General features: G+C 42.1%; 1 protein-coding gene across 1 annotated transcript; it reads left to right on the forward strand.

Annotated features, from left to right (window-relative positions):
• The first annotated feature begins 362 nt into the window (after positions 1-362).
• On the forward strand, positions 363-44,103 carry SCFD1 (sec1 family domain containing 1). The gene is made up of 25 exons (XM_048484722.1): positions 363-508; positions 5,232-5,302; positions 6,557-6,645; positions 7,308-7,398; positions 8,521-8,643; positions 9,512-9,599; positions 11,281-11,370; positions 12,890-12,945; positions 14,287-14,372; positions 15,038-15,137; positions 17,322-17,461; positions 17,648-17,738; positions 19,049-19,122; positions 19,740-19,821; positions 23,837-23,933; positions 27,920-27,990; positions 29,686-29,765; positions 31,869-31,931; positions 32,612-32,687; positions 35,986-36,039; positions 37,646-37,698; positions 39,040-39,073; positions 41,140-41,205; positions 42,043-42,111; positions 43,892-44,103. The coding sequence occupies exons 1-25, from the start codon at positions 478-480 to the stop codon at positions 43,913-43,915; spliced, it is 1,899 nt and encodes a 632-aa protein (XP_048340679.1). The 5' UTR covers positions 363-477; the 3' UTR covers positions 43,916-44,103.
• The last annotated feature ends 27,986 nt before the right edge of the window (positions 44,104-72,089 follow it).

Below are 72,089 nucleotides of genomic sequence, written 5' to 3' on the forward strand. Positions count from 1 at the left end.
TCATAGAAGAAATTACCATTACTGTTGAATGGGATTGACTTCCTAACTGGCTTTTTTTTTTTTATCAGAAGGGCCTCTCTAGAATATACAAGGAAATTTTAAAATAAATTTAGTAAACTTCCCATAAAGTATTTAAATAGGTGTCGGACTAGACCCTCCCCACTTCAAAGGGTCACCAGAAAGACCCCAGGTAAGGCTCGGCTACAGTGGTGGCAATATCATCAGAGGGACCAGAAACAACTGAGGCAGGCCGGCGCAAATTTCCGCCTCTTGGAGGCTCAGCTTGAGTAGCGGACCGGGGCGCTGCTGCTTCTTCTCCGCAAAGCCGCCAGCCCTGCAGGAAGCCGAGTCTCTCGCAGAAGCTCCGCCCGTCGCGCCACGTCTCGGTCGAAGAGGGAGCCGGCTCGGGCGGCCACGTCTGCCGGCAACTACGAGCGCAGAGGTGAAGGGGCGGAGTTGGGCAGATTCGAGGGAAAGATGGCGGCCAGTATACGAGAGAAACAGACGGGTGAGTGACTGGCTTTCTCGCCCGCCCGGACTTGCGCAGGTTTCCGCTGTGGTCCTTCAGGCACGTTGGGCTGGGGTGGCCTCCGCTTGATGCTTTGTCTGAGGCGGGGGCAGGTCGATCATCCCAGGAGAACCAAGGAACGTATCATTGCCCCCAGGTGGGGTCCAGAGCGTTTTTTTTCCATGCTCCCACCTGAAGTGTGGGGCTTCTTGTCTCGGGAAGGTTTCCTTCCTTTTTTCGCAGGTCTGTTTAGTAAGGTGCTTTAAATCCCCTTTTGGAGCACGTCGCCCAAACGAGGACCGAATTGCTGCGGGAGACTTTCTTCACGGACGTCTCCCAATTGGTTTCCTCCTCTTTAACACGTCCTCCTACTGTTTATTTGGAATCCTGTTGTAATCATGGAGTAGAATTGATAAATGAGTTAGTACCAAAGCAGATAGACTGCGACGGTAGGATTGTCGTAATTGCACTACTGACTGTCCTGGAGAGTTTTAGTACAAAGGACTACACAAGAGGGAAAATGGTTACTTGTCCTCACACTCAGAATAATGTCAAATTGTGTTGATTATTAAAACCTTGAAGACCTACTTATATCTATAAATTCTTAACATGTTATTTGAAGAGCTGAAAATGATTGCATGGCAAGACATAACAAGAGGTCTGTTAATCAGAGGGTTGTTCAATAGACTATTTTCTAAATAATTATTCAGGACTTCTAATATATATCATTGATGTTGAACATTCTGAGTACATGAATGGTAATGACTCTGAGCGCCTCACCTAGGTAAAGAAACTCAGATTCTGTTTACAGATATGCCCATACTGTAGGACAGCATGAAAACACAAAAGGAACAAAATGTTCAGACTTAAGGGTGTTTTTTCAGAAAGGAATAAGTTAGCAGAAGAAGTACAGAAAGAAATAGTTTAGCAGAACAATTGGGATGCTTTGGTAAAGCAGTTTGCAGTATATACTACAGAGCTGTACAAAATCTTCACAGTGACCATTCCAAGGTTCTGTCAGTTACAACCTGGATTTGGAAACAAAAGTTGTCTGATGTCCATATGTGCCCCTTTTTTATTACCAGTGTAGTGCATCCTAATTATGTCATAGAGGAGAGTTTCACATCTGGCAGGCAGATGGTTAGCATTTTCCTTCTTTTCCATTGTTCTTTGAAACAATATTCTTCATCTGACTTCAGTCATAAAACTAATAAAAACCTTTAATCATAAAAATATTCTACAGAAGTGAATTTTGCTTTCCTGATTACTAGATTTCTTCTGTTTCCATCCTAAATAGATATGTTTCTTCATTTGTTGTTTGATTACTTTAAAATATACCTGATCTGTACTTGTTTTAGTGGGTTGTTCAAACTTTCTTTATCCTATGGTCTTCTCTGCTACTTCTGAGTTGCTTTGATTCTGATTGAACACAAACAACAAAAACTGCCTGAGAAGAGTTTTACCTCCTTTGGCTATGTACATATGTTTTGGCTAACATAGAAGCAGATTCATCCCACTTTTGTGGCCCAACACAATGTGTGTTTAAAACGGTTAATTCCTATTTTATTAGTTTCAGATTAGTAAGGTAACACCTGATATTAAAAGGGTTGGTAACCTTCATCCTATATTGCATTTTATTTCACATTACATACAAAGATATCTGCTGGAACAGACTACTGCTAGTTCAGTGGTCTGTTTTTAACCATTGCCAAACAGATACTATCGGGGGCGGGGTGGTGGAGTGAAGAATTACCGTGGTATGAAAGTATCACCCATTACTGTTGTGTTTGTCCCCATTCACAGGGTTTTCTGAACAGTAACCATAATAACTTATTAGCATTGATAGATTTACAGCACCATTCTAAGGAGGGTAATCAGGAGCCTACTGAAGTCTAGTCAGTGGGGCTTACTCTCAGGAAAGTATTGTAAGGATTGCACTATTAATCTTCATGCACACTAAAATACCTAAACTTCCCTTCCTTCTAGTAACTGTCAGCAGTAGCCAGTAATAGCCAGGGAGCTACCTCTGCTGTCTACCAACATATTACTGTAAGTCCAAGCAAATCAAAGTGGGCTAAAAATCTAAACTGGTGGCCATGATCCATCTAGTTGGCAGTGTATGTTGTCAATTAAAGTTTTGGATCCTGCGGTAGTTTCCATGGGATGTGATTTCTTTGTTCCCTGTGTTGCAGCCCAAAATATCCCTCTCATGATGCACCTGCAGGAAGGGAACCCCCAATAATTGCCTGAGAATTGAGTCAGGTCGGTCATGGGGGAACCTCTCCTTTGCTGTCCATTGAAATCTTCCATGGAAATCAACACAATTATGTATTAAGTGAAGAAGTATTTCCTTACAATTGTTTTTTATTATGTGATTGCAAGAAAAAAAATCTGAATACGAGATAAGGTTTAGAATTTTAGAAAGATCTTTCATGTTCCCCTTAGCAATCTTATGTTCTAAACTAAATAGCTGCATTGCCCTTTCATCACAAGGCAGGCGTCCAACCCTTTCATCATTTTGTACTTTTTAAAGTTCTGACACCTTTTTGATGGGGGCAATCATCTATATATATAAAAAGCTAACAGTGTTTTTGTTGATGATAGTATAACTCAGTAACTGCTGGGCCAATTCCTCTGAAAATTCCCAACCACTATAGTCAGCCAAGCGAGAGTGTTTTTAGATGTTCACATACCTGAAATTTCACACCTGGCCTAGGTAAAACGCCTTTTTCCTGGCGCTCCAGGGTGAAGGACATGCAGCTGCCTGTGTGTAACTGTCACCCTTAGAATGTTCGTGCTGCTTAGAATGTTCACTCAGATGGCCAGATATGAGCAGTGAAAACAGTACATAGGCAGTAACTCGAGTGGAAGTGAAACACATACACACACATACACATGAGGGAGAGGGAGGGGTGGCATGCAAGGGAAGAGAGGGAGGGAGAGGAAAGGGACAGAGGGGGAGGCATGCAAGGGAAGAGAAGTGAGGGAGGGGAGAGAGTGAGGGTTGGCATGCAAGGGAGGGGAGGCAGGGGCCCCAGCATCTTGATAAGACCCACCCACCCTAGTGGAGGAAAAGGGAAGGGAAGGAGGGGGAGGGGTGGCATGCAAGGGAAGAGAAGTGAGGGAGGGAAGAGAGTGAGGGGTGACATGCAAGGGACAGGAGGGAGGGGCCAGGCACCCTAGATTCCCTGAATACTGTGATTACTGTTAAGAAAACCAGGCACGCATTACTCAGGAGTAAGCTCGGTACAGCAACCGTGAGGACATACTCCTTTGAATATTGCATTGCTCCCCTCAGAGTGGTTTCCCTTGCAGTTTACACCCATTGTCACCAATCAAACTTACTCCCAGGAAAAGGATCATGACCAGCCAGCCTAGATGTGTGGGAGGGGTGCCTTTCCATCCCCCCCCCCCAAGGAATGCGGGCACACACATCACTGACATCGCACAGTATCAGGCTGCATATTTGCATAAGCAAATACTGCTGGCCTCTACAATTGATTTGCTGCTACTGTTCCTTTCCCATTTCACCACAATAAGCCACAGCAACGCATGGCAGGGCCCCGCTAGTTTATATTAAAGCACTTCCTTTGTTTCTTCTGTGCAACCATTTTTGGAAGATTTGAAATTTTACATGATGCCTACAAACAATTTGTTTAGCTTATTTGAAGTCTCCCAGTCCTCCTTCAGTGATCCTTTCACTAATATAATAATCAATATAATCATGCATTTCATAGATCAATATCTTGACATAATAAGGACAGATTGTGCTTGGAAATAACAAGCCTCTCTGTCCTTCAGCAGTGGTGGTAGCAGCAGGAAGGGGATGGGGAGAGAATATGGGCTGTAGCGGGGCTCTGTATGTCCCCTTATTTGGCATTGTGTGGTCTAGGGAATTGCTTTGTTCTTTCATTTGGGGCAGGGGGGCAGGATTATTTTTCAAACAGTAGTATGGACAAAAGTACAGTTTAAAGACTAAGCCAGCAATTTTGATTACTGGATGTAGTGAGATTTGTGCCTTTAAGAATAAGTGCCTTTAAGAATCACTTGATGGACAGAGTTAGGAGAACCAGTCCTGGAGAGTTCTGAACAGAAAAACTGCGAGCCCAAGAGGGAGTACCCCCTCGCATGTAAACAGAAAAAGCAAGTCATCCCTGTGCAAGCCCACTGAACAATGAGGAGCCAATGGAGAGCCTGAGATAAGTGTTCTGAGCATAATGGGCCCTTGTGAGGTAGGTGGGTCTTTAAGAGTTCTGAAAAACTATGACTAACCCACAATCACCAAGCAGACTTCATGCGTAAGAGCGGGGAAATAAATCCAGTTCATCAAATAAGACTCTTTGGCTCATGTGGAGTAGTGGAAAATCAAACGTGGTTCTCCATATTTGAGTCCATCTGCTCTTAACCACTGCATCACACTGGCTCTCAGAAGCAGAGAAACAAGTAGGATCCTGATAGCTAAATCATTCTGGACTGATGGGGAAAGGATACTTGCCATGGTGAGCAGGATGAAGAGATACAAGTTATAAGCAGCATGGATGACACAGTGTCAGAGAAGAGTTAGCAGGTGCTTGAACATGGAAATCAATTACTAGAATGGACAAGTGGAAAATGAGTACTGGGATACTTTTAAAAAGTTGCATATTTTCAAAATGCTTAAGATGCTGATCACTATGAGAGGGATAGGGAGAATAATAACCGAAATCTGTTCTCTTTTTTTCAGTGGCTTTGAAGCGCATGTTGAATTTTAACGTACCGCTTGTTAAAAATAGCACAGGTGAACCTGTATGGAAAGTAAGTCAAATAGTATATCAGTTTAAGTAATTTGATAAATCCTTAGTAATTTGTAATTTCAGATTAAGTTGTTTGTTGTGATTCTCATAGATCTGCTGTAGAGCTGCTTGATTTACTGAAGCACTTGCTTCTAGTGAAAGTTTATATAATTGTTTAAACTGTGGTACTAAATGTTCCAATCTGAGAATGTAACTGTACCTAAATAATTAGAAGAAATTTTCTATATAACTGTCTGATTACCTAAGTATTGCCTGTTGCATGAAACTGGAGGGGAGGATTGATAAAGAGAGCTGCCCTCTTTTATCAGTTAGGATCAAAACAGCTATTATGCTGAGAGATTCATAATTGGACCTTCCAGCATTTTGTTAAGCTAAATTGCAACTGAATACGTTGTTCATATCAAAACCAGAAAAGGTTGAGGGATTAAACCCCCTGTGCAGTATCTCTTACCTTCAATACTGTTGCTAACCTTGGAAAAAGATGGCCATTGTGTTTTTGTCCATCTTTTTTTGCTTGTTTGTTTCCAAGATCCTGGTAACAGTATAGGGAGAATAGTTTTGGTTGCCAAAACTATGTGGAGGGGGAAGAGGGAATAGAAGCAAGAATACAGTTGACCTTTTAAAGATGTAAAGGTCCACTTATGGATCTCTGTCTGTTCTAATTTGATCCTCTGGAACATTACTTTGTAATAAAGTGTTTTTACAGAGCATTCCTAAACAGAGTAACATTGTTCTAAGCCTATTGACTCCAGTGAACTTGGAAGAATGTAATTCTAATTAGGATTCCACTCTAAAAGTCACAGAACTGCTTTGTCACCATAATACATTTTTCTTTCTTTTATTTTGCTTCCTCCCCATTTTGAAGACAGACTAACCTTTTTTGCTTCCTTGTATTTGTAAAATATTAATCTGGCCCCTTCATTTTTTGTAAAAAAAGTATTTTATAGCATGATTTGTTTGTGTTTACTTCATATCTTAACTGTAGTTAAATACTTCTCATCTGCTAAATAACAGTAGAGTCCAAGGGCACAAAGTTAGTGTACAGCTTCTGTTAAAGTCCAGTGATTCAGATTATGATAGCATAGAAATGATACAGATTATGATAGCATAGCCCTTGGAAAAATACTTTTGCTATCCAGTTCTGCAGTTGGCTGTGATACAATATTCAGTGGCAATTCTGGCTGTATGTGTGATTGTACGGGACTTCCTAGCATGGGAAGCAAATGTATATTTGTTACAAATTTTTATGTTGCAGGTTCTCATTTATGACAGATTTGGCCAAGACATAATATCTCCATTGCTTTCCGTGAAAGAGCTAAGAGACATGGGCATTACTTTGCATCTGTGAGTATTTTATGCTGAGATGTCATAAGTTCATTTTGGTTACATTGCTTCATATGTTATTTGAAATTGTTGTTGTAATTTAATTATAATTGGGCTATAGTCCCATGTCCCAGAGTATTTGTTTGGCTTGTGAAAAATTCTAAGATCTGTCCCCAGCATTTTGGGCCCTTTGATTTGGAGAAAGAAGAACATAAAAATATTTTACATGAACAAAAATTTAAGTAAAGGAGTACATCTTCAGCTCAAAGGACCTTGTTTGTTTGTTAAACTTATTATACCGCCCACCCCCAAAGGGCACTCTTTCCCCCCTCCAAGGTGGCAATACAAAGCTAGATGGATCAACCATCTCTTGTTCAGTATGAAGCAAGCTTTATTGTGTTCTGCTGGAGTTAAAACGGACCAGCCAATTGCTTGGCTTTCAGTGAAATGGAAAGAAAAGCAAATAAACTTTTTAAACTGCAGTTAAAAGACAACCAGCATTACCTGTGCAGATTATGTAGGCATTGCTGTGCTCTTATGCCTGCTTATTTTTTTGTTAATTGGCACTTAGTCCCAAGTAAATATGCCTAGCTTTTCATCCATAAACCTTTGTTCTTTCTAGTAGGGTTTTGTTTTTGTTGAGAGCATGCTTATAAATTGCATTTGTCCTTTTATTTCTCCAGTCTTCTGCACTCTGATCGAGATCCTATTCCAGATGTCCCAGCAATATATTTTGTTATGCCAACAGAGGAAAATGTTGACAGGCTGTGCCAGGTAGTATAAGTCTGGAGTAAGAATTGAGAATTCATGTGTACATTGAAACACAAAGTAGGCTCGGTACTGCTGCCAGATAAGGAGAGTGCTTGGGCTAGATTGCAGCTGCGGGTGTCTTAGGTCTGCTGCTTGCCTGGATGTGATACATGTAAAAAATCTGCTTTCCAATATAGTGGAGCTTTAGCAGTATGTCTGCCTACAGCTTGGGAAGCACATGCTGTGCAGGATAGCATTGGGGCAGGACAGCGTTTAGATGTCCTTGATAGCAAGGCAAAACTATTTAGTCTTGCTTCTAACAATGCAAATTAGTGGTTTATTATGATTATTTTGCATCTGTCCCTTCAGTTTCCCAGTCTACATTCTGACTAATATATTGCTTGTATTTGACGAATACATCAGGTTCCAAACATTGAAAGTAGCCAGCACTATCTGTAAAAGCCAAACTTTTGGCACCTCAGCAAGTCTGTGTCCAAGTATATTTACATGCTTATTTCACAAGGGAAAAATCCCACTTTCCACCCACTTTAATTATTCACTATAACAACTTACAATTTTTCCCGCTGGTGAAACAAATGCCAGAGAGGGTTACTGGTTTGTTTGTCATATTGTTGTTATAAATAGGTTTGACCTGTTTTGGATCAGTTTTTAGATATTTCATGTAAAAATGTTTCACTTAGGCAACATTATTTTAGCTGATATGTGCTATATCAGCAGATGCTGTTCACAGAGATGCGGACTGCCAAACAGCATGAATTAAAACTTTTTCACATCTAAACTGGCGGGCGTCAGTCCATGAGACATTGTTTGAGTCCTGAGGAAGATTGCAGGTTGAAGGGTTTTTTTAAGACACATGAAAGCCGTATATTTGTCATACCTTTTAACCCTTTTGAATTCAGTGTTTCACGGCAAAACTTGTATTGAGGCAAGGCTCTTCAGTATAAGCCAAGTTGCATACATTCAGCAGTATATTATAAATTCTTATTTTCATAGTCACAAACCACTGTCTTATTTGGATGTTTTTCATACGTAAAATTAATATCATTTTAAATACATTGCTATTGTTGAAGTATTCTTGTTTGCTGAATACAGTAGCATAATAATATTATTCCTTTTTTCTTTCAGGATCTTAGGAATCAACTTTACGAGAATTATTATTTAAATTTTATTTCTGCTATTTCAAGAAGTAAACTGGAAGATATTGCAAATGCTGCTCTTGGTTCAAGCACAGTAACACAAGTGGCCAAGGTATAGTGTTTATATTATGTTAACAGAAGAATTGCCATTACTTCCTTACAAATCTTTTTTTGTTTGCTGTCAAGTCACAGCTGAATTACGGTGACCCTGTAGGATTTTCAAGGCAAGAGATGTTCAGAGGTAGTTTGCCATTTCCTTCCTCTGCATAGCAACTCTGGACTTTCAAGGAAATATCCCTTTCAAATACTGACCAGGAAAAACTCTGTGTGGCTTCTGATATCTAATGGAATCAGACTAGCCAGGGGCTATCCAGGACAGGGCAGCAGTGGGACTATCCAGGTCAGATCAGCAGTGGCGCAGTGGTTAAGAGCAGGTGTACTCTAATCTAGAAGAACCGGGTTTGATTCCCTGCTCTGCCACCTGAACTGTGGAGGTTTATCTGGGGAATTCAGATTAGTCTGTATGCTCCAACACACGCCGGCTGGGTGACCTTGGACTAGTTACAGTTCTTCTGAGCTCTCTCAGCCCCATCTACCTCACAGGGTATTTGTTGTGAGGGGGGAAGGGAAAGGAGTTTGTAAGCCCCTTTGAGTCTCCTTTAGGAGAGAAAGGGGGATATAAATCCAACTCTTCTTCTTCTTCTTCTTCTTCAAGATAAAGACATTATACACGCTATTATGGATGGTTTTATTCCTGGTAAAATGAAAGGCAGGACTTCTTTTAACTCTTCTGCAATTATTTGCACAATTTTATTTTTTCTGAGTGATTTCATAAATTTAAGCATTATTTGGCCAAACAATAGATTAATTGAGATGATTTTACTTTTTCACAATTATTGGCATTTTCTACTATTTAACAAATACATGCCAGCATAATAACATTTTATTACTGTCAATGATCAATTTGTTTTGATTTATAGGTTTTTGACCAATATCTTAATTTCATTACTTTGGAAGATGATATGTTTGTACTGTGCAATCAAAATAAGGAACTTGTGTCATATCGTGGTAAGTGAATAATTTTTGAAATGTTAAATGTCTAGCATCAGCCTAATAGTGTCCAATGTATTTCTGTGAACATGACCATTTTTTAATGATGATGTTGAATTTTACTACATAGCTGTTAAGGAATCTGTACATGATTTTAATTGCATATCTTGATTTGTTGCCTTTGCTTATAAGTGACATGCTGATAGGCTGTTGATTGAATTATGATAGTAAATATGGACAGAATATACTTTATCTACAGTCAAATCATTATCTTGTTTCCTCATTGCTTTTGATTTTTTTAGTGTAGGAGCTATTTGTTTAACATGGAGCTCTTCACTTAGCATACGTGTTATATAGATTGCATGGAGGAATTTAATTTCCCCCTCAACTACTATTCTGTCTTTAACTTTCTTGAAAGCACCTACAACCTCTACACATTTCATGGTTTCTTCTTTCCTTTCCACCCACCAGCCAACCTACCTTTATCTGCCTACCTGTCTAAAGCTTTCCCTACTTCCCTCCTCACTAGCAGTTTCTACTCAGGAGAAGTATGACCCAGAGATGCAGAACCCACTGGGCCAAGTCCACTTGCACAATTGGGAATCAATAAGGACTTTTAGGAACCCCTCATTTTCTCCTGTATCCTTTTCCCTTCACTATTTTCTTGTTCAGTCCTCCAGGAATTCTCCATATTCTCAACTTTCTCTGCTTCTTTCTTTCCTTCTCACTCCCCAACAAAGCCAGCATGGTATAGTGGTTAAGCGCAGGCAGATTCTAATCTGGAGAACTGGGTTTGATTCCCCACTTCTGCTGGGTGACCTTGGGCCAGTCACAGTTCTTAGAAAGCTCCCAGGCCCACCTAGGTGTCTGTTGTGGGGAGAGAAAGAGAAAGATGCTATAAGCCAGTTTGGGAATCCTTACAGTTGAGAAAAATAGGGTATAAATCAAAACTATTATTATTGTTAGGTCCCTATCTTCAGCTATATTTATTATTTCATTTGTGCCTCTCTTTTTCTGCAGTGGAGACCCAATGCAGTTTATATCATTCTCCTCTCCTTCATTTTATCCTCACAAGAACCCTGTGAGGCAAATTACACTGAGAATATGTAATTGGCCCAGAATTTCCCAGTAAGCTTCCATGGCAGAGTTGGGATTTGAACCTGGGTCCCCCAGATCCTAACCTGGAACTGTAATCACTGTACCGCACAGGCTTTTAAAGTAGGCTACTGTTGAACAATAATAAGGAGCTCATCATGGGAGAGTCAAACAAGTTGCATGGTAGCAAGTCACCTGGTACTTGCTGCTAGCCTAGATGAGTCTTTCCTCAAAGGCCAAAACAGCTTTCAAAAGGACTCTGCCCTATCTCTCTACCTTTTACTAGCAGAAACCAAGGCTGGATCAGCTGACAATACTGTGTGGTTACCTAGCAATGACCAATAAAGGCATTAGTTTCTTAAAGTTTTAAATACTGCTTTTATTGTAGTGGGGGTTTTTCCTTAATCCCCAGTGTGTTTTTTTGTTTTTGTTATATTTCAGATTTTTCTGAAAACCTGGGGCATTTTTCATGTTTACAGAAATATCTGTCTTATCAGTTCATGGTTCTAATCTACAGATTAAAGCATCCAAATATTTGGCCATGTTGAGAATTAGATATATTGATGGAAACTTAAATAACTCTTCTTCTTTTTTTTAATTACAGCCATTAACAGACCAGACATAACAGATACTGAGATGGAGACAATTATGGATACAATTGTTGACAGCCTTTTCTGTTTTTTTGTTACACTTGGTAAGCGTAAGGTTGTTGCTGCTGTTAAAGCTGACCTGTTAGCTTTTGGATACAAAGGGGAGAATTAGGGTACGCAGGATTCTTCATTATTGCAGAGGCTCATTACAGCCATAGCTTTGATTCCATGAAACATGACAACATTAATATGTACTAATACAGTTTCTGCCCAGCCCCCTTTCCCTAACAACTTTCCAAAGGCTGGTGTTGGGGTTGCAGGATCTGTGTGGAAACCAGCTTCACCTGGGTTAGTAGTGAGGATGCAAACTGGCATCCTTGTTACACCAGCTGAATTTATTGTGCCAGCAAAATCACCACTGGCAGAAAAGAAAGGGAGTGTGCCTTTAAGTCCCTCAATCTCCACTATCAATATTTTGAACGGCAGGAAATATCCACATGATGAGTAGGCGAGACAGTGCTTCTTCTGCATAACTCTGCCTTCTTCTTTCAGTGTTAACCATGTTGTGCTATAGTAACACTGAAGTTAATTCTACTTGTTATCTTTTCCCAGAGCTTACAAATCAGCTTCAAACCTGCCTCTAAACTCTGGCTTAAAGCTGTCAGGAGCTGAAGGTATAACAGTTGCATGGCAAAACCCTTGATTGCCTTGGTGGACTGCTGAAGGACTAACTACAGTCACCTGTTAGCAGTCAGCCAAAGGGAATGACTAAGCATGATTGCATCAGCTATATATATGAGTCATGTGACCTTTGACTGTACTAGCCATAGGCTAATTAATGTATCATAGTGTATATAAGTAAGCTAACTCAGTTAAGCATGTTCCTTGCTGGGGACAGGACCTAAGCCGAAGGCTCTGTCCGTTTAAACTGTATATATTGTATCAATGCCAATACATCCTTTCTTTGCGTGAACTCCCTGGCTCCAGTGGTTATTGCCGCACTCTGTGTATGCTCAGTTGCGCCTACGCTGTCAACTCATGTCAAAAGCTAGCCATACTTCAATATGGTGTGACATTATGTCTGCAACAATACCAAGTGAGGAGAATATGCACTTAGTAGTTAAGAAAAGGAAGCATACAGATCTGAAGTTAAAAGCCTGGAAAACAATGTAGATTTCAAAAATACTGTACAATAAGAGTATAAAGAGCTACACTGAAAACATTAAAATAATTTACAAAATAGATTTAAAGCAGCAGCAGATAAAAAGCAACACTAAAATTACAAGAGATTTTCACAGCAGATAAACAATAATTGTCCACAGGATGGAATAAAAACACATTTCCTTACTTCAGAACCCCCATATCAGTGAGAAACTCCCCTTATGCCATTAAAAAACCAGGTGGATCCATCAGTCACCCAGGAGAAACCACTTCCCTATGCAAATTGTTCATAGACCCCTCCACCATTGTTCACCTTTTCTTAATAATTGTTATAAGAGGTATTCTTTAGTAGGCTATGTTAAATTTATGCGTGTTAAGAGTTAAATTTGTGTGTGTGTGTTATGTGTGCTACATATTGTAACCAATGGTTTGACTTCCAGGGTTTTTTTTTATTTTTAATAGGAGCTATTCCAATAATCAGATGTTCAAGAGGAACTGCAGCAGAAATGGTCGCAGTGGTGAGTTGCAAAGAACAAACAAAGCTTTCAAATTAAAAAAAAAAATGCTAGTTAGTAGAAAGCATCTGATAATTTATTGTGACAGGACTAGTTGTGTAGCTCTGTGATTCTGTAGTAATTCTGCATTAGTGCCACAAACGATGAAGACTTGTTCTGGGAAATTTCCCATGCATGTTATTAACAAAAACATTACATACCACGTTTCCCCGAAAGTAAGACCTACCCCAAAAATATGACCTATCATGATTTTTCATGATTTTTGGAGAAGGCTTAAAATACAAGCCCTACTCCAAAAATAAGCCCCACCGGTAGTTACAGATCAGAATGGTGTGATCCAGCAGGGTGCTCCCTGCCAATGAGGATGCAGCTTGCATCACACGTGATAGGGAAGCAACGGGACTGCCGAGAGCCCACCTTAATGAATTGTGAAGGTACTGTGTTTCCTCTAAAATAAGCCTTACCCTGAAAATAAGCCCTAATGCATCTTTTGGTGCAAAAATTAATATAAGATCCTGTCTTATTTTCGGGGAAACACGGTATGAGGTCAATTACAAAAAAACACCCAGCATAAGCTGCTGCAATAACAAATACTTGTTATTAGTTTTGGCAAGGAGGGGGTAGGCCTGGGTGACAACCTGCGGAGCAGCTGCAATCTTCTTGCCCTCTTTTAGAACTGGAATTTCTTGGGAGAAGGCAGAGCATCACATAAGTCTATGTGACCTTGCTGGGAGGCATAAAAGGGGACTGTTCCAGCAGACCAGAGAATAAAGCAAGGAGAGGGAGGGATATGCCCTGGGAGAGAAAAAGGAGCAAGAACACATTGATTACAGCCCTCTCCATTAATAGTGTCTCACATACCTTGATGTTTGATTTCCAGAATTCCATTCAGGTTGATGAAGTGCTCTGCGAAGCATATAAACATGCATAAGAGAAACGAGATAAATATGTTTGGGGTTACTAAATTTAAGGAGGAAAAATGCAGTGGAGAAAGGGTTCTGAAACAGCAGGACTCTGTTGTAGGGCAAGGAAGTAGTGCTGCTTTGGGTGGGACATGTCTGTGTCTGGCAGTATCATAGACATTATCTACCAGGTGTACGGAATGTAACCATCGCAGGAGTAATGAAATTTAATTTAGCCAGCATCATACCAGATAGTTCTTTGACTATGATATTTTCCACTAAGGAAAAACACAGGGGTGGGTGTCTTGGCTATTCTTTCTTCCTGTTTGTGTTTATTTCTACTTTTTCTCTGAATGGGAGTGGTGGAAATGGGGATTCACAAGTCCAACGACATTTGAGCTAATTTTGTGGATATATGGAAAAAGTCGTATTTTTCCTCCAGAAACTAGATAAGAAGCTCCGAGAAAACTTGAGAGATGCCAGGAACAGTCTTTTCACAGGTGACACACTTGGGGCTGGACAATTCAGGTAATGTTCAGTTACATATTTCAGAAACATTTTTGAAGTCCTGTATGTATAGACTTCTACAATGAAGCAGGTTATCATACTTTACCAGATGGATTTATTTCAATAATGATTTAGCAGTATTTTAAATGTATTTGAATTATTCAAGGATTTTAATCATTAGCAGTATTTGTATAAAGCAGAATCTTGTTACTCGTGTTCTTCATTATAAGAAGTGTTGGTTCAACATCAAAAAAAGCGTAAATCTTGTGGAATATGCATAAGGATTCAGTTCTTTCCTGCCTTCACCTCTGATACCATCCAGTGTACCAAAAAGCCATGTGGCTCAATAGGCTGCAGTGCGGAGGAAGAATCAAAATCACTTTTCCTTCCTCTTTCTATCTGTGGAAATTCTATTGGTGCAGGAGTGGTACCAACCAGTTTGTTGCCAAAGCGTCCTGCAACTTTCAATATTTTGAAGGTCTCTGGAGAAGACTGCAGAGCAGAGAGCAGGAAAGAAGCATGTTTTGAGCATCCTTACACACAGACTCCATAGGATTCAAGCCATGCACTTCACATGGTTTTAAAATGTGTCATTTAAATGAAAACATGTAAACATTCTACAGATTTCTGTTATTATTAGATATGCGAAACACATGCTGGTACTAACCAGATATTTTTACTTACAGTTTCCAGAGACCTCTATTAGTACTTGTTGACAGAAACATAGATTTGGCAACTCCACTGCACCATACTTGGACCTACCAGGCCTTAGTGCACGATGTACTAGTAAGAATTTATTTTATATGTTTCTCTATACTAAACTGCTTTATTTAAGCAGGCAATGATTCAGAGTAGCTAAAAAACAGTGTCTTCCAGATAGTCAAAATCCTGGATGAGTATACTACAGTTCTGAGCTGCCAGTTGCTAAAATTACCAGACACCATATTTATGGATCCTTATGTGTGTGATAACCTTAGTTGGTATAAAAATGAGTATACTCTTCGATGATCTTGGGAAACTGGAAAGTATTGGAAAAGACCATTTCCTACTTTGGAGGGTTGCAGATAGTGAAAACAATGTTTTGGAACCGCTGGAGTTCTTCTAAAGGCACAAGGATTTCTGCCTGCAGAGTACAACTTGCCCACTTCTCCCAAAAATGGCATGTGAGTCTCATCAGAATTAAACATTGGTACAGACAAGCTGTTTTCATGTGAGAATTCATTCCCCCATTCTTACATTGCATTTTCTCATTCCCATCTACAAAATCAGTTATTTCGGTCCCTTGTACGATTTTGATGTTTAGATGTTTCATGAATTGTGTCCAAAATATCATCCATGGTATTTATAAATACTTATTTTTACATAGATGAGTAAATAAATATTATAACATAATACTGTTTATGATCCTGTTGGATCTATAAAGCACCCACTAGCGTGAGCGATTTAAAATATAATTCATCACCACAAGATGGTGTGGATGTTGCATATTTGATGTTCCTTAATATGGTAGTCCTGGAGTTATGAAGGTTGTTTTTATCTAGCAAAAATGTTCAGATATTCCAAAGCTGAAGAAGCGAGCAGCATCTTATGAAACCTGCCAGAAATGTTGTTAGTCTTTTAGGTGCTCCTGATTCTTGCTATTTTTTACTGATGTGGATGGTGGTAACAAAAAACAGCCATTATAACTTCAGACTATCTGATTATTATTTCATTTTTATCGTCTGACTAAAACTAGGAATTTACTGTATTGAGGAGTCAAACATATTTTGTATTGATATGTTATCAACAAAACAAGATTTTATCATTTCGACAAGAGTAATAAAGTTGTCAAAGATTACTGTCTTTACTTTCTGTAGCTTGTAGAAAGAAGTAATCTCTTTTGTTTGCTGTGTGGCAAGTTCATATTGTTGATTTTATGGTTGTAGGGGTTTTAAGTCTTTTATTGATGTTGGATTATTGTTTTATTGATTGTAAGCCGCCCTGAGCCCTTTTGGGATGGGCAGCCTAGAATTCTTTCTTTCTTTCTTTCTTTCTTTCTTTCTTTCTTTCTTTCTTTCTTTCTTTCTTTCTTTCTTTCTTTCTTTCTTTCTTTCATAAATATATATATATATATATATATATATATATATATTGTGCCTTATTGGTGCTCTGGAGCATCTCTAATGGAAGGGGAGTCAGACAGGAATGACACTTGCTTCACTACTTTATTTTCCTTCCACCCTCCAAATTATTCTGAGCGCTTAAAACAAGGTGGCAAAATTACAGTGACTTCTGAATGGCTTGCAAAAATGTAATCAGAAATATATTGTCGAAGGCTTTCAAGGTCAGAATGAATTGGCTGTGTGGGTTTTTTCAGCTCTGTGACTGTGGTCTGGTAGTTTTCGCTCCTAATGTTTCCCCTGTATCCATGACTGACATCTTCAGAAGCATGTCATGATAAGATGTGTTTCTTTCTGCAGCACAGTGCGGAGAGAAACACATCTTACACATGCCTCTGAAAATGTCAGCTGTAGATGTGGGTGAAACATTAGGGCCCCTTCCGCACACGCAAAATAATGCGTTTTCAAACCACTTTCACAATTGTTTGCAAGTGGATTTTGCCATTCCGCACAGCTTCAAAGAGCACTGAAAGCAGTTTGAAAGTGCATTATTCTGCAAGTGCGGAATGAGCCTAGGAGATAAAACTACCAAAAGCCCACAACAGCTCATCACAAACAATGGCAATATTAAGATTCAGTAGTTGCCCAGCGGAAAAAGCTTATAACTATCTGTTCTTAAACTTTTATAGAGAAAAAAAGCTGATTGCCTTAAATTACTTTAGCTTGTTTGTACAGTGTTTAAATGACATATTTAACTGAAATTTCAAAATTATTGTCAGTATAAAATTAACTAACTCTACTTTTTATTAAGAATATTCTGCTTTCTTATGCTGGACTGCAGACAAAGATTATAATTATAATTCTTTTATAGGATTTTCATTTAAACAGAGTTATTCTAGAAGAGTCTTCAGGACAGGAAAGTTCCCCAGCAGGTGCTAGACCAAAGAAGAAAAATAAAAAGTCATATGATTTAACTGCAGCTGATAGATTCTGGCAGAAACACAAAGGCAGGTAAGCAGCATAATGTAAATTGACTTCTTTTTTCAATTTGTTTCTAAAACAAATCATATGCGTCAATACAAAATTCAATACATGCAACAACCCAGCATACAATATACAAACAAGTGATTGCAAAAGCTGTTTTCAAGCATTTTGATAATGTAAATTCTAGCTTTAAACCATGTAACATTTCTTTAGCCCTTTCCCAGAGGTAGCAGAGTCTGTTCAGCAAGAGCTGGAGTCTTACAGAGCTCAAGAAGATGAAGTCAAGAGGCTCAAAAGTATAATGGTAAGGCCTAATCTGAAAATGTTCTTGAGAGTTTATATTATGCTTTGAAAATATTTACACTTAAGAAATTTATTAGATGTAAAATCATGATAATGCCAGACTAAACTGGATGAAGCTTAGGTTTTTTTTTTTACTGTGGGACAGATTTTGAGCTAGATGAAATTGTATTTTAGGTTAATGAGGTGTGAAAATATGTTTCAGCCCTCTGCCAAATGTGTGTCTGTTTGAGATGCTGCAAACATACTGCAAATTTAACACTTGGCAGTGTATAAATAGATTCAGCAACTGTGCTGGCATCATTGTATTGTTCTTACGGTGAAAATGCTGGTGACACTGATTGGTTTAGATCAGCTATTATGATTGCGTGTGACGTTCATGAGCATTCCAGTTTTCAGCGAGAAAAGCTGTCTAAATGCTTGGAATCTATGTTCTGTGAACCATCCCAGTTTTGTGGATAAATGTCTTCCACGGGTCCCATAGATATGAAGAGACAGGCTGAGGACTATTAAAAGATAAGAAAGCGAAAGGTCAAGGATCCCGAGGGGAAAGTGGCTGAAGAAGAAATGGTAGACAAAGAAATGGTGGAAGATCAGGCATGGTGGGAGATGGGTGCTGGGGAGAGGTCCAAGAAGTAGAGTACATGAATGAAGAGTGTCAAGGCAATGCTCAGAAAAGCAGGAAACCCCAAATGTTAGACATGGGGTGAAGGAAGGAGGAGGTGGGGTTATGACATAGCCTCACAGAGATTTTGGTTGCTTTTTAACCATTTTCTTTCAGCAGACCTTTGGCAGGTGCAGTGGTGATTTTTAGTACTGTTTTATCTTTGGGTTTTTGCCTTCCCTGTTTTTTAAGGTTTCTGGTTCTTCTGAATATTATATAATTTTATTCTTTGTTACTCTGAAGGAAATCTCATAACTGACTCAAAAAAGCTTATGTTGGAGTAAATGTTGCTAGTCATTTAAAGTGCCTCTGGATTTCTGCTTATTTCGTTACAGTACATAAACCTCTTTTATAGTTTATTTCTATATATTTTTATATATTTCTATGTATTTTTATTAGGGCAGGTTACAATAGAAAATTTTCAAATATGTGCCATTTTATTTTGTATATCAAATGAAAAGGTTTATGACTGTGAGGAGATATAGAAATAATTTAAATAGATATTTATTTATTCAAAGCCCACGTGTGGTTGATCTGGAGTTCTTCTCGTGTGCATATTAAGAGGATTCTGTACTCAGGCTGTAACTATCTGTTATATTCTTATCAAGTATATGTGATCATTGCTGTTTTAAAAATGTTTTTCTTCTCAGGGATTAGAAGGAGAAGATGAAGGAGCAATAAGCATGCTTTCTGATAACACAGCTAAACTAACTTCAGCTGTTAGGTAAGCATGTTAATGTGCTAGGAAAAGGTAGAGTCCCCAGAATATGTTCTGAATTACAGCACAGACTGGAAGAATCAAGTACTAACTTCTGGTATAATATGGCAGTAGACTTGGGGAAAGGTTAACTAGGATACCAGAAGGATGTATTGAAGGCTGACACCATCAAAGGCATGTCACGGTAAAATGTGTTTTACTCTGTGGCACTGTGTGAATAAGGATGGTTTCAGGTAAATTATTCCACTAGCAAAAATACTTGCTTCAGAGTGACTTTTTAATCCATAGAAGGAGTGATGGATCTTCTGGCTACATTTTTAATCATTAATGAGATGTCAGCCTGAACCTGATTGAGTCTTCATTAACAATAGCACTTCTGGAAAACCTCCGCATACCTTTGATTGTGGTATCAGTTATTCATGTTCTTTTAGTGCAGAGATTCCAGCCCTTTAGTAAGAAGACACATTTCCTTGATACTACTGCTTTGGAGATCTTTATGTCTGTTGAAGTGTCTATCTTGCATCCTCTATTTGCAGGTATTTCTGTAGTACTGTTGACTGCTTCCTGCTGGTTACTTTCAGGGTTTGAATGTGGACAGTAAGCTTGTATGTAATGTTTTTCAGCTCTCTTCCAGAGCTTCTGGAAAAGAAGAGGCTCATAGATCTTCACACAAACGTGGCAACTGCTGTTTTAGAGCATATAAAGGTATGGGACCATTTTTTCTTAAGCATATTACTCTTCATATTAAAATATTCATGAAATTCAGACATAACATATTGCATGTAAGCTCATTGAGAATCAACAGTGAAGTTCAGAAGTGAAAATATCATATGCATACCATTTCACAGCAGAACATTGGCAGGGTAAGGATTGCTGTTCTTGAGGAGAAGAGCAAGCTTCAAGTCCAATAACACCTCAGAGACCAAAAGCCAGTCTGAAAACTGGAGCTGGTGCAAAATTCAGCAGCTAGTCTGCTGTTGGATCAACCTGGTCAGTTGCATATAACGCCGGCCTTGAAAGAATTGCATTGGCTCCCTATTTACTATTGGGCCCAATTCAAAGCATTGACAATCATATTTAAAGCCCTAAATGGCTTGGGTCCCACCTACCTAAAGGAGTGCCTATGCCCATATGTGCCGACCCATGCACTGAGATCAAGTGAGGAGGCCCTCCTGGTGATACCTCTTGCTGCCAAGGTGTGTCGAGAGGGGGAACATGGGAGGGCTTTTTCTGTGGCGGGCCCCAAGCTGTGGAACAGCCTCCCTGCAGAAATTTGCAGACACTGACACTTTATGGGTTTCAGTGCCTGGTTAAAGCCTTCCTCTTTACACATGCCTTCAATGTGTGAACCCCAGGGACCCCCATATTGATGTCAGCTGAAGGGTGGAGTGTGGAAAGGGTGGAGATTTTTAATGGATGTTTTTATTGGTTGTTGTGGGTTTTCCAGGCTGTGTAGCCGTGGTCTGGTGGATCTTGTTCCTAACGTTTTGCCTGCATCTGTGGCTGGCATCTTCAGAGATGTTTCACAGAGGGAAGTCTGTTACGTACTGTGTCCAGTGAGAATGGGAATATTTTAGCCTTTGACAATAGAATGGGAATATTTTAGTGGGGTATAAAATTGTCATGTCCACAGGTGGGGAACCAATCAGTAAGTGTTTGGGTGGAACTTGCTATACAAAGGTGTGGTTGATAGTATAGTATTGCGGGTGGGGTTTTTCAGTCCAGGGAGTGATTCACATTTGCATTCCCTGCAGCAGCAGTATTGGTGAATGCAAATCCTGTGTCTGGGTGGACTCCATTGCCCATGAACTTAGCATGCCCTTGGCCTTTGCTTCTGGTGTTTTTAAGTACTGGTAGCCAAGCTTTGTTAATTCTCAGAGTCTCTTCTTTCATGTTGAAGTTGTCTTGGTGTTTGTGAATTTCAATGGCCTCCCTGTGCAGCCTGACATAGTAACCTTCTGAATTGTCCAGAATTTCAGTGTTTTCAAATAAAATGTTATGTCCAGTTTTGTTTAATACTTGTTCTGCAACTGCAGATTTTTCAGGATGGTTAAGCCGACAGTGTCTTTCATGCTCCTTAATGAGAGTCTGAATGCTGCGTTTTGTGGTTCCTGTGTAGACCTTTCCACAGCTACAGAGTATGTGATATACTCCTACAGCCGCTTTCCCACACACCCTTTTTTAGCCACAGTAATTTTTTTGTGGTGGTAGTGCCCTTTTTCCCCTGTCTGTGGTGCCCCCTGTGATGCCCTAAGCATTTGCTTATTGTGGTCCTGCTTCAGCTATATTGGTGTGCACATCAGTGTGGATGTTTGACTTCATTATTTCTTAGGCTAGAAATAATGAAGTCAAACATCCACACTGATGTGCACACCAATATAGCTGAAGCAGGACCATAAGGCAAGAAATAATGGTGTACAGAATTGCAGCCTTAAGAATAAGTAAGAAATGTTTCAGGCTTCTCTTCTGACGTTCTCTGGCATTGCCTGATAACAATAATGCCTATTTTATGTGTAACAATGTTTAAGTCATTCTCGTATGTCGTATTTATAGTGCCCCGTCTACAGCTGCTTTTCACATTGTCTTGGATCCTTTTTTGAAGCCATAGCAGGAGGAAATGTGAGATTAATCACCAACTCATGGATCCTGGCAGGTTTTTGTCATATTTGTGTGTTGAGCTAAATGCTGGAAAGAACACACATTTCCCAAGGTATTACCAATGTTTATTGGTAGAAGAAATAGAACTTTGTATTAAGTTAATTATTTAAGCTACTAAGGGCTTGGCCAGTGCAAGGAAAAGTAGCTAGAATTAAATAGATTAAAGAGTAGCATTATGGCAGTGTTTTTGTTGGAGGTGTTCTTATACTATTGTTTGGAACATTTCTGTGTATTTTATTCTTCCACTGACATCAGTATGACTTTAGTGTCTGCAGCAACACAACACCACAAATTTACAACATAGTATTTCCTTATTTTTACTCTGTTTATATTGAATTTTGTCATTTTGGCACGGATTTTGTCACAATGATTTTCAGAAGCGATAATGCCAATTCATATCCTTATTTTTAAAACAAGTTTATCTCTGAAAATAGCTTGATGTTAAGGCAGAGTCTACCTCAGCACCAATCTAATGTCACTTGTCTCTTTAGCACAATTCTATTATAGGTAGTCCAGTCCGGGAGGGGGGTGGGGGGAGCATGTAGGTTCTAAGTATGTTCCCATTTTTTATCTTCTGTTTAGAATGGAGATTTTCTACTATGACTTGAAATAACCAGTCTAGATAACTCATTAAGCAGTTGTGGTCATCTTTCCCCCTTTTAAAAATTCAAACTGCTCATTTTAAAAAAATAGCCTGTTCTGGTAGAGCACTTGAAGATTTATAGCAGTTTGTACCAGTGTTCAGTATCTAGTCTGATTTTAATCTAGAGAGTAATATTTCCATTTTATAAAAAGCTTTTTTTGGAAATTCCCAAATACTTCCCTTACTGGAACTGGAAAATTTAAGAGAGGGGAAATAATTTGTCATCATGGAAAAACAGAGGGTTGCACAACTTGCACTGATTGCTGTTTTTGCTTAGATCAATTCTTGTCTCTTTGTGCACCTCAAAACCAAGTGTGTCTGAAGAAAATGGCATTAGCAAAGTGTGCTGGTGTATTTTGCTCCTGTTGTCTTCATTTCACTTTGTGTGTAACATAATATTAAAATGCCTTCATTTGAAGGATTTCAGGACCCGTTGAATAATACTTTTCATTCTCGCTACACATATCAGTGATTAGCTAAACTGAGAGACATTGTGATTGTTTGAAAAATCTCCCAGTTCTGCCATGTGTTTCCCCGTCTGCATAAAGAAGGAAAGAGCTTGATCCCAAGATTTAGTCCTAGTCTTTTCTCAGAGAAATGCTCATAGAGAAATAACGTGTAAATAGAAGAAATAATATCTGAACATGATGACTCTCATGTTTATCGTTATAAATGTTGCTTTATATGTTTTAATGTAATAAGGAAAACAAAATGTTTTTATTTGGTTACTTTAAAAAGTTATGCTGCCTCTCCAAGTACCTGCCCAAAGCATCTTTTGACATAAAAAATAATAAAAAATGAGCCATTAAAAATGTTAAATAAAATCCACTGTAGGGAGGCAAGTGCAACATAAAAACAGACTAGAAACATCTTAAAAATAAGTTCCCAGACTTATTTAAAAGCCCGGGGGAACAGAAACATTTTGCCCTGAAAGAAAGCAATGTAGGTGTCATGCAGGTTTCAAGGGGAAGGGGACTCCTTTAGGGAGATGCCACTACTGAAAAAGTCCTGTTTCTGTTTTCCCTCTGTGAGGAACACAGAGTGCAGGGCTTGGGAGGCAGATCAACTGGTGAAGCTTAACCACATAATATTTTTGAACTTACAAGGTGGTACCCATGGGTGCCATGGTGCCAACTGACACTTTTCTTGATGCCCATTAATTGTGTACAGAAAATGGGTGGAGGCAGGTGGGGCTGTTGGCCATTGGAGATTTGAATGGCTGTGCAGTTTTTAGGTCTTCATGGTATGAAGGGAAGCTGTGGCAGCTATTTTGAGACTGGCTCCTGATCTTGCAGCAGCCATTTTGTGGCTGTGCCCACCATACTTTATCAGGATTTCATGGTGCTCACTGAGAAAAGTTTGGGACCCCTGAACTACAGTTATTTTTAACAATTTGTTTTTTTATTATTTTGTTAACAGGCGCGTAAACTAGATGTGTATTTTGAATGTGAAGAAAAAATCATGAGCAAGTCCACATTGGATAAATCACTTTTGGACATGATTTCTGACCCTGATGGTAAGTCTAGAAAATGGATTTTACTGTACACCTGACATTCTGAAGAACGTTGGCATACAAGCAAGCTCAGTTATGCAAAGACTTCTGGCAGAGTTCTTGCAAAGCACAGCTACTTTAGGTAGATGAGCCAAAGGTCTGATTTAGTATATTTCATTGTTTACTCATATCTGCCTTTTACAGTATTTATGTTTATGGACTTCTATTCTTATAAACAGTGGATTAGATGTTACTAACTGTGAGCAGGCAGCACTTGTACACACTAATATTTCCTGATTCCCGTGGCCCCCAACAACACTCTGAAACTGACAGTTAATGTTATTGTCTAAGTTGCCATGTAGACAAAAATTCTCTGGAGCATGAGACAACTCCTGTGAGCAGTGGGGGGCTGAGCAAAATCCCACACTTGTCTTTCACTAACACAGCCTCTTGCAACTATGGAAACTCCATCAAGGGATAAACAAAAAGCAGTGACTTTGCCTGATTTTCCCTCTCCCTTGACATTTTCTGTCCATCACATTTTTATCCTCTGCTTTCTCCAATACATAGGATAACTACATATTTCCGTCTCCACTTTATCTACACAACAGCGCTATGAGAGTTAGGTTAGATTATAATCATTACTGGGCTATAGTCACCCAGATTGTGTAGGGGCTTGAACCCAGGTCCCCTCTGTCCTTGTCCAGCAGCCTAGCCACAATAACATGCTGGTTCATCGATTCCAATTGGTGTCTCCTCCTCTACCCCCCCACCCCCCATTTTGCAGAAAAATACAAACAGGGCGGCAGATGTGGTGACACTGTGTGTGGGCTGGCTGGATTCTTCTCTTCCCACCCCCCCACCCACCCCCCGCCCTGATTTCTCAGGACCCCACTTCTTTCATTATATTAATGGATAAATGAATGAAATAACTTCAGTAATCATTGTTTTATATTTTCATAATTTGTGTAAAACAATATTGTTTGATTTCAGATTTCTACAAACTGAATTCAGAGATATGGGAACGTATTGTGCATGATATGTTTAATTTTTTTTCTGGGACATTTCCATCACTTACAAATTAGTTTTCTACCCCAGTGAGCATCTACCGGTGTTTGAAAGTTTACTTGTCCTCCCCCAAAGTGTGGCCAGAAATATTCTGATAAATGTATTTCCTTTTTTTGTGTGCCTGGGATAACTGTCGTGACATCCCTGACAAAATTCTTCACCCCCTGTTCAAAAGAGATTTATAACTTTAAAAATTATCGCTTACCCACTTTAACCTCACAACCATTTTTGTAGTCTTCTCTGGTTAGCTGCCTTTTGACAGAAGTAGCTGTTCTACTGGTGCAAGAAGGCACCTAAAGCTGGGGCAGTGCTAGCATACAAGCCATTTCAAAGTTACATCTGCTATATTAGTCAAATAGCTAGGCTATGCAGCCTACCATTCAGCATGCAAGGGGCCTCCAGTGATTTTTTTTACCCCATGTTCAATTCTAGACGGTCCATTGTTCTAGAATGCTAGAACAACAAACTGCTTAAAATCAAGTGGATCTCGGAGAAATCTGAGAAGGGAAACTGAGCAAGCTCACTGAAGGATTGGACATAGAGTCCATGCTGACCAATGCATGCTTGAAAAGAAATCTTTGCAGAGTGTCCATCTTATGCTTTTCCCATTACAGCTGCTGCGCTGCTTCATTGTCTGCTTTTCTGAGTTGCTTGCAATTTTTTCTACGTACACAACCATCTGATATACATCATTTGTACCTGACTCTCTATCTGTATGTCATGAGTCCCCAGTGTGGTGCCCATGGTTGCCATGGCACCTTCTGACACCTTTTTTGGGATCCACCAAATGTTTTTAGAAAGTGGATGTGGCCAGGTGGGGCTGCTGCCCAGCAGGAGTTCTGATTGACCGCTGAGGAGCTAGCTGGCTGTACAGATTAAAATAATTCTGTTTTGGTGGCAGAGTTCGTTCTGTTCCCTTTTTCAGTCCTATTCCCCAGGTTTTTTTTTAATTACTCCTCTTCTCTTTTGTACTTGGGCTTCCAAGAGGAGCATTTTGTGGTCCTGCTTACTGGATTGTAAGAATTCCCAAAGTGCCTGCAGGCTCTGAAAGGTTTGGGACCACTGCTTATGCTCTGTATAAATTTCTGGAGCTTACTGACTAATTAAACTTCTTTTTTAAAATGGCATGACAATTGTTATATCCCAGTGAACTCTGACATTTTAGTTTAAGTGGACGCACAAATTGCAGTGAGGCATTACAATTTTGTACTTTCACCAAAAAAAAATATCCCTCAGAATATACATAGTACAGCAGAATATGGCCAGATGCCATTGTGCAAAAAAAGAAAAAAATCCCTCTAAGGTATTTGTCTACCTTTCCATACAGTATTGGTATTTAAGAAAGTACCCTATAAAAATGTTATATCCATTGAAATAGTTCTCTCTTGTCACCGGGTGTTATTTGGGTGCTATTGCAAGGTCAGAGGGGAAGGTTCAGAGGTGCCTCTGAAAAAAATAATAATTCGAACAAGCTTTGTGGTGGAAGTCTTTTTTTGCTATGGAATAATCCACATGTATAATGTTAGTCATGTTAACTGGCTGTTTTGGGTTTTCTGGACGATGTGGTCATGGTCTAGTTCAGGGGTAGGGAATCTGCGGCTCTCCAGATGTTCAGGAACTACAATTCCCATCAGCCCCTACCAGCATGGCCAATTGGCCATGCTGACAGAGGCTGATGGGAATTGTAGTTCCTGAACATCTGGAGAGCCGCAGGTTCCCTTCCCCTGGTCTAGTTAGTCATGTTAGTCTCTACTTATACATTTCTGCTTTGAATTTTATGAAGGATGAATTTTTTATACCTGGTTTTTTACTAAAAATAGATACTAAATGTGAGAGTTCTCATGCAGCTGTTTAAGATAGTGGCTTAACAAGAAATGAAATAAATTCAACTCTCCTAAGAACTTCAAAAGAAGGGCAGTAATTCAGCTGGCTCAATTGCTGTACGTTCTAGCTTTGCCAGTTCCCTTTTTACTTGAGCTCAGAGTTAATCCGTTTTACTCCTGGCATTCAACATTGCTTTTCACTTACCAGTGTGGTCCCAAGAACTTAAGGATTTTGGTATTTCTTGTAAAGATTAAAAACTATCAGGACATCCGTCATTCAGACAAATGAAGTGAACAGGATGGGGTTCTGTAACCAGTGGCTTACACAACTGCCATAGAGCTATCGAAGAATGTAATGTTGTCACAATTTAGATTGTTCAAGTTCTGCTTGGCTGAGACAAGGACAGTTGGAATGAAGTGGGTCTAAATGGCAAAAACAGCATTGGTCAAGCTTTAAAAGTCTCCTGAAGATTTATTTTCTTAAATATTTGTTTTCAAAATTTCCCTTCTGATGCACCTCTCCGAATGGCTAACAGTTTCTTTGAGAGAAGAACATAATTGTTTTATTTTTATGTAAGTTACTGTTAATTGTGGTTTACTATGATTTATTTATTTTCTGATCTTCATCTGTAGTATCAAAAAAGATTTTCTCAGAAGCAGTTTACCACGGATGTGGTGGGAGGTTCTGATGTAACTGTTGTTGCACGTGTTCTGTCAGTCCCACATGGGGAACTACACATGGACAGGCTGGCCTCAGATAGATGTTTCCAGCTTCTAATGAACTGAAGGGGCACCCCTCCCCTCCAGAGTGAGGAAGTGTTCCCACCTAGACCACCATCATGCCTTGTGTTCTGCAGGAGTGGCACCCCTTTTTATTTAATTATGGGTTGTTGGGGTATAAGGAACCTATTAGAGAAGCCAGAGTGGGGGGTTGGATGTTCTTCAGTCCAGAAGGCCAAGGGTGTTGCAGAATCTTCCCACCTCTTTCTCTCACCCCCATAGCCACTACACCCACCTTTCCATATGTGTTTTCTTCTCTAAGCTACATTTTTATTACAGTGTTAAGCACTTCTGGATGAATAGTTTTAGAAAATGAAAGTAAATCTTTTCTCCTTACAGCGGGAACGGCAGAGGACAAGATGCGACTGTTTTTGATCTATTACATAAGTTCTGTACAGTTGCCTTCTGAGGTATGGTGTCTTTTTTGTGGAACGAGTATTTGATCCATTTTATGACATCCTGGGCATTTCTAAAATAAGTAAATGTCTACAACAAATATTTCTTAAGTTGAATATTCTATTTCTAGTAATGTATGAGACATTGTTCTCATTTTTCTATAGCTCTTTTTCCACATATTCTGCCATGTTTTATGATGAAGGATCTAGGAGAAAGGTGATGAGAGCTAAGAGCAGGGTGGGTACATTTTCCATGCAGACAAAGCTGTATTTTTATATTTATGCCCCATTTTTATATCAAGTAGGGACCAAAACAGCTTATAACAGTGCTGCAACTCAATACAAACAAACAGAAAAAGCAACATCTAGATTAATGAGGCCACCTTATCCAAGACCATGGATTTCAAGCTGCGAACCAACAGTGCTTTGGCTGTTGTTCTTTGGCTCAGGCCAAAGACCTGTACTTCTGGCCAAGACCAGGCTTTATACCCGTTAACAGGAAAGGAAAAGGAAAGCTTAGCTTCCATGTTCTGCAGCTGTCAGAGATGTTCCCAATCTTTCCATTTTGCCTTGGCAGATGTCCTGCTGAAAATTTGCTGATAGACTCTGCAGTTAGCATTAAAAGTGGCCTGAAGCAACTCTCCTAATTATATATCAAAAGCCTGCTACAAACTCATGATGCAGACTGTTTCCCTTTCCCTACATAAATCTTGGCAGCTGAGCATATTACAAACACTTGCTTTCAGCTAAACATTAGTTCATGTTAAAATTGATGAATATTTTGCAGTAACCACTCACACACACAATACTGAAGTTAGCTTCACAATGGGACAGAATGTCTGCTATTAAAGGCTGTGAGGGGAAGAAGTAACACATGGTTCAGGCAAGCCTAATGTAGCTTTGTGGAGGCAGACCTGTATGGGTAATTCCAATGGGGCAGCCATGTTAATCTGATGGAGCAGTATATTAGAGTTCCATTGGGCTGATCTACACAAGCAGAAAAACTTCTGTTGTACAGCCTTCCTGGGAATGTCCCATGTTCCTCAAGCTGTCACATCTGCAAGTGGAAAAGCCCATCTCTGAAATCTACCAAATGTTGAAAAATATATCTCAGCACAGAAGAGTAATATGTCAGAGCGAAGTTCAGCCTCACTTTCTTCCATGTGATTATTTTAACATGTAAACAGAGTTTTTATTACATATTCCTGTATTTTATTGCATTTTTGTATTTTAATGTGGATGTTTTAAAATGCTGGTCCCTGGGATTTTTCTTCATCTGTAAATGGGTTTTTATTATTTTAAGTTGCATTGAATTCATATTGTAAAAAGTAGTGTTGTCTTTATAATAAAACATTTAGTGTGTTTTTAAAAAAAACATTTTTGAAAATAATATCTGTGTTTCAGGATTACATGTTGGTTTTCAGTTTCATGCTTTAGAATTATCTGATCGGCATTTATCCGCTAAGGGTTCGTTCAAATTCAGGCATTGTAAAGTTACATAAAAGTGAATGTCTTTTTTTCTTCTTTCCGCATTTTTAAAATTTGCAGTTTCATATAAAGCTCACATGTACAGTCATTTCATGTTCATGCTTGTTTATACAATAATAAGCATTTGCTTCATTTCTGTGCCCAGAGTCAAAATACTCGATTGATTTCACTATTTAATTTAGAAGACGTATAACAAATTTCAAATCTCCTATTTGATTCCAGGCAGATTTGGAACAGTACAAAAAAGCACTGACAGATGCAGGATGTAATCTTAACCCCTTAAACTATATTAAGCAATGGAAGTAAGTTGATTTTGTTTTCATAAAACTTTGAAACAGTGGATTTTAATTTTTCATGTATTTGTCCACACAGCTGATGTATAGTAGAAAGAAGTGGGTGCCAGATGTTCCTTCACAAATAAATGTTCTAGAATGGATCACTGTACTAATGCCAGCCGAGCCAAACTAAACATTATCCAGTGGCCACTAATGCCATTTTAGAAGCAGTTACCGGTCTTTAAAAATTGCCATGTAGACTCAATCCAGGTTGGTCTTAAGGTGCAGCGGAGTTCCTGACCCACCCCACCCCCATGCCTTTTCAGGTGTAGAAATATCCTCCTAAAGCTGCTACAACTTTTTTTAAAATGTGCCAGTGGTCACAGAATGGACCTATAGCCACCATTATACTTAGTTTGGCTCTAAGTCTTCACTTGCCAGACAGAAATCTTCTTGAAAATACCTATGACATCAGTCAGCAAATGTGCTCTGGAACAAGATTACCTCCAAGTGACATCTAAAGACTAACAAAGCTGATTCCTGCCTCTTTTGATAGGTGGCAAATCATAGTGGGTTGAATGCTATCAAACAGCCTAGTTTAAATTTTGGCATTCTCAGCCTATCTAGCAAAATAGTAACTATTTTAGCTATTATTGACTTGATTCCCAAGGTGCCCATGTGTATATAAAAGTGATTTCTACTAGTGCACACACACACTTCTCCAAATTTCCACAACATCTCAGATTCCCCAAGCCCTCAAGAGTGCCTTTCTGGCTACACACAAGACTACAGCAAGGAGAAAGGTGGAGAGGGAAAGTCAAGCTCCATTAACAGAACACTATAGTAGTTAGGATCTGCCATTGCTATTATTTCTTATATGATTAATATGATTAATATTCCTAGAATTGGTCCTGTAGAAATTTAAAATTGTGGTTTTATCATTTTACTTACTAATTGCCTTGACCATTTTTAATGGGAAAAGGAGCATAAAATAAATGAAATGAACCCTTGTCATTGGCTTGCTATCTACCAAAATGATGAGACAAAAAAAACAAAGATGTAAGTGAATGTGACAGTAAATATTTAATGTGTCATATGTTTAAATCTGGATTCAGAATTGGATCCAAAGGTATTTTCTACGCAACAAAGAACTCTTTTTCTGTGTGGAAGAGTATCTTAAGATGCATCTTTTTAATTTGGCCATATTTTTTTAGAACCAGTTGTTTTATTAATGTGTCTTCTTTATAGCAATCCCAAGACATCTAACAGAGCTCCAGGATATGTAATATTACTGGGAATAATATTTTGAGAAAATCCTGCCATTCTTTTTTATTTTCATGGTTTGCTCTGGCTATTCCATTTAAATTGTATAATTTGTTGTTACTCTCCCCCCCCCTTCAAACAAGAAAAGAAAGAGATAGCTAAACTTACCATTAAATACCTTCTCCTAGATTTTCTGTTAGTTCCCCCCCGCCCCCATTTTTTTGAAGTATGAAGCAGTATGAAGGGTCTTTGGGATTATCGTGAAGGCTAGATGCTCTCAGGATTGTGAAGCAGCAGCCAGATGCAGTGTTTTTGGAGACTGCACTCAATTTTCCATGGGGTGATCATATATCTGCAAACATTCAGATTTGGAGTATAAGTTTCTGAGCCAAACGGATCGTGTACTGTGGCTTTTAAAAATCCAAAATAGAAACAAGTGGAAATTGATTAATTGTTTATCTTATGGTAACCAAAGTGACAAAAGATCACAGATAAGATGATCTCAGTTTCTCTGTGGAAAATGTTAATGTTTTCAAATTATTTTCTTACTTGGCCCCATCTCTTTGACCTTTTGTTTTGGATACTTAGTTGAAATAGATCATTCTATTTAAAATGCTGTATTCTGGAATTTGGTTAGATTTTTTTTTCAGGATTGTTTACTTTAATAGAGTGAAATGTGGGAGCATTATTTTGTCAGCGGAGGGAGAAGGAGATGTTGTCTTATGTTTGTATATGAAGTGAGAACTTTTGTTTTTCTAGACAGGTTGAATTTTGAAAATGAATGTTTCATTCATGAGCAGAGATAATGTGCTAGTATACTGAGGAAAATAAATAAAGCATTTAGATATTAATTTACTGATTTCACAGAGCATTTGCCAAAATGGCTTCAACTCCAGCTTCCTATGGAAACAGTGCAGCCAAGTCATTGGGGTGAGTCACAAACTGTATTTTGTTACCCCTGCTTCAGAGTCTGAGGTAATTATTTATAGTTAATTGCTTAAAGACTGACTGTGTACACCTTATTGTTCACTTAGATATAACATTATAGAGAAATGCTCCACCATATTGGACTGTTCATCTCTTCTCAACCTTTTGGCTAAGATTAAGTGCATATTCTACTGTTCGTGCTGAGGCATATGCATTACACAGAAATTAGGTTGTTTTATATAAATTAGGCAATACGTCTATTACACAAGCTAATAATTGTTTTAAATCACTGTACAGAGATTCATTAATTCACTAATAATTGTTTTAAATCACTGTACAGAGATTAACAAACTGGCATCTATCCGAGAAGAAATGCTCAGTTCTGCTCAACACCAAACCTCACTCTTTTTCTAGGTGGTTCATTTTAAAACAGGGCCTTCAAAGCATTGCACTAGTCCAAGTGGGATCCCATAGTAAATTTCCATGCAATAGTTCTAACTGGAAGTAATAATCTTTCTAAACTTTAATAATTAATTCATTTAGAATAGAAAACAAATATTTTTAGTACCATGATGTACCATTTCAGTATTTTAAATCATGAAGTACAGCAAGGACCAATTCACCGTAATGTTCTTAGATGAGTGAAAGCAAATAAAATCATGCATATTTTTTTTATGTTGCAGCCTTTTTTCACTTGTCATGAATACAGGATCACAGTTTGTGATGGAAGGAGTCAAGAATCTAGTACTAAAACAACAGGTGTGTTTGAAAGTGGGTTCTTTATTGTCATGGGGTTGCACTCCCCTAAAGGATCAGGATCATAGTTTGGGAGTGCTACTAGACTCAGACTTACTGTTCAATAAACAAGTGGCAGCAGTGGCCAGGAGTGCCTTTCACCAACTTTGGCTGATGAGTCAGCTGTGGCCCTTCCTAGACAGGAAAGGTCTTCCCATTGTGGTGCATAGTGGTGTAGTCTGGATGCCTGGTAACATCCAGAGCACATTACCATAATGTGCCATACATGGAGCTGCCCTTGAAGACTGTCTAGAAGATACAGATGGTACATAATGCTGAAGCCAGAGTGTTGACTGGAGTGGGTCATAGGGATAATATCATACCAGGTTTGTCCTATCTACACTTATTTCCAGTATTCTTCCAGGCTCAATTCAAGATGCTGGTATGACTATTAAAGTCCTAAAGGGAGCAGCAGTGGCGTAGTGGTTAAGAGTAGGTGCATTCTAATCTGGAGGAACCGGGTTTGATTCCCCGCTCTGCTGCTAGAGCTGTGGAGGCTTATCTGGGGAATTCAGATTAGCCTATGCACTCCCACACATGCCAGCTGGGTGACCTTGGGGTAGTCACAGCTTTTCAGAGCTCTCTCAGCCCCATCTACCTCACAGGGTGTTTGTTGTGTGGGGCAAAGGGCAAGGAGATTGTAAGCCCCTTTGAGTCTCCTGCAGGAGATAAAGAGGGGATATAAATCCAAACTCTTCTTCTTCCTATGTGATTTGGGGAGAGCATGACTTAAGGACCATCTTCACCCATATGAACCAATCTATCTACTCATCCTCAGATGATTGTGTACTTTTAAACGATCTATCAACCTTTTGGAGGCTAATGCTCAACAAAAATGAATCCTCTGTGAGTGTATCTTTATAAAAGGCGCCTGAGGCTTACCTAGCCCCCACAGCTCGTGAGAGGAGATGGGGGGAGAGCCAGGCTGGCTGCTTGATCTCCATGAGGAGAATGGGGGACAGTGAGCTGCTCGGCATTCAACTGTGCCCCTGCCTCAATCTCCACATGGAGTTCAGGATGGGGCTCAGTTGTGGGCAGGACAGAGCCCTGAAGTGGACCTCTAGGAAGTGGCTTCCAGGACTTAAGCCCTTTATGCCATGTCTAGCTATGCCACTATTAAGACTCATATTACAACATTGGATAGATAAATGCCTACCTCTAGTACAGGGGTCTGCAACCTGCGGCTCTCCAGATGTTCATGGACTACAAATCCCATCAGCCCCTGCCAGCTGGCCATGCTGGCAGGGGCTGGTGGGAAATGTAGTCCATGAACATCTGGAGAGCCGCAGGTTGCAGACCCCTGCTCTAGTAGATCGGTGAATTGAGGTTCTTAGAGCCTTATCATATTTGAACTCATGACTTACAGACAACAGTTGCATGTGGACTTGCTTTTAGATGTGTGGAAACCTTTTGTAAAAACATGCATGTAGATTTGCTACATTTTTGTTACATTTTTGCTGTTACATTTTTGTTTCTGCTTTTTTATTCTGTTTGGTTGTTGGTTTATATATTTTTCCTTGTGGTTTTTTTTAAAGAAATAAATCTTCAGAGCCCATGTTTTGGTTGCCCCTGCCATTTGAGGCAATCTAAGAAAGGAAGGACACTAAAACATTGGAACTTCTATCTCAGAGGCACATTCCGCATGGGCCAAAAACAGCAGTGTGAGGTTTTTTTACACCATTTTAAATCATTTTACACCGTTTTTACATCGCTGTTTTTGGCCCATGCGGAATCCGCCAGAGATTTGTTTGTATCCTTCTGTTGTTGTCTTCTGCCAGTAGGTGAAGACTTGTTTTCTTGCCTACGGCCATACCACCCTAAAACGCGCCCGATCTCGTCTGATCTTGGACTTATTTCTTTGGCATGCCCCCAATAACTGTTACTAGCCCTCTTCCCTGGTTTTAGTGATGTGTGTTTATATGTATTTATGTGTTTTTATTAAGCAATTTTCAATATTATTTTAAATGCTGTTTGTATGTTTTAATGTTTTCATATTTGCCACCTTGGGGACACTGGTTGGACAGGTAGCATAAAATGTTTAAAACAAGTCAATTAAGCATGTTTGTATATTTTTACCATAACCATAAGATGCACACAAGACATATGCTTGAATCATATGATATTTCATAGTATAACTAAGACAGATGTACTTAGATTACAGACTTAGATTGTTAAAAACATTATTTATTGCAAAGAACAGCCAAACTTTAAGCTCTGTGTGGCTCCTGAGCAATTTATGGTGCTCCTCGCGTGTTTAAGAAAGTGGACAGAACTATAATTAAAAGAAGATGTCCCTGCTGCGCACCACGTTTCCCCTTCATTACAACCCTCCTATCGTATTCAGAATGATTTCTCTGCATATAAAACTGGAGAGATGATTAATTGTCCTGCAAATTCATCCAAGTTCTGTTGTTTTGAACATTGTTTAGCTAAGATGTCAAGGAAACAAGGAGCAACTAAGGTTCTATCCCCAGGCTTCCTCTTCCCTCTCAGCAGAAAATCTGAATATTCAGTATCCTGCTGAAAGCAGACTGTCAGCTAGTGTGAATGTCTTGTCATTAAGCCTAGACAAGTGCCTTCTTTATTATAACATTTATTATATTTTATTATAAAATTATAAAATGTTTGCCTCATTCTGGGCAGAGGCACATATACCGAGAAACTGAGATGAAGTAATGTCATCTTGCCTGTCTGACGTATGTTCTAGAGTGGATATAGACTAGCAGTCCTTTTGATCAGCAGAGAGCTCCTAGAAATGCTCTGGGTTTCTCAGCATCTGGGACTTTCGCCATGCATAGTGTTTTGTGAGGAAGACAAATAGCCACTGAAGCTCGTAGGACCTTGACAAGCAGTATGCAATATAGCACAAGGGGCTGCAGCCCAAAAGAATAATTAGTAATAACGCTGTATGTACAAAAAAATTCTTAAGCATTTACAGAGGCTCTTGAAAAGCCATTCATTTCAACACTGTTTAAATGATACATATTGATTTTTAGTTACCCTGTTAGCAGTTTCTTCTGTATATTTTAATATATCCCTTCTGCCTGTGTTCTCAGGAAAGTACACTCTGATGGTAAAGCTTTTAATCTGGTCAAGGAAAATACATCAGGGCAATAAAAATAAAGATGATAATAATAAAGTAATACAAGAAAGCCAGTTTTTAGTGGGGAACACTAACCATGTGAAAAATAGTCTGTACTTGTTTCATGCTACTTTTAAACAGTTTTTGTAGATGACTTGAATTGTACTATCTCTTTCACAGAATCTACCTATCACCCGTATTTTAGACAACCTTATGGAGATGAAGTCAAATCCTGTAAGTACAACTAACATAAGTCTGAAATATTTATAGAATTGTAATATGCAAACTTTTTCCCACTCATAAGTATTAACTGTTTAGCACAGTATGAATGAACTATGGTTTTTTTGTATTTTTCATATAATAATCAGAGGACCTAAGAAATCTCACAGAGAAAAGAAAGACCCATCTTCCCCACCCCTCACCCTTCTGTACAGCCAGTGGATAATTGATAAGTGGTCTAGGAGCAGAATTCCATGCTTACTTCTGGCCTATGGTGGCAGTGGGTGGCTTGAATCAAATAATGCCAGATGATTCGTAGGCTTTCAACAAATATGCAAGGCACTGTATGGTTTTCAGGAGCATCTCCACTCCCATAAAATATGCACACTCATGCCACAAGACTGCAAATTCTATGGGAAAGAACCATGGGGTATGCCCTGTTGATATGGTTGTATCAGTTGCATTCATACAGGACCAAGGCATATAAAAGCATCATCCAGGGACCTGGGAACCCTAACCCTATGCAACCAAAAGAAATCAGTTAACTCTTAAGACGGGGCAGCCCAATCCAAACAGGGGGAACTCCATGGGTGAAGGCAGCACTGTGCCACCTCCCGAGGGGCTTCGGGAGGATGTGGAATGAAGGTTACTCCTCTGTACTTTTTGACCTGGGTACAGTTTTGATTGCTTTCATGTAATTATTAGTGGCCCCTGGTATATCTTCATCAAAAAAAAATAGTGTATTCAGTGTAAACCGAATGAACATCCTGGTATAGATTCAGGTATTAATCAAGATCTGCGTCCATAGTATCTGTGTATGCAGAAATGTGTTTCTACACACAGATGTCTTACTGAATTCCATAATGTTTATATTGTATAATAATCACCATTATAATGTTGAAAATGGTGAAAAAACGTAATTGAAGTTACTTCTTTTTTCTTTCCTTGTGTTATTAAAGTAACTGAAAGTAAACAGAAAAAATGATGGCAATTGCCAGTGAAAACACTGAGTGTCTTTGAGGAAGGAAAAATCTTTCATATCATCATAATGTCAGCATTAAAAATGGAGTTGTAATTCCCCACATTTTGTAAACAGACTTAATTTTGCTTTAATAGTGCTCATAAATCATGATGTTGAATAATATGAGTGTGTTTAATGATGAATAATGATTTTGTCTGGTGTATCTTCTTACCATTACATATTTGAAGCAAAAATAAATGGTTGGTGACTGCTAGAAAGAATGTTTCTTTTGAGGAGGTAGGGAAATAAAAGCTGATGTGAATCTCTAAAACTAGTCATATCTTGGAATGTTTCCATATTGCTTCATAACTAGAACATACTGTGCAACTAGCATATTTTGGAAGGTTTGGTGGTAGTGAATTTCAAATGAGCTACTTAATCTCTATTGGCACCTATCATCACTATTTCAGTGCTATATGGGAATAAATACTCATATAGAACTATTTCAGTGAAATGTAATTTTTACGAATATACTGTCAGGAGGACTAATTATGTAATACAAGGTAAACTAAAAATGTAATTTGTAAAATGGATTGATAAAGCTACTTGTCAAACTATTTGGACTTAAAGATCGTTACAAATGTTTATTTTCCTAAATAGGAGACAGATGAATACAGATATTTTGACCCTAAGATGCTGCGAGGCAATGACAGGTACATTTATTGTAACTTATGCTCCACCAATGGATTTACCTGGCACCTCAGATGTCGTACCCCCAATATCCTAACTTTTTACCAGATCTCTGCCACTATATTTTAACATCTACATGGAACCTCTGGGAAAGATTATATATACTATACAGGCTTGTTGGGGCAAAATGGAGGTGAAACGAACCATGAGGGCAGAGCCCCTTAACTGTGTAGGGGCAGGGCAGCCTAAAAATGCAGTAGATAGATCTGCTGTAAGATTCATTTGGAGGCATTACTACATTGACTTTGTATTATTTATACAAAGATTGTCCCTTTCATAGAGTGAAGCTTTAATTGTATATTTTAGAAAGATGTCTAGGCAAAGCATCCTTTCTGTGAGTGCTAGCCAGTGAATGAATGGAAGTGTCTAATTATAGAAAGTTTCAAATCTTGTAAAATCATATTAACCTTGACCCAATATAATTTTTTCAAAAACAAGACTGTCGTAGAAAGAATGAGAACAGGATCAAACTCTCCATGAAATGCAGCAGTAGTTAACTGTTGCAGCCTTTTCTAGACTGCTTCATCTTAAAAGCAGAACTGCTTTCCAACATTGCCCTTTGTTTAAACCATCAAACAGAGATCGGAAGGACCTGGTTGTCAGTGGTATTAAGTGGAGTTCTAGAAGAATCATCCAAGTCACACTGTTCCTCAACCTCATTGTGAACCTTGTCCACTGAACCACTGAAACAGTTCTGATCCCAAAAGCTGATCTGAAACCTGACACTCCAGTTCTGCCTTTTGTGTGACATACAGTGCAATCCAGATCCCCGAGATGGCTGAGGACGGTGCTGCTCATGTGGTGCCTTGTTGCCTCCAGAAGTCTTTCAGGCAATGTAATGAGGCAGATGAAACAAAAAGGCTTCCTCAGCCGCCCTCCATAGGGGAAAACAGAGTTACGCAACAGGGGAGATGTGACAGGTAGAAACACTGCTTCCTAAAAATGCAACTCCCCAACCCCATCCCATCTCAGGTTCAACTGGTAGCACAACTGCCTGTGTTTCTGGGGCAAAAGCCTGGTGGCAGCTGACTACTGTTGGCTCCACTCCAAGCCCACGCTGCCTCCTATAGCCACTCCACCCCCCTCCCCATGCAGATTGAACTTTTGTTAAATAACTTTATAAAAGCTAGGTCTTGAATAGCTATATAATAAATTTTGTTGAAGCAAATGAATGAGTCAGTATAGATTTTGCATTGTTCATGCTTGTTCAAACATTATCCCATCCCTGCTGTAATTGATATACACTGATCTTTATAAAATACTGAAAGAAGTGACCTAAGGGATTTTACTTCTTTAAATTACAGTTCAATTCCAAGGAACAAAAATCCATTTCAAGAGGTAAGAAAACAACCATATCATACTTTTCTAAGTTGTTGCTTTCACTACTTGTGTTAATTATAATATATATATGTGGTCATACCAGTTCTCTTTGTCTGGGTATTATATGCTTCCTCAGCTCTTGCTGAAAATGTACCCTCAAAGCAGATATGTTTTAACACACAGTTAATGTAATAGATACTCTCTCTCAGGAATCAGAATTCAAAAGCAGACTAAAACTCTGTCAGAGATAACCTCCTCCCTACACCAAGCAGAGTTCAGGTTAGCATATCCAATCAGGGTGTTTCCCTGTTCCTGAGGAGGTTATTCCCCCACTCTGGTATGTAAACATCTTGTCTTCAGACAAACCTGTACTTTAGGCTCTCTTTTACCATGTGTGCACCCTGGTTAATGTGCCTAGATTGGAAACCACAGCCCCAAGGATGCAGGCAAGGGGGGGTTCCCGGGTTCAAATCCCCCCATTACATGTCCGAATCTCCACCCCGTTTGTGGTTTTTTGGTATTTTTAGTAGTTTTTTCAGATTTTAGCGTGTAAGGGGCACAGCTTTTAGGCAACCTTTCAGCCTTATACTGCGGCTCCGCATGGGGCATAGGGGGTTTTCCTGCCCAGCGCCGCTGCCTCCCACAGCGCAAGAGGTGGTGGCACCGGGCAGGCTGCAGCCGCCATCCCCCCTCTGCCCCACAGAGCAGGCGGCTCCTTGCTCCATCGGGCAGAGGAGGTTTCCCTGCCGGGCGCTGCTGCCTCCCACAGCACAAGAGGCAGTGGCACCGGGCAGGCTGCAGCCGCCATCCCCCCTCTGCCCCACGGAGCAGGTGGCTGCCTGCTCCGTCGGGCAGAGGAGTTTCCCTGCCCGGTGTCTCCACCTCCCAGTGCTGGAAGGAAAGGTGAGTGGAGGGGCCGAATCGGAACTCTCCGGCTCAGTAGATCTCCGAGGCCATGGAAAACAGGTCCAAATGGCTCTTTGGGTGGTAAAGGTTGCCAACTCCTGGGGTAGCAGCACCAAAATTTCAGGGATTTTTTTGAGAGACTCTCCTGATGATACCACCCAGGTTTGGTGAGGTTTGGTTCAGGGGATCCAAAGTTATGGACTCCCAAAGGGAGTGCTCCCATTCCCCGTTGTTTCCAATGGGAGCTAATAGAAGATGGGGGCTACACCTTTGAGGGCCCATAACTTTGGACCCCCTGAACCAAACTTTACCAAACCTGGGTGGTGTCAGCAGGAGAGTCTCCCAAAAAATCCCTGAAATTTTGGTGCTGCTAGCTTAAGAATTGCACCCCTAACAGCAGGCACCCCCCCAAAAAAATTTCCCCAGATTCTCCTTTTAAATCCACCCCCTTCGGCATGGATTTAAAGGGAGAATCTGAGGTCTCCACTAAAAGTGATGCTGTTTCAGGGTGGGGGATAATCCACCCCAAAACAGCATCACTTTCAATGTTGTTTTAACTGGGGACCCCAGATTCTCCCTTTAAGGTAGATTTAAAAAGGAGAATTTGGACTCCCTAGTTTAAATACCATTGAAAGTGATGCTGTTTGGGGATAGATTCCAGCATCACAGTGGCCGCCCATGGGGGTATGTGAGTGCAAAACTAAGATTTTGCACTGGGCTCCATTTTCCGTAGCTTCGCCTTTGCCCAGAGGGGAGCGCAGAAGGGACTGCCAGCTGCCGGCTGGAAGCCCAGCTGGGGGGTGGGTGGGCAGGGCAGGGAGGCTGCCATCCCTGACCTCAGAGAGCTGCTTTTATAAACACTGAGGGTGGGGGCGGGTCTTGGGGAGGCGTGGCCCCCCAACCCATCCCATAAAAAATCTATCCCTACATCACTGCACAGTCCTAACCTGTTCTCCCCACCCTACATTCAGTGTACATACTTAGAATTTCTGAAAGGGCTGCCATTGTGAATAGGTTGCTTTTATTTATGTATTTATTCATTCATTCATTTGTTCACCTTTCGCCTTGGAATTTGTCAACATAAGTTTATTCTGTTTGAAGTCTGCATCTATTGTAAAGCCAGCCTGCAGTAATAACTATACTGTATTGATTTTTTTTTAAAAAAAATTATGTTACAGGCAATTGTATTTGTAGTTGGAGGAGGCAATTACATTGAATATCAAAACCTTATTGATTACACAAAGGTATGCTTCTGCACTTTATTCTATGATTATTTGCAGTGACAATTATTATTTAATTTCAATTATTCCTACCAATTGGCAGGTCAGATATTGCAAACTTATAAAATCAGACAATTTTATTTCTGAACTGCATTTATATATGACCAATCCATAAATCATAGGTTGGATCCCACAGACTGCTCAGATTTTTGTCCAGCAGCTCTGAGACCCCTTTAAAAATGATATCAGAAGTCCCTCATGAACACAATCCAATGTGGAGTTGGGGGCTGCAAAAAGAGGGGAAAGTGGACAAAATCCATCCAGCTTTTCCCTGATGAAGAACTTCCTCCACCAATTCCTTTGCCATTGGAAAGGAGGGATAAATTCTGTCTGACTCTCCCTCCTCCTTGCAGCAACTGGAATCACAGGGCAGTGTTCTAGAAAGGGTCTTGTAGTCCTTTCCCAACATCACTCTTTTAGGGGATCACCAAAGATTGCTTGGGAAAGAAGATGGGGAAAATCCACAACTGATGTCATAAGAGATCCAGCCAACTTATTCTTATTCTCCAAGCCTCCTTCTCCCTTATATGTCCTTAATATGCATTCTGTTTCTAAACTTCTTTTCTAAAGCAGTCAATGTGATTTTAGATTGTGTTTGACTTCTATCCAGTGCCTCAGTGCAAGCTGTATTTCAGCATTTTACTGCAAGCTTATGTTGTGAAATAAAATTTAGAAACAGTAAAGGTGTGTTTATTTTGCACTGTGATTTGAAAATGAGCTTTGTTTGGTAACATATTACTGTAATGTGTAATGCCTTTTTAAACTGAACGTGAGATTGATGAAATTTTTGTCTCATAAAAGGGCAAACAAGGTAAACGTGTCTTATATGGCTGCAGTGAACTCTTTAATGCTGCACAGTTTTTAAAACAGGTAATGCCACAATTATTTTAAAGGTTTTTTAAATTATTTTAACATGTTTCTATAAATTCTATTCAACTAATATTTAGTATTTAATAAACGCATTTTAATGGCACCATGCAGTGTATGGCATGGAAGTTGCACAGTGTGTGGTGATTAGAAAGGAATCAAGATTTATCAAGGTGAGAATACGACACATACAGTGAATGCAAACTCCAGAGGCCTATAAGGTATGCCAGGTGGACAAGCATGCTAACTAGGGCAAGAATGGGGTGTATGTTTCTCAGGAGCTACTGGTAGTTTTGTCATCTCAATTTTCCTGGAGAACCTGGAATTCTTCCAGCCTGACTGAACTCATTTCCAAGTGAACTAAGAATACACACAAAGGCCTCTGGGGTTTGCTCTTACTAATCCTGCTGCTCTTTGCCTCTTCTGCAGCAGTCTTCTCGTCTAGTGTAAGGAGAAAAGACCCTGCCTAAATCAAGCTCCTTGTCCAGAGGGGTAATTTTAACTCAGCTGGCACTATAAAATAAACATTTAGCAGCAGTTGTAGAGAACTTTCTTTAAAAGTTTAGCTACTAAGCCTACTTACAGTGTTGTGGAGCATATCTTTGTCAATTTTGTGCATGTTAGAGATTTTTTTTATGCACTGTTGAACTTTTTTAGGGGTAGTACATAGAATAATAATTTATGTACATAATATGAGGAACTAAATGTAGTTATTCCATAAAGCTATCATTAAATAATAAATTCCTGCACTGTGCTTGCTTGAACTCTAGGGCTAAAATCCTTCTGTTTGAAAGCACCCTTGATCAGGAAATGGGAGGTATGGCCAGACTAGGGATGTGCATCTGAAAGGGGGGACAAAGCAGTATTTTTTGCATTCAGACTTCAGGAAGGGCATAAACACCAGTGTTCAATGATATTCAGGTCCCCAGAACCAATTTTGGTTAGGGTTTTTTCAGGACTACAAAATTTTTCCAGAGTTGCAGAAGAGGCTGCCTTTCAATCTTGGGCTGTGCGCTCCCCGCCCCCATTACAAGTGGCCCAATTCGTGGATCCCTGAACAAGGTTCTCCCAGCCATCTTACTTGCAGAAGTGCAAACTGGGAGGAGAAAACAGCACAGGAAAATGTCCCCAAGCACACAAAAGGGGAAGGAGAAAGAGTCAGCCAGACATGCAATTTTATCAAGCCCTGTACCTGGCTTGCCATGTCTGTGCACCACTGTCCCCGGTCAGGGCAAGAGTTCTGGCAGTTGGGAGCTGCCTTTCTGTTTCTGATCCATGGGAAACCTGGTAAAGTGACAGGGGGCTGGCGACAGGCCTGGGATCCTTAAAATACTGGCCCCAAATATTCCTGAATATTACCAGAAATATATGGAACCTGGATACCAGTTCGCTTGAGAATCCCAAGTACTGCTTTGGGTACCTAAATATACCTGGAAATAAAACTGAGGTTGTCTTCTGGTGTATATTTAGGCCAGATATATCTAAGTGTAGATCCTCATTCCTTGAAAAGAATTATTACACTATAAGTGTATTTGCCAAGAGAAAAGAGGGAAAGTAAGACTTTTAAATCCCTATGGGAGTCCTTCTGTCCTCTTCTTTCATACAGGTGAAATAAAAGATTATCACTTAAATATGCCTTATTAACCATTGTTCTGTTTGATTGAAACTTTTTTTGTGTTGGTTCTATTCAGTAACATATAACCAATTCAGTTTGGCATACAGTCAAGTTTCTTTTGCAAAAAGTGAGATAATATACTATTGTTTCTCATTTGTTTGTATTTAGCTGTCACAACTTGGACTGAAATAAGCTGTAATCTGACACAAGCTGGCATTTTGGAAAAGTGTGAAGAAAGTATCATGGCAATAGCTAACACCTTAACCTGTGCATAATATTTAAACTTCAGTTGATTCCTTAAATTTATAATTTTTATGAAAGGATGTTCTGTACTTGTATAAAGCTTACCACTTACTTCAAATAAAACAAAATAACCCACAGTGCTTGGATTCTGCCTGCTGTAATATTTCTTTGACTTGTGTGTGTTTGATTACTAGAAGTTAAATGGTAAAATTAGTAGGGTATTTTATCTGGAATTATAATGCAGTAGCATATGTAACGTTTACCAGTGTTTCTTATTTAATGTTGAAATATATGGTCAGATCAAACTTTGCCATTCCACCACTGTAATAGAATTTCCATTGGGGAAGGAGAGAGTAGCATTTCCCCCTCCCATTGCAAACATCCATTTTGTTCCCTGCATGCTAACCTTTCACTGACACCCCTCTCCCCAGCAGCAGCATTTTGGTGATCTGTGGGATACAGTATGAGTGGGAAGCAGGAAAGTCTCTTGCTTTTGTGGGCCACACTCCCGTCAGCCGTAGTTGGGATCCAACCCATATAATTTAATATGTCTTGAATAGATTCTAAAGTGTGAGGAATAAAAATCTTCTAATGAGTGAAATTAATCTGGTGCCTTCCTAAGAAATAATTCCACTTTAGTTCAGCTGAATAATTTTAATCTAATTGATGTCAGCTGTTTGTGTATCATTACTGTTAATCCCTGGATCCAACCCAGTGAGTAGTGCTGATGGACAGCTCCAGTCTGTAGCTGTTCTTGAGAACTGTTATTGTTCATATTGGGTAAGTACATAGCTGGTATTACATTTTTCAGAAATGGTTACAAAAGTATATTCTATTTTTCCAAAATAAATGTGTGGAATTTCTGAATGGTGCTATTTCAGTTTGATTTCAACCTTCTTTTGAAGCTGCCACTGTATAGGAAACTGTTACGGCCTTAACAGGGGTAAGGGTTTTATTAAAGGGATTCTCCACCAGCTGCTAAAAGTGTAAACAGCACACATAGGATTTTAAAAGTAGCAAAGGGGAATGAGCTCTCACGTTGGCAGCGAGAGGGGCCGAGAGGAGATCTTTTAGACTGTATAATACGAGGAAGGAATTCTAGCAATGGATATTCCACAGAGTAATGCAAGAGTCCAAATTGAATTTAAATGCTTTATATAAATTTGTTTAAAAATACACACACAAAGTAAGACACAAGGGCACATACATTCAAGTTCCTGAGATATAGAAAGGTGTTAAAAATATAGATTGGAGATAGAGAGGTGTAGCTCTAATTCACGCCGTCAGCGAAGAACGGTGACGAGACGCCGAGATAACATCTGCGGAGATCGCCAGCAGCGGAGACCGAGGTCCGCGGTTCCTTAGCGAAGTCTCCCCGCCTGCCGGTTCCTGGCACCTTTTATTGTTACTCTATCGGGGCGTAGGAGGGAGGACTGGGGGGAGTTCCGGGAGAGCTGAGGTCGGAGATCATCAGGTGCATGATCTCTCATCTGGCTACGCAGGCGGAGAAGAGCGTGACGCTGCCTGAGCCTAATCCTCACCTGGGCAAGACCATTGTCCCTGCGCCTCCGTGAGCCAGACAGTTCACCTACCCGGCACTCCATGGGATGAGGAGTGGGGTGCGACACCGCAAGGTCGCAGGTCCGGCGGGCGCACCTAACGTTTCTACTACGGCACTGCTGGGTCGGCAGTGCACTACTACATCTCCTCCTTCTTTTTACATTTTAGGAAAACGGGGTCAAAACGCCATGGGGCCGCATTTAAAGGACGCTTTGTCTCTCCTCGCCGCTTGGTCAAAGTTGGCTGCTGTTGTGCAACATTAGAACCTTTGCTGCGGGTAAGGGAAATGCTAGGGGTTTCTACACACGCTACAGGCAATATTAGACACGATTGAACGCAAACAAGATCCGATAACAAGGCAATGCCACAAATTAAACCAATGCAGAGCTGTACAATGGCACTAACCATCCTCCGCAGCCAGCTCCAGAGTGGGCTGACCACCAATGGGGCAAAACATCATACTTCAGATTAGACACAACTTTGCAGCTCACGACTTTCATGTGGATCAACTGGGAATTATCAGAAAGATTAAAACAACACATATTATGTAAGATTCTCACAACCTTGGTGATGTAACAACAACAAATAATCAATAGCGCACGATTGTTCAGGGTCAGCTTTGGACGAAAACCCTGCTGCTCGGAGGCCAGGGCATCCAGAGCGTGAGTAGAGTTGATGACTTCGCGGCGCCAGCCGCCAATAGTCTTAGCATTGGGGAAGCGGAACCGGGGACCCCCCCCACCAGGGAGGCTGGCGAGGGAGAATAACCCGCCCGGAGAGGGCGACGCCGTCCGGAGCAGGAGGGGTCGAAGGCAGGGCTGATGGGCGGGCGGCGGCCCGTGGCCCCGGGTGGTTCCGGGGTAGGACAATGGTGAGGCGGCTGAGGCAGCAAAGAGTTCCGCAGGGAGTCGGGCGGGGATGTTAACGCCCCTCCCCACCGTAACCAGCCCCTGGGGAGCAGGGATGTTTCCGAACACGGGGAATGTCCGTGCATCCAACTGGCCGTTTGCACTAATGGGCCCGGTCGGTTCCTCGCTCGGCTACCGGGTGATGGCGAGGTGTTAGACTCCTGCGTGGTTAGCGAATTTGCCCGGCAGCGGGGAGAGCTACCGGGAGGCCAACGACGGGTCCCCAGTCGGCGCCAGAGTATCTGATGATGAGTATTCATGAAGGGGCTCTACCCAGACTCCGCTTAGAAGTTCCGGGTGCTTTTGGTAGACGGGGAGCGGTAGCAGAGCTTAGCAGGCCCCTAATTCTAGGTACTGGCCCAGGCAGAAAGATGAGACGTGGGCAGCGGCAGCAGCAACCGGTTCCCAGATGTTGGTCTGGGTGGTTTGCCAGGGTGCCGACGCCATCGGCAGGAGGCAGCAGAGCAGGCAAAGGATGGTGGTCGCGGAGTTGGTGGTGATGATCGCAAAGAGACGCACAGAGGTTCTCGGCAGGTCTCTGGGTGGCCTGGCGACGCGAGCAGCCGCTTAGGTTCGGCTGGTGGTCGCCTGACGCCTCCTTATGGCCTCGGTCTTTGGCGCTGGCGACGGGCGCGCTCCTAAAGCCGGGAACAAGCAAGGGATCCCCGATATGCCCATCTCCGATGGGGTTGTTTCTCCCGGCCCATTCCATGGGTTGCCTGTCATGGCTTAATCGGAGTCCAGTTTCCCGGAACCTGTAGGAAGAGGGATTCGAGTTCACACCCCTTCCCAGGTTACGGGTCGGTCCCGGCCAGGCCTCAGTTCTAGAGCCGACATGGCGGGAGATTGGGATCGAAAGTTAGTGTTTAGATTTAATATGGGAAGGGTAGCGCCGTTTTGCAGCCTGTGAAGGTTGCTTTTAATGCAATTCCTCTAAATGCCTACACTCCTCTTTCTTTTAGTTGTTTGATGTGAAAAGGGTGGAGGTAGGCGCACTTCTGGGTGGAATTGCTCTGTGAGCCATCAGGGTGCCAAGGCTTAGGTCCCGTTCTCGAGGGGAGGGAGCAGGCAGTCCTGGGGATTGTAGGGGCATGCATACTTAATCAGCAACAAGGGATTTGGAAGCACCTTTGGGGATGGGTATCCGGGAATGAAGCAATCAGGTTTATTGTGGAGCAAATTCCTCGCATACGTACAAAGCGAGAAAGCGAAGGAAATTTTGCAAGGGAGTTGTACCTCGTACCGACCTGGTGGCTGTCGGCGGAAGCTGATGTTTAAAATTCCGTGACCGAATTATCTTGGGGATTCGCCGACCCCGCCTCCCTGGTGGCATGCCTCGTACGGAATAAGTCAGAAACCGGAGAGCAACCCCGCTAAAGTTCGCCGCTTGGCGGGTGGAATTTTGCGCGGCAGCACCCTCAGCGAAATGTCCCGGCAGTGCTGCTGTATCAGGATCGGCCCAGATTCTTTGAATCCAGAGGCCAGCTGCTGACTGGCCTCCCGCTTCTACCAATTTCGTCAGCGAGGAGAGAGGGAGAGGGAAGTCGTGCCTTTCCCGTGGGAGTTGCAAAATAATTTCGAGTGGGCAGATTGGGATCAACGGCCTGTGGGCGCCTCCACCCAAAACCAGTAGAGCCTCGCTTTAACCTGACTCATGAGGCCCCTTCTCGGACGCATGGATATCTGGTGGAACGAGCGGGCGATTCGTGAGCGTCAGCCGAAGCCCCGGCTGTTGACCGCGGAGCGCTGATGCGTCTGGCCTCGGCTGTTCCCCACCCCCCCAGATAAAGCGGCGGCCTCTGTCGCTTTCACTTCTCATGGTCGGGCTACCGGCTGCTCGGATACGCGCAACATCAGCCGTGTCCACTCAGGCCCTGAACTTTATCCTCTGGCCACAGCTCCCGGACAGGGATCGGAGCTCCCCGGATAGGGCGCTTCTCCACCCGCCGCGCATGCAGGGCTGCTCACGTTGGCTGCTGGGGCCAGGGCCTTTATTGGTCGGCAGCGGCAGCGATGGGGCAGAGGATCAGGCGAGCGCATGAAGCCCGCGGCAGCCCTGCGGGATGTTTGTCCGGTGACCTGAGGCGGATGGTCCTTGGCGCGGAGTCGAGATCACTGTGATCGCATGACCACGTCCCTGTTCAGCTGCTGAGGCCTTTGGCAAGCACCAGCCCAATTGTCCTGCAGGGATGGCTCAGCCAGCACTGGGTTGGGTATGCATAAGAACCTCGTAGGAACCAGAAGGAGGCCAGTGGCAGCTTGCATGCTACCTCAGAGGTGGCTTTTGCAGGGCCTCAGCTGAGTCTGCTCTCTAGTACTCTCCTCCCATCTGGCTAGGAGCATCATGTGGGAGTTTCCACGGGCAGTCGCTTTCTCCGGTGGAAGCCCCTTCTACAACGGGCACGGGTTTCTTGGTGGCCTTCTCCCTCCTGGGGAGCACCTCCTCCATCGGGTTGTAGGCCTCACTGGCTGCCGCACTCCCCTGGAAGTGTCCGGTCTCGCAGTTTAAAGGAAGTCATCCTGAGACTGTCTCCGCCGTGGAGAGGCGCGCCAGAGGCTAGCTTGGTGGGCGGGGATCCACGTCCTGGGGCAAAGCCTGGCATGTCGCCGTAGCCTCAGGATTTTGCCCAGGCCCTGACGTTCTTAAGGTGACCTAATAGCGGAAGCTGCTCTCAGCATGAGGAGCCTGCTGGCCTCCCCGCCATCTACCTGCCTCTTGAGCTTCCCTGAGCCTGTTCGGCTGCACCCAGGGCTCCTGGGGTTTCTGGCCGACGGGAGGAGCAGCACCCCTGGGTTGGCTGGCCGGCATTATGGGGACTCTGACCAGTCTTGAGAGATGCACCGAGGCTACCCGTGAAGGGCACCGCGCAGCCAATCTGATCAGCGGGACGGGCGTGCCGCAACCATGGCTGAGCTTACAGGGAAGGCCAGCCAGAGGTGGTTGCCCGCTGCTGAAGCATTGCTGCATGAACCTCACCTTCCCAGACCAGCACCAGGGCTCAGGGCGCGAAAGGTGGTTTTCCAGTCATCTGGAACCTTTTCATTAGGTGGTTCCTGCGATGGCTTCCCCAGCATGCCTCTCGCTGGGGCAGGATCTTACGTCCCAGCATTGCTTTGCGGAGCCTCGCAAAGGGATGGCGAGAGCCAGGGCGTACTCACAACCCGCCGAATCCATGCCATCCCTCCTCCATCTGAAGTGACAAAGCCACGTAGCAATGACGCGCATCAGTTTCTTCCCACCAGTTTCTTCTTCTGCAATGCGCGATCGCACAATACGCCTCCGCGAAGCTTGAAACCCTATTACGTGCGGGTTTAACGGATAAAAGCAGTGCAAAAAGGGAAGGAGCAGGGCGCCGGAGCCGCTGGGAGAGTTTGAAATGGGCAATGGTTTTAGGGTAGCGCGTAGCTGGCGACAGAAGGCCCACCGAGTGGATAGAGAAAATTCCAGCGAAACGAAGCGTGAAAGATCGGCAGAGGCCAGCAAGGGAGCTTTAGGCCCGGCTGATGGCGCATCATTGCTCCACGCCAGCAGCCGACATCGGGCGCTGCTGCAGGCTCCAGCGAAGAGTGCGCCTGATGTTTTCCCAGTCCTGCAGATTCAATGTCCCCCCCCCCCTGGGCACGCTATGGACACTGAGCTTCAATCTCTCAAACCACTCAGCAGCCTCTCTTTACCGGGACCCTGCCGTGATTTCGTTAACGCTTTCAGTTCACAACTGCTTGTCATAAGCCCTGCTTTTGCAAGCTCCCCATACTCTACCGGTGTTCACTGGATTCGAGAGAGTGTCCTAGGACGCTGTTCTGGATGCTTCTCGGATTCAGAGGACAGCTATACCCAAACGTGGTCCCTGGATGCTCGCATCCAGCCGGATCTCCGGGTATCGCCGCCCTCTCCCCAGGCTTTAATGAGCAGGGTGGAGGTTCGAGGATCTCGGCCGCACTAGCTTGTAGTCGCACTCCACGCCGGGTCAGCTGGGCGAACCAGGACGAGACGCCGAGAGCAACATCTGTGGAGATCGCTGCGCTGGAGACCGGAGGTCCGCGGAGCCCTAGCTTAGTCTCCCGCCCACGGGTTCCTTGGCACCTTTTATTGTTACTCTATCAGCGTAGGAGGGAGGACTGGGGAGTTCCGAGATGGAGGTCGGGAGATCATCAGTGATGCATGATCTCACCTGGCTACGCGGAGAAGTGAGCTGCATTGCTGCCTGGAGCCTCCATCCCCACCTGGGGAAAGACCATTGGTCCCCAGCCTCGGGTGATTGAGCCAGACAGTCTCACGCAATCTGTGACTCCAAGTGGGGGGATGAGGAGGGGGTGCATGCTTGACCGGGCAAGGTCAAGAGGTCCTGGTCCCTAACAAGCTACCACGGCACTGCTGGGCCCTGCAGTGCACCTCACAGAGAGGGAGGGGTCTTTTGGGGGGGTAATCACGTTACCTAAATTCAGCTGGGAAGAAGATCTTGTAGGAAGGCAAGGGATTTCAAATGACCAGCATCTTGAATCCAGGCTAAGGGACGATGCATCGTGTCTCAAACTGACCAGACCAAAGGGAGGTACAGGCTGAAGTAAGAGCACATGTGTTGGGGTGAGACTGACCTTTTATACTGCCTCTTTGCTTGGGAAGAGGCGGGGAACAAGTGAGTTTTTAAGTTTCCTTTTTCTAAATTCTCTGGAATTTCCCATGCTGGAGCTTGCTGGGTGAGCTAATTAGCTGCACTCTTCTATTGTTTCTGAGCCACTGTAGAGTTTTCCAGATACAGCTCAGGGAATTGAGCACCCCATCAGTTTCTGTCAGCATGGCCAATTGGCCATGCTTGTAGGGCTGATGGGAATTGTAGTTCCTGAACATCTGGAGTCAGCAGGTTCCCTACCCCCTGTTCTGCCACCTTGGGACAATGTGGGAGTCAATTGGTCCTAGATTAAGTCAGGGAAGCACAGAATGGCTTTATGCAGAGTAAGCTCAGATTTTGAAGCTGAGACATTAGGCCGGGGAAAGGTGGGTGCTTTTAGGAAAATTCATAACAATAGGAAGAGGAGATGCAGAGAAATTTTCAAACCCTCTTTGTTTGCTAACTTGGTTTCCAGAAAAGATAGGGAAATATTGGTTTCTGATAGCTTAAAGTTGGCTTTCCATATTCTTTGTCTTTAACAGTATCTTTGCAAGGTGAGGTAATCAAGCATTCTCGTGAGTCAAATGAGACCTCCAGGTTATGCTGGGGTAACTCATTATCTTAGCTTTTGTACAGCAGACCTGTGACCTTTGGACATGCTGCTACCTACACCCATAGGAGTGCTTTTGGCAACTGGCTTTTGCCAATATGATTTTAAAGCAGAAATATATATAAATAATATTCTGGGGGTCCTTTGGGTCGTTACAAAACCATACCAATATTTAAATCAGCGATAGTCAAATTTGTGGACACTTGTTTCTAAATTTACTCTACTTTTTGGGTTCCACTAGTAAAATAACTCCAAGAATTTCACAAGACTTAAAACTTAACAAGATTATATTTTACTTCTCATAGAATGTATAAACCTGTATCATTTCTGGGCAACAGATTTTATTTCCTGATTCTTGCGGACATTATGGACAGGGAAACCCAAATTTGCCTTCATGAGCCTTTGCTTTCACATTTCACAGTTCTATCTCTTCCCTCTTGGTCTCGCGACCTGCTTGCGAGAGTCACACAACTCTCTTTAGGCCTTAACTCAAAGTTTTGAAAACCATAGATTTACATGCTTCAGTTTCTAAATAAAGTAATCCACTCTAATGTGTGAGTTCAGAAGAGGAATAAGGACATATATTGAGTTTACATAGGAACAGCAAAAGTTTTATTTATTGGAGGGGAAGACATTGCTATATGCAAAGAGGGAATTTTTAGGTGAAATTATAAATGTATTTTTATCCCACGTCCTGTGTCTAAATTTGAATATTAGGCTTCAGGACACAGTTTTTCAGTATACCGTTATAGTTACGCTGGACTAGAAACCACAATGAGTTCACCTGCTATATAAAGTAGCCACATGTCATGGTTTTCATTTTTCCATCCTATTCAGCATGTGTGGCTATCACCCACGCAAGCCACCATTTGCAGTTCAGGAGAAAAGGGAGGCAAAAAAAGAAAAGAAAATAGCACCAGGTTCTCTCACATGCACACCCCTAGATCTCCCCACCCCACCCCCCAATTCTGCATCTGCTTCAGTACCTCCAGGGATGTAGTATTTTCTGGGCCTTTTCTTCCTTAGTTGCTCTCTGTTATCTGCCATGCGTATCAACATTATCATAACGTATTCTGTTGACCATGTATGTAGCCTTTCATTCATGTCTGTCATTCTTCACTTTATTTTGCACATTTAATCCGTTGCTAAGTCATGTTAGATCTCCTTGTACCACAGAGTGAAAAATCGATACCTTTGGCATGAAACACCAGTTCATGCTCTGATCATCTCTTTTCTTGACTACAGTAACTTTTTATTTCCACAACTCACTCAAGGTCCAGTTGCTACATTCACCAATCACCTGGATTATTAGAGATGCTCCACCCAGATAATTCTGATTCAATGGGAATGGTCAACACTCTTCTATCCCCAATACAATTTCGGTTCTCTGAAGGGTAGTTCCATACACTGCCTGCTATAGGATAGGAGCTATTTTTATGCATGTCGGCGAGTTTTACTGCAAAGGTGATGCCTGTTTACACTTAGGGAAGAAGAGATGGGCGCCTTATTCTTCCAAGTGAAGATGTTCCAGTAAGGAAACGAATTAAGTTCTAACCCAGCCTAGAAAACTTACATAGGTGTTGAAGTTGTAAACTTTTAAATATTGCAACCCTAGCCACATATCCAATATTAAATATAGCTCACAGCGAAATTTTAAAAAGCACATTTAAAAGGAGCATAATGAGATTTTGGGGGCTTATACAGTGCATAGCTGACCAGTAAAAATACTCTGTCATGGAACCTGATAATAGTAGTCGATTATCTGTCTTTAAAAAACTACTGTATAAATGGAGACAGGAATATACAAGAATCAGAAAGCAATTCAGTTTTTTTAAAAAAAACTTGCAGAATTTTCTTTCCATGTATTTTATTCATTTTGTTTTACTAGCTTACATATTTTGAAGCCTACTAAACTAAGTTCTCTCATAAAATAATAAATGCAGTGCACTGGAGTGGTAGTCCTAATTTTTTTCAGGTCTAGCAGTCTGGCTTGATCTTGGCATAAGAAAGAAGTTTGTCTTGGATAAAGGGAAGCTACTCTTGAAAGGGCAATCATTTATTTTATTTGAAAGTTCTTAAAATACAGATGTGACCGTGAATAAAGTATGTTCCTCCTACAAGCATCTGCAAATTTTGATCATATGAAAAGCTTCAACTTTCCTTGGTTTTCCAGATCATAGATATGGAACATGTGGAATTGATTGGGTCCCTTTCACTTTTTTACCTTCTACCATTTCTCTGTGAGCATTTATATTTGGCTTATTTAATTCCAGTTTCCATCATGATATTCTGCTATTTGTCTGTAGAGAAAACTATTAAATCCAATTGTAAGGCATCAAGGAATTGAGAAATCACCTACAGGTAATGTGTTATTAAAAGAAGCCTAAAGCACATAGTTATTATGTTATAGGCTGTATACTGATTTCTTGGACTTTAGTAAAACAATCCTGCCAGTAACATCCTCTCTGCCAGCAACATCCAGTGTACATTTCAAAGCCATTCTACTTTCAGAATGATGGATGGTAGCATAAAAACATAGCAGTAAAGATTATTATATAGCTACTATTGATCTGTAGTTCTATAACGCAAATAAATAATTGATTATACTTTCATTGAGTGATTCTTCATCCAGTCAGTGTAGTATAGGGATGACTGTGTAGGACTAGGATCTGGAAGAATCCTGACTCTACCATGAAAGTTCTCTATGTGATCTTGGGTCAGTCACTCTCTCTTAGACTAACCTACATAACAGGATGGTTGTTGCAGGTATCAAATCAGGAAATGTTGAGAGAACAGTGTTGTAAGCTTCTTTGGGTCCTCGTTGGGGAGAAATGCTGGGAATCAATCACTAAGTGGAAGAGACATATGTTTGACTCAGTTGTCAAGTTTGTTTCAAAAACAAAAAGATATCGATTATATTTGGTATGTACATTTAAGATAAAATTCTCCATCTCAGAACTGAATTTCAGCTCATCCTTCCATTGCCCGTCTCAAAAGTTGGCCAGTCATCCAGCTACGTAATTTGCACTTAACTGTTTCTCAGTTTTACCAGCTGTGCGTTTTGCTGTTTTCTGTTTAAATTTTTTGAATTTATCATATTAATCTTTTCATATCTTTCTCTTGTTTGATTTGCTGCCTAAAAGCTGTTGCTTTTAAAGGCATTTTAATTATGTTTGGGATTTTTTTAAAAAACTGTGCTTAAATTGTATATGGTAATTTTTTTATCTTTTTGAGATAGTTTTGGGTGAGTTTACACAGGCAGAAAGGTAGTAATGCAAATACATTCTAAACAATGGTCTTATGCTGCCATGATCCTATCACAAGATATGACTAATTTAAGAGATGATGACAAAGTTCATAGTCCATTGACTTAGAATATCAAAGGAACTTTCCAGGGACTCGGTTTGACAGCCTTGGCCTTGTGGATTTGAAGCAAACATAGTGGCAGTGGGAAGCAGTCAAGATGAAAGAATATTCCCATAGTGCTGCCTTTCTTTAACTCTCCCTCCCCTTTCCCCTGACTTTTGGTATCTGTACTTCCCAGAATGTCTGGTGGTTAATATGTGTTCAGGAAACAACAATTTCGACTATGGACTGAGATGGAGTAATAGAATGGCCTAACAGAGGCAAACTAGGAAAAGCCTGCATTTTGGAACCCTCTTACTGAGCCACAGTAGCCAAGTCTCTAGATTTTTGCCTCAAAGTCCAGTCCTGCTGGCACAAATAAGAGGAGGAGGAATGTGGAAAATGAAATGTAGTCAGGGATGCCAGCGTCCAGGTGGGACCTGGAGATCCCCCAGAATTACAGTTCATCTCCAGATTACATACAGCAATTCCCTTGGAGAAAATGGATGCCTTGGAGGATGGACTCTGTGGCATTGCACTCCACTGAAGTCCCTGTCCTCCCAGACTTCATTCCAAAATCTCCAGGAGTTTCTCAATCTGGATCTAGCATCCCTAAATGCAGTGTACTATTTTCCTTAAGGGCTGAAACATGATGTACACATTCAGAACACATGTCTAGACCCTCACTTAACTCCTGCTCCTGTTTCCAAGATACTAGGTATCATAAAAGGGTTAGAAGCCAGAAGAATACAACCCAGCTGAGCATGGTTCTGAATCCAAGTGCAATATCAGAAGCTGAAGGTTTCTGATGTAGTTATATTTATAAATATCAACTGGTGCTGGGCCTGGGATTTATCTCTATGGGGAGATATATTTTTTCTTATGGTTTGTGTGCAGACAACTCTCCATTCATTTGGTTCATTAATGTGCAGAGGTTTATGGAGATGTCTTTTTTAGTGGGTCTTTCTGTGGTTATAAAACTAAGTTTTTCCAAAACCTGCACTACTTCTACAATTGCCAAATTATATGAAATGGGGTGTTTACTATTTTAGAGTCCTCAAGCTCTTGGTGTCATTTGTAATTTTTCAGCTTTGATGCTGGCAGTCATCTCTCCATGTGGCTGCCATGTGAATTTCAGGTGCCTGCATTCAGTAGTTCCCTTGCCAGCCTTTTTGCCAAATCTGCCTGTTTTTACAATCTGTTCAACTCTAAATTCAGTAAGGACATCATAACCTTATAATTCTGCTTTAGAAGAGAGCAGGAATCAGCCACACATTGGTGATGGATCTAAGGAATAAGCCAGCAGCCTTTCAGAACTGACAGACATATTTGTTGTCCAACATTTCTGAGGGTGAAATGCCAGACATAGAACTCAATCCAGTGCCCAGAGAGACCATCCTTTAGCTTCAGAATGGATTACATTTTGTTCTCCTGTTTCTAATAAACTCTATGCTTTGGAGAATTAAAATAGTTCCAAGGAATGAAAATCATTCCTTCATCTAGATTAAAAGAAATGACCATTTTATGTCTAATAATTGAATTTCCTACAAAAAAAACCCCAATTTATTCTGTCACTATTTTGTTAGTTTAAACACTATAGCTGAAACCATGAGGAGCTCCCATATGACGCATAAAATGTGAAAGAGACCAATAATTGGATCCCAGAGTAAACATTACCAGGAGTAGAAGACACACAAGCTTTATATATTTCCCTGAGCACACAGATTTCTGTTCCTAGACAGTGATTTTTCCTTCACCTCCCTGCAGCTGTGTCAATCTGAAATGCCCCTGAAATCCTGTTCCTGGGGGAGATGGAAGTCCCAGGAATAGGATTTCAGAGGACATTTCAGGCTACTGTGGGAGGGAGAAGGTAACTGTGCTTTGTAGCAATGTTAGCCTGAATCAAACCCGCAGAAGAATCAAGAGGGACAAAATGATGAGAGGTAAACAGAGGAAACTGCATGGGACAGAGAGTGGGAGGCAGGAGCGTGGTGGGCATACATGCCATTGCCAGCTGCTTGGTGAATAACCAAAAGCAGAGCGCTGTAGATTTGATCTGTGAAAGGTTAAAGCAATTTTTCACTGAAGTACAGGAAGCAAAAGCAAGAGAGTACAGAGGGCCAAGAAGAACCCTATTGGTTAGTAATGAAATAACAGCCTATTTAATAACAACAACAAACTTCCTAGAACAAAGTTACCTTTAGAGCTTTATTTTTAGCAGATGTTTTTAGGTGACAGTGAACAGTGGAGGAGCAGTGTGTTCCATACACTATACCCTGCTGAGTGTCATTTCAGAACATTGGTTACTCCACATATTTATATTATCATTTTAAAGATGCCTTCACAGGCCAAATCTATTTTAAAAGTTTGAATTCTGGATGTGCAGACTTTTAGTTTAAAGACAGAGAAGTTTCTTTCTTGAGCAAAACTATACTGTTACGTGTACCTGGCTCTGCAACCTTGTGTGCTATTTCTTTTGAACTCCAAAATAACATTTCTCAGACAATGAACAGAAGCTTTTGATTTGCAAAAAATATTTTTGTAACAATCAGGTGCTGAATGGGCTTCCTGTAGGCCGGGCATTCATGAGGCGAATACTGATGCTCTGAACTATCTTTGACCTCCAGCTTTTCTGGGACCTATTGAACCATGCCAACACTGCAGCAATAGCACTCTTTGTCAATAAAAAGTTATCTAACCTTTGCTAGTTAAATGAATTTGTTTAAAGTGTAAACACAAGCCACAATGGAAATATTTGGGAAGACTGAACTCTCTCTATTTGGCAGGAAGCCACAGGCCGAGTCCCAAAACTCAGGAACACAACCCTCAGCCATGGACAAACTAGAACTCTGTTCTAGAAAAGGGCTTTCCATACGATTTCCTCCAGGCACACTTATGTTCATGTTCCTCATAAGTGGTACAGTCAGACCTTTAGCATATTTCTGTTTTTATTGTCTTGACCCTCCCCATCCAAATTCTGTGCCAAGGCAAGGCAATTTTCCCAGTATTGTCCTCACATTGAAATGAATAAAACCAAATTAGTTTTTCTGTATGAATTAATACTACACATTTATTTTGGTGTTTTCCTCATTATGAAAGGCTTGTGCAGTTTCCCCATTGCTGCTTTCATTGAGGGGCTATACCTTTCACCTTATATCTCTGCACTGAAAAGGGATACACGGTTACAGTAATATGCTTCTGCTAATTAAAACAACAGACTTTCGTGAGGTGGTGCCGGAGGGAATGGTCAGGACTGGGAAGTCTGAACTTTCCTATTCACATAAATGCCATACTACAATCTTGCCCAAACAACTTCACAGTAAAGTACTTCCAACAAATTCTAGAAATATGCACAGATGAATACTGCATATTTTCCAGTGCTGAGATTAGAATTTCCAGCGCAGCACTGGCACTCAGTGGGAGATTGCCGGGGGCCGGGGAGGGGGGTGTCGAGGAACCTACTTACCTGATCAGCATCACAATGATTTTGCAATGTCACTTCCCAAATGAACTGAAAGTGATGTCATTGCATCAGAGCACCTCTCTAGGATTTACCTCAAATTAAAACTCTATGGCCTCAACAATAGCATTTGGGGTGAATCCTACAGCAGCACTGCACACCAATATGATGTTATTTCTAGTTCATGCTAGAAGTGATGTGGCATTGGCACAACATCAATCTCACCCAGACATGTAACCAGGAGGGTGGAGGGGCCTGAGCCCAGACGTTCCAGGGAGGGGCATAGGCAGAGTCCCCACCTCAATTGATCTAGCCCAGCCTCACTGACTGGAAGGAAATTAACCTTAATTTTTAAGCAAGTAGATTGTTTGCAAAAAGTGACCCCAAAGTACTGAGCAAACCAGCCAAAAATTGTGATGAGGAAGTATCTAGACCTAAAAAGAAATTAAAAATGCATCTACCTAAAACTAACAGTTCATTCCATCGAAGAAAATAGGTCTATAATTAAGCATTTTGAGGGAAGAGTCTTTCTTCTACCAGGGCCAAGTCAAAAACACCAGCATTGCCATATCCAAGAGATTAAAATTTGAGCTTCTCTCTGTTCTAAACAGTTCTAGAAAGCTAACATGCTCAGTCAAAAATGCTAAATGACCTCACAACTTGAATAATAATTTCAGTTTTTTATTCTGAAGGTGTCTGAAATGCCTATTCTAATTTGTCTCAAATTCCCAAGATGAATGTACCCTCATATAAATCATGCCTTTGAAATATTATAACAAAAAGCTTAGTTTTGGCGCAGTCCAGTAGCTGACTTCCATATTCATAGAAAAAGAGCAATAAATAGTTTTTAAGGAGATTATTGCATAACAAACTTTTTATTCAGCTGACATTATTTTATTGAACTCCTCTTTCATACCTACTGAAGAATACAAAAGAGTTCCAAAGCTTCCTTATTTTATATACAGTCCCATTACACTCTCTCTTATTTTGATTTTACTTCCAGTGATGCCTGATTTTAAAAAATCATGAAACAACTTATAATAATTCCTAACAAATGAATAGATGAACAACTGCTCATCATTTAAAAATTGTTCATGCATATTTCATTGTCTGGATCTTAACCCATGGTCCCCAAGGACTCTTCTATTCACCACAGCATGTAGTTTTATATCACTGTCCATAGATTTACTGTGAAGAAGTTATCCATGTTTATTTCTATATACAGTGCCACAGACTACGCTCAGTGCCAGCACATGTAAAGGATTCAATGGTGTTGATGGTGAAGTAACCTTGAGTGCATTCCACAGCCCGGGCGATGGGCCAGATGCATCGGCGGAGACTTTATCTTTGCGCGGGAGATGAAGATTCTGTTCCCATGGGAAGCAGGAAGGGGGGATGGGGTGAATGGTATTATAACCTGTGCTTCTGGCGGGAAGTGTCATTCCTGCCACTGCGTGTACTTGAGCTTTCTAAGATGTCTTAATAAATGGACTTTTACTCCCAAAGCCTTTTATTTCTGCGTCTATGGAATTCCTTACATTGTGGCAGGAATCCTAATTCATCTATATTCTTGTGCAGTGGACCTCTTGTCTTGCGATGGAGAGGTTGAATGTTACTGCGGAAGGTGCGGTAGCCCCCAAAGAGGGCTCCGACGCTTTCCCTTCTGGATCTGGAGAAACCGGCAGGAGAAGCGGGCCTCGGGCTGGTGGCTCTTTTCCCGTCTCACTCGTATCAGCACGTAGTCTTCGCTCCAATTCGTTGGAACGAGGGACGTGACAGCATCACAATGGGGACTTCCATGAGTCGTTTGGGGCTTCGTCCATGGATCGGCCTGTGGATCCGGATCTCTCACCCGTTCTCGTGTGGATTAAGCAAACCTCAGATGCGAAAAGCCTGTCATGGAGGAGACGGGTTTGACCACAGCTTTCATGCGGCAACCCAGGAATCCATTGGAAATAGATTCCTGGACACCATTATTTTGCGTGATACTCCCAAAGGAACCACCATTGGGTAATAACAGCAGTCTGGGGCCCGTCCAAAGGACACCGGGACTCAACCTGGAATTGGGAGGGGTATTGCATCAGCTTCCCAATGGCGGACCCCATCCCGGTCCGGGCTGACCGCACCTGAGGTGCCTCGGGGAGCCACCGGGTGGCTACGGGCGGCTTCACGGTGTCTCCGCCATGGCTTTCGCTTCTGATGACGAAGAAGTCTGAAGAGAGCCTGCATTCCCCAAGCCGGACCGGTTTCCTCTCCCCATCGAGAGAAGACTGGGATGAGGGAAGTGGGAGGCGACTTCGAGATGCCCAAGCTGTGACATGGAACCGTGGAACGCCAGCTATGGGAGGAGAGCGAACGGGCACAGTTACTGCAAGGCAAGAGCGCGAAAACCCGCAGAGGGACCGGGAGACAGCAACATAAAGAAGTTCAGGCTCGAAGTTGGACCGTGCCAAAAGACAGCGGCTCAACGCACAATATGCCCAGAATCTGATTCAGTCCATGATAAAGTCCTGGAACAGTCCAGACTGGATTTACAAGCGGCAGCGAAAGCGTTGGAGCTCTCTTGCATAAAGGTGAACTCACTGGAAACCCTTAAGCGGGCGAACTGGTTAAGTTAGAGCGAAAAAGCTGCTTTGCATTCGCGCAAGATGCATTGAAGGCTTCGCCAAGGAGAGGGAGCTGGCTGCGTTGGAGAGGGAAACTAAGGAGACAGCAGACCAGGGACCCCAAGATTTGGGAGCCTATGCTGTTACTGATCATGCCGGGTGCCAGGGGCCACGTTACCTGGAGTCCCGCCACCCAAACGCCAGCGGCACCGCTAGCGCCCCCGATTCCGCCAACAGCTGCCTGCTCAACCTGCTCAACCAGCGCAACCACCTCCCAGCGAGGCTTGGGGCGTCGAACGGGGCTACTATCGGCCCCCGATACCAGCCCGTTTTGATGTGGGACCGCTTCAAACTTCCCTACGCTTCATCTTTGGTAAACGCTCAATGCCCACTTGGAAGACTATGATGATCTATACCGGGTCTGAACGCGAAAAAATACGGGACATTCGACTCCCGGTCCTGGATGGGGGCAGCAGCCGACTGGTTCGTGACTTTGTTTTGGATTTGCAGGGATGAGGGGACTCTTTCCGTGCAGTGCCCGCATTCCTCCAAGCTTTAAGGAAGCGTGCTTTCAAGAGATCCAGAAGCCGAGAATGAAGCTATCCGCACCATCAAAACCATCCAGCAAGGCAAACTCGCCAAGTTTGCAGAATTTAGTCCCATTGAATTCTGTATGCGGCGTTGCTCGAGCTTCCTCCTGAGTAGCCTGAACGCATGAAATGCGAATACTTCTCAGATGCTGTGGGACAGCAAACTTCACGATGAAACGGTAAGTTTTTAATTCGGGTTCCTAAAGTACCATTGCAGATTGGATCCAGTTGGGGTCTCAGGTGGCGTCTCGTTTGGAATACGCTGCGTCAAGGAGGCCACGCGCTAAAACCACTACTGTGTCCGGCCAAATCCAAGCCTGTAGCCCGGCTCCTACCAAAACCAATTCTCTTGAAGCGCCGTCACCGACTTGGATTGTGTCTTTACTGCGAGGGCCAGGTCATCTAGCCGCCAACTGTCCCAAGAAGCAAAACCAACCGCTTCCAGCTCCACGCACTCCGTCTGCCAAACCACCATCGCAGGTCAGGGCTGGGCCTCCCCACTGGCTCGGCTCTAAAGCGGTGACCGAAGGCGACCCAGAGGAGGGGGAAGCAGCTGTTTGCCTTTCTTCAGCCCCTCTCTCATGGACATGTGGCTCCTCGACTCCTGACGCGGTGAGTGAAGGCAGCGCTCCCATTACTGTTCAAGCTATTTCTGGCCAACCCATGCGCTAAACACACTACCGGCTGCATTTATAGCCTCGGCCCTTGTGGATTCCGGCTGCTCCCACTGCTTAATGCCCCATTGGGTGGCAGAGAGGGAGCTAGGTCTAGACCAATTCCTGGCCCCAAGCCTTCCATACCTACATTCTCACACCCAAATGGACCGAAAGCGAAGCCCCCACCGGAAACGAAGGGACCGGCCCGGTACAAAACACACAGCCGGTTCTCCTCTCGTTGCTTGCCGTCCATTGGGAGAAAATTAGTTTCATTTTGGCGCCAGTGGCCAAACACTCCATAGTTTTGGGCATGCCTTGGTTATTGTTACATGAACCAAAATTCATTTGGAAAGAAAGGATCCTAGAATTCACTGACCCTCCCTGCGGTGAACACATGAATTGGGAAGAAAACCCAACGTCTCCTGGACACACCCCTCTAGCTTCCTCAGCGATTGTCTCCCGATTCTATTGGCATCCCACCTGCATATCATCAGGATCTAGCCAGAGTTCTTTTCAGGAGCAGGGAATGCGATCAGTTGCCACCCCACAGAGACAATTGACTAGTAAAATTGTCATGTACAACCAGGGACACAACTACCCAAAGAGGGTAGAATCTACCGCAGATGAGGGTCCCAATGAGAGAACTTGAATGCCTCTCTTAGACAAGAACCTTGCTCGCGGGTTCATACGGCTAGACTACCAAACACACACACGCTGTCTCCCGTTTTGTTTGTCAAAAAGAAAGATGGGTCTTTACGGACTTTGCACAGATTATCGAGGTCTCCAATGCGTTGTCTCCCTGTCCAATAAATATCCCTTGCCTTTGATCAAAGGACCTTTTAGATGCACTTTCACGGCAAAGGACGCTTTATTTCTACTAAATTGGACTTGAGAGAAGCTTTACTACCAGAGTGTAAGAATTGCTGAAGGGATATGAACATCTGATATTTCGCGTTTAATACAAGAAGTTTGGACAGCTTTGAATATTTAGCCGTAATGCCATTCCCGGGTTAAGTGGGGCTCCCCGGAGCTTTCATTGGCCCATTATCAACTAAGTTCTCCATGATTTACTTGTACAAGGGAGTTGTTTGTGTGTACTTAGATGACCGCTTTTAATTTACTCTACAAACTATAGAAGAGCATGAAATATTGGTTCGAGAGGTATTGAAAGCGGCTTGCTTGACAACTCTCTCTTTGCCAAACCTCTCCAAATGCTGTTTTCACTTTCAGACCTCCATTGACTATTTGAGTTACCGGATCTACGCCCGAGGAGCTTAAAATGGATCCTGCTAAAATTGACCTTCTTGGAGTCCCTCCAATGGCCTGCCCCCACCAACCGCAAAGAACTCCCAGTCGTTTCTGCTGGTTTTGCTAATTTCCTATGCGTGATTTTTATACCCCAATTTGCTGAACTGACTCTCCCTCTCACAGACCTCTTACGCACTAAGGGTAAAGATCCACTGTCCGCATGAAGCCCGGGAGCCCCCCTTTCCTGAAAGTCTGAGGAATGTCAAACAGCCTTCTCAACTATTAAAATTCATGCGTTTACTCATCGGGCCCATATCTCTAAAGCACACCCTGACCCAGATCTCCCGTTTGTGGTCTTACGTGGACGCCTCGGACAAACGCAGGGCAGTGCCCTGTTGCAGAAAAAATAAAGATGGTAGAGCTGGTTCCGGTGTGCTTATTTGTCACCAAAAAAATTCTCTGGTAGCCGAACTCAAGCTGGACTGTGGGAGACAAAGTAGACCAAGCGGCCATCAAAGTAGCACTCTCCACTTGGCGCCACTGGCTGGAGGGCTAAGCACCCCTTTCAAGTTTGGTCGGACTCTCATACAAAAACCTGGCAGCTCTTTCCCACCCCCCCTCAAGATGTCCGCAAAAAACAACTTCGTTGGAGGCGATTTCTTTTCTCGTTTCTCTTTTACAGTCCGGCATTTTTTTCCTTGGGAAAACAAACAGAAACTGGCTGACAGCTGGGCTCTGCCTACTACCGGGGAGGGGGGTGGGGCTGCTCCCACCCGAGACATTCCACGCACTGTTCTTTCCCCCTCCCAGTTAGGGTTGGCTGTCACCCGATCTTCAAAGCGTCCACTTCTCCTCCACCCCCCGTTCCCAGTCTCCGTCTCTCCCTTTCACTGCGGGGAACTGGAGGGCTGAGCACGAAGCCTCCAGCGGTCGGAAGGAGACTCCCAATCATGCGTTTGGAGAATGGAGTTTGGCGGAGGGGGAATGTTGGTACGTGCCTCCCAAGCAAGCAGAGTTCTTGAAGCTTGCCACGATGCCCGCTCGGCTGGACATTTTGGCTTTTTGAAAACTCTGCATTTAGCCCACCGGCAGTTCTGGTGGCGCGCAATGCTAAAGACATTGAGGCATACATTAAAGGTTGCTCGGTTTGTGCAGAAGCCAAAACCATCCCGGGGAAGCCTCATGGACTATTGAAACCTCTCCCGGTAGCCTCCCGCCCTTGGGAAGTCATCTCCATGGATTTTATTACAGATTTGCCCGAAAGTCATGGCAACACGGTTTTATGGGTGGTGGTAGACTTATTCTCTAAGCAAGCCCATTTTATTCCATGTGCTTCCATCCCTTCCGCTCCTAAGTTGGCACGGCTGTTTATTCAACATGTTTACCCGTCTCCATTCCGCCCCCGTTAAGGTGGTCTCCGACCGCGGCCCCCAATTCATCTCAAAGTTCTGGAAAGCATTTTTGGGGTTGTTGGGGGGCCGCCCCGGCCGTCGCCGCCCCTACCACGTTCAAAGTGACGGCGAGACGGAGAGGACGAACAGAACCCTAGAGCAGTATTTACGTTGTTACACCAACTACCACCAAGACAATTGGTGCGAGCTTATTCCATTTGCGGAGTACGCATACAACAATGCGGTTCATAGTAGTACAAAGAAAACCCCTTTGAAATTGTGTCTGAGTCGCTCCTTCCCGCTACGTTGCCACAACTACCCGCAGCTGCTTTGGACCCCCCCAGAATTTCAACAATGGATTTCATCCCTAGTCGAGGGATGGAAGTCGGTCCAGACCGCCTTACAACAAGCAAAGGACTCCCAAAAACTGCAAGCGGATAAACACCGCCGGATTTCCCTCTGCGTGCGGCCTCCTGGGTGTATTTATCTACAAAAAATCTCAGAGACGGGCATAAATATTCCAAACTTGGCAAGAGATTTGTGGGACCTTTTCAGATTACTAAAGTGATTAATGATGTCACTGCCCGCTTAGATTTGCCTAACTCTCTTAGGGGTAACATCCATCCTGTCTTCCATTCCAGCTTGCTCAAGGAGGCTCCTGCTTCCGATGCCTGGCACGATTCGCCGAGAGAGGCCCCCACCGACTATTATTGATGGCCACAAGCACTACGAAATTGACGCTTATCCTGGACTCTCGCTTTAATCGCAAACGCTTGCAATATTTAGTTTCTTGGGTGGGATATTCCTCTGGGTATAATCAATGGGTTTATTCCGAAAACATTGAAGCCCCCACCCTTATTTCTGCTTTTCACCGCGCTTTTCCGCATAAACCTGTGGAAGGGGTCTTCTTTAGGAGGCAGGGTGTAAAGGATTCAATGGTGTTGATGGTGAAGTAACCTTGAGTGCATTCCACAGTCCGGGCGATGGGCCAGATGCATCGGCGGAGACTTTATCTTTGCGCTGGAGATGAAGATTCTGTTCCCATGGGAAGCAGGAAGGGGGGATGGGGTGAATGGTATTATAACCTGTGCTTCTGGCGGGAAGTGTCATTCCTGCCACTCATGCAGTACTTTGAGCTTTCTAAGATGTCTTAATAAATGGACTTTTACTCCCAAAGCCTTTTATTTCTGCGTCTATGGAATTCCTTACAAGCACATTTATAAATAAATGTGAAAAGAGAACTTACTGTATGATAGCTATTTACTATGTAGTAATATGGTATGATTTTAGGGAATCAATGTTGGTTTTTTCTGCATCTATACGTCTTCTGGGTTGTAATAAAGATTGACTGACTAGGTAATTACTATGGCAGCAAGCAGTTTGGCCTGGGTGAGACAAGGAAGTTGCAGTGTTAGCAAGTTGGCCAACATTTACTACCAGGTTTATCTGCAATGACTCCTCCCTCAAAGTCCAAAGCAGGCTTTTACTGCCAGAAAACATGTCTGGAATGCTGGCAATTCCCTAGCAACATCCACAATGACCACTGAAATCTCAGAGAGCATCTGTTAGAAACGTGGGTTCAAGACCGTTTAAAATAACTTTGAGCAAATTTGGTGAAAACAGCAAAGTTACATTAGGATTTGTTCTTGCAAGCAATGGGCATCTATGTGACAGGCAGGCACACCGTTAACCACAAGCTGCATGATTATATTTCCCTTTCCCTGGCCGATGGTCCCTCCTCTTGGCTCCCATTGGATAGGAGCCCAAGAGTGTACGGCCTATCCCGTTCGCCTAAGCATACCATGTGAGTCTCTGCCCCTGATTACATGATTCTATTACTCTAATTCTACCACCTCAGACTATTCCTTATATGGTTCTGGTTTCCATGCAGTACCAGGTACTTTCAATCACAGACCCAGGTGTATGTTCTTTGAAAGGTCACCCTGTACTTGTCAACACCCTTGCGATCCACTTTTCCAACACAAGCTTCACTTAACTACAGTAGTGTTGTTATTCTATATTTTGTGGTTTAGCTAACATTGCTTGCGACCTTTAGTCACAGGTGCATAACTTCTTCCATTCTTGATGTACTTATAGATAAGCTTGAAAGTATATTCCTGTCTTGATTTTATAGCTATTTTGGCTTCTCTGTGCTTACATAGAGTTTCCTTTGCACACGAGCCCAAAACCAGCCATGTTCTTTCATATTATTTCAGCAGCGTTTCAATAGAAGCCCCCCATCTTTAAAATGTTAGTAAATTATTTCTATCAGACTGGATTTTTGAAAAAGCTACATTCCTTTATCATAGCATCCATTTCTTTAAAATTTAGACACCACTTCTGTTATTTTGAGGGGTTGTAACTCCCCAATGTCTTTTTTTTTTAAGATTTCAGAGGAACTTTTCTCAAGTTTTTAGAAAAAATATTTCTTGTCCATTTATGGCTCCAAATTCCAAGTTTAAGTATCCACCAATGGGGCCATGTTGGGAATTAGTTATATTGATGCACATCAGGGATGCGGTGGGAATTCATTTTGAACACGTTTTCAAACTATCTTTTTGAAGACATAGTCTATGTATTTTTGGTTCATGCACCTTCTAAATTCAGGCCCTAAATATGCAAGTCTCAGTTCCAGATGAAGAAAAATGTCCACATTTCTCCAAAGGTAACACTGGGTACCCTTGCACTCATAGACTCCATTGTTCCTCTTATGGCAGATTCAAATGTGGTGTTGGTAGGAAAGAATTTACCTGTGGGATATGACATGCACACTTTTTAACTTGCCTTTCTGTTTCTACTAACAGTGCTTACATGGTAGGGGATCCTCAAGGTCTTGTGGGGGGCATTTCACTTTCCCCTGTAATCCCTTCCACCTGGCAACCCCTATATCCTCTCTCCTGTACTTGCCTTATTCTCTCTTTCTCAGCCATTCACCAACCAACCTTTTATTTGCCTCCCATTTTCAACGATATTATTTATTTACTTACTTACTTACTTACTTACTTACTTACTTACTTAGTTATTTAGTTATTTAGTTATTTAGTTATTTAGTTATTTAGTTATTCTGGAATAGGCAATGCCTGATGTACAAAGATGAAAATAAGACCTTCTGGAGGCAGAAGGCAGGCAGTTAGAGAGGATAGTGTAGCTGGGACTTTCTCTCCTTTAAAGTGCCATTCCTTGTCTGTCTCCAGATTGTTACTCTTACGACAATATCCTCCTTCTTGGAAGTCACTCTCACAGATAGTTATGTAGTTAGGAGACTATCTCCATCTCTACTCTTTACTATCGAGTATAGTAGTTCCTTAATAAACATGTTTCTACACTTTAATCGGGATGTGCATTTTTCCTGTTGTTAATCACTCTGCCAACAATTTGTACCCCACCTTTCTTCAAAGTGGGAACAAAAACACTTCACAATATTCTCCCCTTCTTTCAGTCCCTGCAACATCCCTGTGAGGTAGATTAGGATAAAACTATGTAACTGGCCTGAAATCACACAGTGAACTTCCACAGGAAGATGGGGATTTGAACCCGGGTCCCCAAGACATTACTCTGAAGCCGTAACCATGACAGTACACTGTCTTTCACAGAGTGGCTGATGTTGGCAAGCAGCCAAGTCTAGTTCAGTTATACAAGTCCAATTATATTAAGTCACTCAGATGCTGCTGGTAGACCTGGGGTTGCCAAACTTCTATGGGGTCTGGGGATCTCCCAGAATGACAACTGAGCTCCAGATGACAGATACTGATTTCCGTGGAAAAAACTGCTGCTTTAGAGAATCTACTTTATGGCATTATATTCAGCTGAGGCCAGTGGTGGTATTCAAGTGATTTAACAACTGGTTCCAGTGGTAGAATTCAAATAATTTAACAGCTGGTTGTTTACCAGCACAGTTATAACAACTGGTTCTGCCGAAGTGGTGCGAACCTGCTGAATCCCACTACTGGCTGAGGCCTCTCCCTTCCCCAAACTCTGCCCTTCTTAGACTCTTCCACAAAATCTCCAGGAATTTTCCAACCTGGAGGTGACAATTCTAGGATTCAGGCCTGGCCCTAATGAGTCCCCTCTCAATGGCCAAGCTAGACCTGGAAAGGGCCCTGTCCCCTCTCCCTGCCTTTACTGAATATTGTGGTTGCCTAGCAACAGTCACTGAGGGAATCTGTTGCTTAAAGCTACAGGCACTCTTTTATCATTATGGGATTTTTAAGTCCTCCAATGTAGTTTTCTTCCTTTCTTTTTTAGATTTCAGATTATTTTGTACACTTGGGGCATTGTTCAGAGTTGTAGGAAGATCTATCTTTTTGCCCAACTTTATCTTTTAAGTATCTTTTGATTTGCCCAACTTTACTACTAGAATTTACAAGGGGGGACCCGCAACAAACTTGTAGAGAGAGTGCATCCCTTCTCCCATTTGCTTCCTTCCCTCTTCCCCTTCTCTAATTAACTTCCCACTCTTTCTCCCCTTCCTTTTATCTGCCAACCTACCCTATTAACCTTTGCCTCTACCTTTTTCTTATCAACCTACCCCACTCTTAATACTCCTTCATCTTAATACTCCTTGGCACTTCAATCACCTCAACCTTTGCAGCTGTTCCTAGAACCAACCCACTCATAAACCATTCTTGCTGCTCTCCCCACCTACGGCCCACCCTTGGCACTCCATTCACACCTAACTTTGCAGCTCTCCCTATGTACTCCCCCACCCCTAGTCCTCCATTCACCCCTCATCCTTGCTGTTCTTCTCACCTACCTTCCAGCAAGTGGGCAGCAGTCTTGCTGGCTCAGCAGGAAGGGTGGCAAAGACTTCTCAACTGCATGGTCGCAATCCATGTATTCAGATATCTGTAGATGGGGGGCACACTTTGGAAATAGTGCATTGATGATTATTTAAGGGTGTGTTTTTGTCACTCTGGTATTCCCTCAGTGCTGCTTTTATCCTTGGATAAGACTTAGCCAAAGTGAAAAATGTACCAAGGAAAATTTCCAAGTGCTGTCCCTGTTTTAGAAAATTCTAATAAATTTTTAAGACTTTTAATCTTCCAAATGACATAATAATGTTTCCTGGAAGCATGTCAAGTTTCTATCCTCAAGTAAAATTGGACTATACTACCTCTTTCCCATAAATCATTTTCATCTCTGGGGAAACAACCATTCTCATTTGGGAGAATTATAAGAATTGGACTGTTTTCTTTGTTATTCAGTGAAAAATTTTGCCATAAGGATATGTAAGAATGTTGCTGGATCAACCAAAGATCCATCTAGTACAGCTTCCTGTTCCCTGCAACAAGCCAGCGGCTTCCAGTAATCCCATAAGCACCATATGAAGTCAACAGTCCACTTCTTTTTCTACCCCCCTCCCCAGTTCAATACTGTAGTGCTTTTGAATATTTGCTATTAAAACTAATAGCTTTTGATAGATCCACAAATTAGTCAAATTCCCCTTTAATCACAGCAAATGATCTGTTTACAGGCAGTACTTCTGAACCATATTTTGGAGGCACCCTAAAATATTAGGAGCAAAAATGTAATTTGTGTCCAAAATCCTTCACCCTTAGTTACAGCGATAACTACACCCAGAAGGTCACTTTTGTAAAGACAGCAGCAGGCTTCTTTTTCCATGCTTTGATCATTTACCCCTCATTTTTTGCTCTCTTTCCAAGTTCCGTCTTGTTGCTCTAATCCATTGCCCATACCTTTCTAGCTTCTTCCATTAATTTGATGTCTGACCTTCAAATATTTAAAACAATCATTGTTTTTTTTAAGTAAAACCTCGTACCATAATAAACAGATTGAAATTAAACATTTGTTTTTGACTAAAATCGAAGAAAGGTTATGTTGGGATTTTGCAAGAATCAATTATAAAAGGGTCAACTGTTTGTATGTAAACAAGATGCTGCTGAAGTCACTGTTTATGACCTGATCTATTGATTAGATATTGGTTAGTCAGACAGCCATTACTTGCATATTAGCGAGCACCAGAGGTGGAGCGAGGGAAACTGCACCCAGGCGCGGGCGCACACCCTAAGCCTGGGGGCGGGAATGCACCCTATGCCTGGGGGTGCGTGCACACCCTACACCCCTGCCACAACATTGCCCACCCTGCAATGCCCCTGGAATTCCCCAGAATGCCCCCATGCCCCCTTGATGGCCTGGCCACGCCTCCTCCACTGCCCTGGCTGGGGCATTGCACCCCACTGTCTCATGGGCGCTACACCACTGGTAAGCCTGTACATCTGTAGTTATAAAGTTAACTTTGTTTCTTTGTTTGAGCACACACGACACCAGCACCACCAGGACCACTATGAGCACAAGACAGCAGATAGGTACCAAGATGTAACCAAACGTACAGTAATATAGATGTGTAACAGGAAAGAAAGGATTTCATATTTTATCTCCATGTAACCCCCTTTATAGTTAGTAAATTCCCGAGAATCTGTCTCTTCTGTTCTACTCTGCTAATATATAGATACCCAACAGGTTCACACAGTCCCTATAAAAGTTAAATTTAAGTAATTTAAACATAATTATCAGGATTCAAAGAACCATGATAGTTGTCCTGTGTAATCCCAACTGCTCTTTACACTTATTTGTATTAAACAGTTTCTTCATATTGCATGGTAAACTAATTTGGAACTATCCAACTGGCAGATGTTTTGAAATTTCAGTATGCTGACTTTAAGAAAGAAATAAAAGTTATTGCCGTGGAAAACATTTATAATTGCATTATGCACAGGAACACGTTTATGATCAGTCCTCTCTGAATGTTCTGGTAGTTACTAAAATACCCCCAGCCATTTGACTCTCTTTGGCCGTTTCCGCACGGGCGAAATATGACGTCGTGGAAACGGGAAAAGAAACATCAGAGCAAGAGCGTTCACACGCATAGCGGGAGGAGTCGTGCGAGTCGCGTTCCCTCGCTAAGGAACGCTTAATCGCCAAGACGCCATATTCAAAACCGCTCAAAACGCTCTTTTTTCCACATAGCGTGACGGCTTACCGACGCCATTAGTCATGCGTAAATCCGCCGCCACGAAGCCGTTCTCAACAATGTGGCGACTGCCAAAAGGCCAAGCGATTTATCACCGCCCCCCCCCCACAATAATAACAATACATACACACGCTTTGTCCTCCTGGTG

The sequence above is a fragment of the Sphaerodactylus townsendi genome, linkage group LG02 (genome assembly GCF_021028975.2).
Source record: "Sphaerodactylus townsendi isolate TG3544 linkage group LG02, MPM_Stown_v2.3, whole genome shotgun sequence".
NCBI lineage: Eukaryota > Metazoa > Chordata > Lepidosauria > Squamata > Sphaerodactylidae > Sphaerodactylus > Sphaerodactylus townsendi.

Bases quoted from the DNA above. Each gene is read 5' to 3' on its own strand.
- SCFD1 (XM_048484722.1), top strand. From the start codon at position 478: ATGGCGGCCAGTATACGAGAGAAACAGACGG. The intron at 11,371-12,889 runs GTAAGCGTAAGG...TATTTTTAATAG, and splicing joins CTGTTTTTTTGTTACACTTG to GAGCTATTCCAATAATCAGA. The intron at 23,934-27,919 runs GTAAGTCTAGAA...TTCTCCTTACAG, and splicing joins CATGATTTCTGACCCTGATG to CGGGAACGGCAGAGGACAAG.